Genomic DNA, 69,055 nt, shown 5'->3' with positions numbered 1-69,055 from the left:
ACACACACGCACACACATACACACACTTAGTTCTTCAAGCCCCCATACAAACACCTATACACATCAACACACACACACAGTCACACAAGAACCCACACATACAAGTCTCCACACCTTCAAGCACTCACAGATATATATATGTGTGTATAGGTGTTTGTATGGGGGCTTATATACATATATATAAACACACGCAAATGCATATTCAGAGAGAGCGAGAGACAGCGAGCTCTCAGACAAGTTCTGGGAGTGTTTAAGGTGAAAATAATGGAATGAAAAGACTTAGCCAAATTCTGCTCTCACTGAAACTGGCCCAATAAAGAATCGGTGCCCTGAAGTAAATTCCAGTTTTATCCTGAGTATCTGAGAACAGAATCTGACCTTGCACGGAGTGGGAACCATCCAACCAGTTTACAGAGATGATGTCCTGCCCTCATCTACCCTTTACTGTGCTGTGCTGTGCCCGGAGCCCTGGGGCGAGTCACTCAGATCACTGGCAGCAGGAGCGTGTGTCTCTTATAAAGCGGGGATATGCAAATGAGGGAGACAGTTTCCTGTTTAAATCTGCGCCTCTCTCTGCCCAGGCTGCACCCGGAGACACAATCCGCAGCCCCTGGGTCTGTGCAGTGACCAGCCAGTCCCTGAGAATTTTCCCCTCCAGCACCAGGGAAAATGGGATTTTTTCTCCTTGTAATTTTCGCTGTAGCAGCTTTGGAAGGTATTTTCCTCCTCTGAAAAACTGGCAGAGTGAGAAGAATATTGCGTTACCGCTGTTTTTATATCGATATTAATGGCCTGTCTTTATTCCCAGGTGCCCTGTCCCAGGCGCTGGTGGAGTCTGGAGGGGATGTGAAAAAGCCCGGAGACTCTCTCCGCCTCTCTTGCAAAGCCTCCGGCTTCACCTTCAGCAGTTACGATATGAGCTGGGTCCGGCTGGCTCCCGGGAAGGGGCTGGAGTGGGTTTCACGCATTTACACTGATGGGAGCCAACAGTTTTACGCAGACTCAGTGAAAGGCCGATTCACCATCTCCAGAGACAACCCCAATAACCTGCTGTATCTGCAAATGACCGGCCTGAAGCCCGAGGACACCGCCCGGTATCACTGTGCGGGAGACACAGTGAGGGGAAGCCGGGCTGAGCTCAGACAAAAACCTCCCCCTGCAATGATCAGAGAAGCGGTTTGGTGTTGGGGGCGCCCAAGGCCCGTGAGTGACAATGAGATCAGTTCTGGGAAAGGGCCGAGCAGCAGCAAACCCTTTTATTGTTATTATTGTCCCTCCTCTTTGCTTTTACACAAGGTGAAGGAATTTATACAAGTTCCCGCAAAGCGCAGAACATTCTTAGTTGGGTCCCTGCCTCTTTCTTTCCTCTCCAGGGACAAATTCTGAGCCCACCCCCAACCTGCCGGGGAGTCACTGATGCAGAGACATAAAGGCCAGAACGGAGCAGGATGAGAAACTAGTCTGAGCTCCTGCACAACACAGGCCACAAAGCCTCAACCTGGTTCATTCCGGTTCCCTCTAGGACCCTCTTCACTTCACCGTGCTGGGATACATTCATGGAGGTTAAGTCCATTAATGGCTATTAGCCGGGATGGGTAAGGGATGGTGTCCCTAGCCCAGGGTTTCTCAAACAGGAGTCACCACTTGTGTAGGGAAAGCCCCTGGCCGGCCGGGCTGGTGTGTTTACCTGTCCAGTCCACAGGTCTGGCCCATCACTGCGGATTGCTGCTCCGGGTCAATGGGAGCTGCTGGATGCGGCATGGGCTGTGCAGTGATCCAGGGCCAGTGGGAGCCGCTATCAGCCAGACCTCTGGATAGGGCAGGTAAACACACCAGCCCAGCCGGCCGCCGGGGGCTTTCCCTACACAAGAGGCGACCCGTTTGAGAAACCCTGCACTAGCCTCTGTTTGTCAGAGGTGGAGATGGATGGTAGCAGGGCTGCCCGGGGGGGGCAAGAAGGGCAATTTGACCAGGCCCCGAGCCCCCCGGGGGCCCCCACCAGAGTTTTTCGGGGCCCCTGGAGCGGGGTCCCTCACTCCCTCTGGGGGGCCCGGAAAACTCTTGTGGGGCAGGGGCCCCCGGAGCTTCTTCGCTCCCGGTCTTCGCCGGCGGCGGGTCCTTCCGCTCCGGGGCGGAAGGACCCCCCGCTGGCGAATTATCGCTGAAGACGGAGCGGGACCCGCTGCCGAGTTCAGCCCGGTCTTCGGTGGTAATTCGGTGGTGGGGAGCCCTTCCACTCTGGGACCCGCCGCCAAAATGCCCCGAAGACCCGCGGCGGGAGCCCCCCTCCGCCGAATTACTGCCGAAGACCGGGCTGAACTCGCCGGCGGGTCCCACTTCGGTGGTAATTCGGCGGCGGGGGGGTCCCCGCCGCGGGTCTTCAGGGCACTTCGGCAGCGGGTCCTGGAACGGAAGCCCCACCACCACCGAAGACCCCGGGCCCCCGGAATCCTCTGGGCAGCCCTGGATGGTAGGAGAGAGATCGCTGTTAGGTTACCTGTTGGGTTCACTCCCTCTGGGGCACCTGGCACTGGCCATTGTCAGTAGACAGGATACGGGGCTGGGTGGACCTTTGGTCTGACCCAGTCTGGCCGTTCTTATGCTGTTATGATTCCGCTTAGAGTCACCACTCTCAGTGACACGTTCCCACAGAAGGGCCCTGATCGCTCAGCTTTTGGCACTAGAACCCACCAACTTTCTTTGTGTGTTTGTTTTGTTTTCGGTTATTTGTCTAGTTAGTAGAATAATTTTTCACCTGCGGTGGCTTTTCTTGCCCAAAGAGCATTTTCCTAGGAGAAAAAAAATCCCGGGTTAAACCACCACCAGGGGGCAGCAACGGTGCAAAGAGCAAACAGCCCAGCCTGGGGGACAGGACGGAAAAGGGGCCCTGGAGGTTGGAAAACATGATTTTTACCTCTGTACCTACACAAATCGCTCGTTTGCACATAGGATCTGCAGGTGCCCTTTGACTCCGCCTCGCTCCGGGTTCAACTTCAGTGCTGAGTCCGGTCAGCTCCTGGGCAGCGGCTGGAGCGCAGGGCCGGCTCTAGTTTTTTTGTCTCCTCAAGAAAAAAAATTGCACCCCCTTTTTTCGGTGGCTTTTACACATGTTTGCACAGCCCCTGACTTGCGGTGTTTTCCACTTTGCTCAGCAACGGCTGCTGATGGCTCTGTGACCTCATTCCAAGGGCATCGCTTGGACTCAAAAGGAAGACGGGGCTTGTATTCGTTACATGGCCTATTGGGGGCAACTTGTCTTGTTAAAGGGGAATCTCTTTTGCATTTGCTCTTCTTTCAGCGCAGAACTTCACTTCCCACCCAGACTGGAAGCGAGATCAGAGAGTTTTACTCCTTAGTCTAAAACCCACCTGTGTTTCTTTCTCCGCTTCTCCCTCCGTTCGGTAAAAAGCTCCTGGTGTCTTTCCCTTTCACCTTCATTGGAAAGAATGTCCCCTGAGCCCCCCGCCCAGTCCCCGCTTTCCCATCAGCACCCTCCTTCCAGTGACCTGCTCCTGTAGCGAATGCCTCACATGTCTGAGAGAGGCAGAGAGGTATGTTGATGAGGCTTTCCGGGACACTGTAGAATTGTCCCACCTCCGCTCAGACAGCCCCTGCTCTGTTGAGGAGGAAGAAGGGCCCAGGGAAGTAGAGCAGTCGATGGGAGCAGAGGGAAACCTTCCCGTAGTTGGGACCCTCCTTCCAGCTGGTGCTGGGGTTGCCTCTTGCACTGAGGTTGCCTCTCCGGGGGAGGGAACTCCAGTTTCTAGGAAAAGGCAGATTCGATTATGGGAGATTCAATTATTAGAAATGTAGATAGCTGGGTCTGTGATGACCGGGAGAACCGTATGGTGACTTTCCTGCCTGGTGCGAAGGCTGCGGATCTCTCGAGGCATCTAGATAGACTTATGTGTAGTGCTGGGGAGGAGCCGGTGGTCGTGGTACATGTAGGTACCAATGACATAGGGAAGGGTAGGAGAGATGTCCTGGAAGCCAAATTTAGGCTGCTAGGGAAGAGACTGAAATCCAGGACTTCTATGGCGGCATTTTCAGAAATGCTCCCAGTTCCATGTGCAGGGCCGGGTAGGCAGGCAGAGCTTCAGAGTCTCAATGCATGGATGAGACGATGGTGTAGAGAGGAGGGGTTCACGTTCATTAGGAACTGGGGAAACTTCTGGGATGGGAGGAGCCTATACAGGAGAGATGGGCTCCACCTAAACCAAAGTGGAACCAGACTGCTGGCACTAAACATTAAAAAGGTTGTAGAGCAGTTTTTAAACTAGGAGATGGGGGAAAGCCGACTGCTGCAGAGGAGCGTGTGGATCGGACACAGACTTCTCTTAGGGGAGAGTCTGATGATAGAGAATCTCCAGGTTATAGTCAGGAGCAGAGGACTGAGAAGTATAATGTAAGGGCCGGATCAGATGATAAACAGTCACATAAAAAAATAATCTGGCACATCAGAAAAAGGCAGGCTAATAAACAGGGACAAGTTTTTAAAGTGCTTGTACACAAATGCCAGAAGTCTAAATAATAAGATGGGTGATCTAGAGTGCCTTGTGATAAAGGAGGATATAGATATAATAGGCATCACAGAAACCTGGTGGACTGAGAGCAACCAATGGGACACAATCATTCCGGGGTACAAAATATATCGGAAGGACAGAACAGGCCGTGCAGGGGGAGGAGTGGCACTATATGTTAAAGAAAGTGTAGATTCAAATGAAGTAAAAATCTTAAGCGAATCCACAGGTTCCATAGAGTCTCTATGGATAGAAATTTCATGCTCTAGTAAAAATATAACAGTAGGGATCTATTATCGACCACCTGACCAGGACAGTAATAGTGATGATGAAATGCTAAGGGAAATTAGAGAGTCTATCAAAATTAAGAACCCAATAATAGTGGGGGATTTCAATTATCCCCATATTGACTGGGAACATTTCACTTCAGGACGAAATGCAGAGATAAAATTTCTCGATACTTTAAATGACTGCTTCATGGAGCAGCTGGTACGGGAACCCACAAGCCAAAAACTCCAAAGGTAATAACAAAATGTTTTTTAAGTATATCAGAAGCAGGAAGCCTGCTAAACAACCAGTGGGGCCCCTTGACGATGAAAATACAAAAGGAGCGCTTAAAGATGATAAAGTCATTGCGGAGAAACTAAATGGATTCTTTGCTTCAGTCTTCACGGCTGAGGATGTTAGGGAGATTCCCAAACCTGAGCTGGCTTTCGTAGGTGACAAATCTGAGGAACTGTCACAGATTGAAGTATCACTAGAGGAGGTTTTGGAATTAATTGATAAACTCAACATTAACAAGTCACCGGGACCAGATGGCATTCACCCAAGAGTGCTGAAAGAACTCAAATGTGAAGTTGCGGAACTATTAACTAAGGTTTGTAACCTGTCCTTTAAATCGGCTTCGGTACCCAATGACTGGAAGTTAGCTAATGTAACGCCAATATTTAAAAAGGGCTCTAGGGGTGATCCTGGCAATTACAGACCGGTAAGTCTAACGTCGGTACTGGGCAAATTAGTTGAAACAATAGTAAAGAATAAAATTGTCAGACACATAGAAAAACATAAACTCTTGAGCAATAGTCAACATGGTTTCTGTAAAGGGAAATCGTGTCTTACTAATCTATTAGAGTTCTTTGAAGGGGTCAACAAACATGTGGACAAGGGGGATCCGGTGGACATAGTGTACTTAGATTTCCAGAAAGCCTTTGACAAGGTCCCTCACCAAAGGCTCTTACATAAATTAAGCTGTCATGGGATAAAAGGGAAGGTCCTTTCATGGATTGAGAACTGGTTAAAGGACAGGGAACAAAGGGTAGGAATTAAAGGTAAATTCTCAGAAGGGAGAGGGGTAACTAGTGGTGTTCCCCAAGGGTCAGTCCTAGGACCAATCCTATTCAATTTATTCATAAATGATCTGGAGAAAGGGGTAAACAGTGAGGTGGCAAAGTTTGCAGATGATACTAAACTACTCAAGATAGTTAAGACCAAAGCAGATTGTGAAGAACTTCAAAAAGATCTCACAAAACTAAGTGATTGGGCAACAAAATGGCAAATGAAATTTAATGTGGATAAATGTAAAGTAATGCACATTGGAAAAAATAACCCCAACTATACATACAACATGATGGGGGCTAATTTAGCTACAACGAGTCAGGAAAAAGATCTTGGAGTTATCGTGGATAGTTCTCTGAAGATGTCCACGCAGTGTGCAGAGGCAGTCAAAAAAGCAAACAGGATGTTAGGAATCATTAAAAAGGGGATAGAAAATAAGACTGAGAATATATTATTGCCCTTATATAAATCCATGGTACGCCCACATCTCGAATACTGTGTACAGATGTGGTCTCCTCACCTCAAAAAAGATATTCTAGCACTAGAAAAGGTTCAGAAAAGAGCAACTAAAATGATTAGGGGTTTAGAGAGGGTCCCATATGAGGAAAGATTAAAGAGGCTAGGACTCTTCAGTTTGGAAAAGAGAAGACTAAGCAAGGATATGATAGAGGTATATAAAATCATGAGTGATGTTGAGAAAGTGGATAAGGAAAAGTTATTTACTTATTCCCATAATACAAGAACTAGGGGTCACCAAATGAAATTAATAGGCAGCAGGTTTAAAACAAATAAAAGGAAGTTCTCTTCACGCAGCGCACAGTCAACTTGTGGAACTCCTTACCTGAGGAGGTTGTGAAGGCTAGGACTATAACAATGTTTAAAAGGGGACTGGATAAATTCATGGTGGCTAAGTCCATAAATGGCTATTAGCCAGAATGGGTAAGAATGGTGTCCCTAGCCTCTGTTCGTCAGAGGATGGAGATGGATGGCAGGAGAGAGATCACTTGATCATTGCCTGTTAGGTTCACTCTCTCAGGGGCACCTGGCATTGGCCACTGTCGGTAGACAGATACTGGGCTGGATGGACCTTTGGTCTGACCCAGTACGGCCTTTCTTATGTTCTTATGTTCTTATGTCTAGGGTCGGGAAATATCCCACAGATCAAAAGGGAAGTGTGTGTGTGTGTGTGTTGGGGGGGAGGGGGATTAGCACAACGGGGTCTGGGGGCATCACTCAGTCTGTCCTGAGCCATGAAAAAACCTCACCCGGACAGTTCAGCTCCCAAATCTCTCTCTTCTTCCTCAACACTAGCGGGGTTTGCATACAAGCAGCTGTGAATTACACTCACTGCTGGGGATGTTTTTCTGTTTGTTGTTTTACCGCAGCCAGACAATAATCCGCACGAGTTACTGGAGGCTCCTTTGCTAGCAGGGCTGCAGTTAAAGGCGCTTGGGTTTGGGAACCCCCCCCCCCCCTTTGCGGCTCGGATCGCTCTGCAAAAATACCAGAGGAGGCCGATCCTCAGCTGGTGTGAATTGACATTGACTTCAGCTCCGACCATTCCCAACATCTGAGAAGCTGCCCCCAAAGGTGTTTCTCAGCTACACCAGCACGTGTGACACGGGTCCGGGACTATCTCCACCACCCGAGGACCCGATCCTGATCTCATGAGAGAGAAGTCAGCACAGATCCCTGTCGATCCCTGCAGGACACTGTCGGATTGTGACAAGGGCAGCACCTGCCCGTCTCTCCGGGCTGCTTGGCAGAGGGGCTGTGTTCAGGGGGGAGCACGCGTGGGTCCCTGGGTGAAAGCCAGCGCCAGGCAGCAGCGCGGGAAAGCGCTTGGGTCTCAGACAAGCAAAGAACACGGGAGAGGGGGGCGGGGGGGAGTTAGCCTGGGCCTGACTCGCCTCGTTGTTCCCAGAGTAGCGCGGAATGAGCCCGGGATGGCGTCTGGTGTCGCCTTTGTTAGGAGTGTGTTTGAGTCTGACAGGTACGTTCATATGAGTCTTTGCTTCTCCCAAAGCCGCCTGGGTGGAAGCAGCGGGGTGCTGCAGAAATACGGAGAGAGGAGTTCGCCTCTCCCAGAAAAGTGTCCGTACGCCCTGTCCCTCTGACCAGTCCTTGTTTCTTTAGTGTCAGGTCTTCTTTTGACACTGCTCTGTCAGACCAGGCGCCTTTGGCTGGGGCAGCCTGCTGCAGCCGTACAGAGCGACTGGGGCAACTGGGCTCCAGCGGTGATGGTGGGGCGGAAATGGGGCGGGCTGCATCAGCCTGACCCCCTGTGTCTGCTGCCTATTTGTACATACAGTCCCCCTAGGTTTCCCTAGGAGCGCCCGGTCTGGAATCTCTCTCCATCCAGACAGACACACGAGTGTGAAATAGCCTGAACTCTGTGTCAGCCTCGCCAAGGGCCAGTCCACGTTCGCTTAGAGGACAGGGTCGATGCACGTGGGATCCAGCTGTCAGGCTGAACTTCACTCTGGAGATCCACAAACCAGCTGTTTGATCTCTCCCCTCAGGTGCCTGACTGCGTTCTGACATTGTAACCCATCGCGGTTACAAGACAGCCCAGTGAAGGGACCCTGCATTGGCTGACACGTCTGTGCTAGCCCCTCTGGGCTCTCCTCTTCCCAGATGTGCTGCCCCCTCGCACACCCCTGAAATTCAGGACTGAGGGCTTCTGAGTTTGATGCAAACTGGTTAGCTTGGAAACGGTCCCGATTTCCGTTTAAACCCTACATGGATTGGCGCCCAGAGAGGCAAACCTGATTGGAAACAGTGAGGTCTGTGCCCGGAGAGGTTATTGATTTCAGCTCCATTGGGATTTTGGGAGTGGCCCTGCAAACCCTTCCTAGCCTAGTAATCCTTGCCCCACAAATTGTTCCACCGGAGCCAGTGGGGTCAGTCCCATTAGTAGGGATGGCAAAATCTTAAAGAGAACTAGACCCTGCAGACGTTTGTCTGGTCCAGCCCCAGGCTCTGTTCCCAGCTCCTTCTAGCTTTCCATGTTCCCAGCTTATCTTTTCTAGCAGGCAATTGTACAGTAAACCCTGTGAATCTCAAGTAAGCCCACAGGCCGAACTCTTTTCCTTGCAACACCCGAAAGCCTCAACTCCTGGAAGAGGATGGCCGGAGTGCCACCCCTGGAAATGTGCCCCCCCACAAGCACATGCTTGCTTTGCTGGTGCCTAGAGCCGGTCCTGCACTTATCCTCATAACACAAGAATTAGGAGTCACTCAGTGAAATTAATAGACAGCAGTCTTAAAGCAAACAAAATGAAGTGTTTCTTCACACAAAGCACAGTCAACCTGTGAAATTCTTTGTCTGCCAGAGGATGTTGTGAAGGCCAAGACTATAACAGGGTTCAAAAAAGAATTAGATACATTTATAGAGGATAGGCCCATCAAAAGCTATTAGCCAAGATGGGCAGAGATGGTGTCTCAAGCCTTAGTTAAGCAGAAGCTGGGAATGGAAGACAAGGGATGGATCACTCTATGATTACTTGTCCTGTTCATTGCCTCTGGAGCACCTGGCATTGGCCACTGTCTGAGGACAGGACACTGGGCTAGATGGTCCCTTGGTATGACCCAGTATAGTGGTTCCTATGTTCTCCATTCATTTATCTAATTATTTTAAAATCGAATTTTAGTTCTGGTCTTCACATCATCCCATGGCAATGAGTTCCTGTGAAGAAACACTTCCTTAGGTTTGTTTTAAAACTGATGACTGTTAATTTCATTGGGAGACTCTAGTGAAAAAGAAAGAAAGAAAAAGAAAGAAAGAAAGAAAGAAAGAAAGAAGGGGACAGATCACACAGCATTCGCTAATAGCTGGTTCATTTCCCTGCCCGATTACACCGCTCTGAGAGAGTCACAGAGCTAAAGAGCTCAGGTGGTTTCTGCTCCTTTTCAAGGGTGATGTCAGAGTGTCTGATCTTTATGAAAATCTCCCAGTCACGGTTCCCATTGAAGAGCAGCTACTGGGTTCTCCCAGGACCCGCCTGCCCGGGGGCTGAAGTGAATTTAATTTTTGTCACATTTTCTGCCCTTTTCAAAAGATGGAAAATGTGCTGTCGCTCCTGGTGTTACTCGCCATCTCGCCCTGTAAGTCAGGAGGAGAATTTTGGGGGAAATGATCGAACCCCGAGGAAGAGAGGTCAGAATTTAACTGTAACGTGTCCTGGTTTTGCAGGTGCCTGGTCCCAAATCCAGCTGGTCCAGTCCAGGCCCAGCGTGGTGAAGCCCGGAGAGCCCCTCTTACTGACCTGCACCGTGTCTGGTTACTCCATTTCTTCAGGCTCCGACTGGGCTTGGATCCGGCAGGCTCCTGGGAAAGGCTTGGAATATATGGGGTATATATATGAGCCTAGCCAGGCAGGGCCGGCTTTAGGCCAATTCCACCAATTCCCCTGAATCGGGCCCCACACCCAGTGAGAATCCCTTCCCTGGCTAAAGGCGCCTTTTTAATTTTTACTCACCTGGTGGCGCTCCGGGTCTTCGGTGGCACTTCGGCGGCGGGTCCTTCACTCGCTCCGGGTCTTCGGTGGCACTTCAGCGGTGGGTCCTTCAGTGCCGCCGAAGACCCAGAGTGAGTGAAGGACCCACCGCCGAAGTGGAAACGAAGACTCGGAGCACCGCCTGGTGAGTACAAGCCCCATGTGTTTTTTGACTTGTTTTTTTTTAAGTCATCCTTGCTGGGACCCGTTTAAACTGTTCGAATTGGGACTCGCACTTCCTAAAGCCGGCCCTGTAGCCAGGGCACCAACTACACCCCGGCTTTCCAGGGCCGAATCACCATCACCGCAGACACCTCCAAGAACCAGTTCTCCCTGCAGCTCCACTCGCTGACAGCTGCAGACACCACCAGCTATTACTGCACCCGAGACACAGAGCTGGACCCCAACAAAAAGGGGAAGTGGTTTCTATACACACATTCAGGGCATTTCCCGCTCAGAGAGACACAGACAGGAATAGAGAAGCAGAGAGAATCCAAGATTTCATAAAGTTCACAAAAGGAAATGATACCCTGATATTGCAGAACAGCAGTGAAACCAGGGGTGCTGGAACAACGTTTATAGTGAGGGGTGCGGACAGCCATTGAACCAGACTGTTAACCCTGTATATCAGGAATCCACTTCAAGCCAGGGGGTGCGACAGCACCCCCAGCACCATTAGGTCCAGCTCCTATGAGTGGAACAATGTCCCTTTTCACGTCAGGCAGGGCCGGCTCTAGGCACCAGCAAAACAAGTGGGTGCTTGGGGCAGCACATTTGCAGGGGCTGCATTTGGGCTTTTTTTTTTAACTCACTTCCTCCCCTCTCACAACCCTGCAGAAGCAGAGCCATGGAGCAGCTGGGGATCCAGCATGGGAGCTGAGAACCCATGGGACCCTGTAGTTCCTTGGTTAGCTCCCTCCCTATGGAGCCAGCCCTGGAGCAGGGAAAGAACTACACTTCCCAGCAATCCCTTGGCAGCTATCAACAGGAAAGGGAGGAGTAGGGATGAGGTACTTGAGCCATGCTGCAGCTTGCTGTTAATGGAAAGGGGTGGCACTGTGAACGGGGAACAAGTGTGCCCAGGGAGTAGAAGGCTCTGCCCCAGATATCCTCTTCAGAAGACATCTCCAGAGTGGATTAGGGATACTGGTGTGATCTCACCTAGCACCCACCCCCCAAACAGGGGCCGCTCTAGGCATTCTGCCGCCCCAAGCACGGCAGGCAGGCTGGCTTTGGTGGCTTGCTTGCGGAGGGTCCGCTGGTCCCACAGCTTCAGGAGGTCGACCAAAGCCGCGGGACCAGCAGACCCTCCACAGGCAAGCCACCGAAGGCACGTGCCTGCAGCCCTCGCGGCGACCGGCAGAGAGCCCCCCAAGGCTTGCCACCTCAAGCACGCGCTTGGCTTGCTGGGGCCTGGAGCCGCCCCTGACCCCAAAGAAGGAATTGGTGGACTAAATTGACAGTGCCCCTCTCTATCTGAAGCCTAGCAAGGGCGGTACCTGGATCCCACTAGAATTTAAAATGAAAAGTAAAGGAGGGGAGGATCTGGATCTGGGCAGCTTTAGATACAGTACCAGGCATGTAGGAGGATTTCCACTTCTGAGCCATGGAAGCAGAAACTGACTTTTCCGTTCCAGATTTAGCTAATATTCAGAAAGGGAATCTAGCACCTGCCTTCCAGATTTGAACACCTCAAAAGTCAGGAGTGCTCAAGCTCAATTTGGGCAGCTGTTACTTCATTTCTCCCAAATCAAATATGCTGATCCACTGTAACTTGTTGTAGAAAAAGTAGGATAAAATTGAGCAAGAAATGCTTCCCAGTAGTTTTTAGGACTGGAATTGCTATTTTCAACAACCAGTGCCTTTTGCTTGATTGTTTGTTTGTTTGTTTGTTTGTTTAAAAGGAAGACAGTGATATTGCACTGGCAAATTCCCCATAGAAAGAAAGAGTGGAGCAAAAGAATAATAAAGGAACCTCAACTTTTCCTCATTTATGGAGGACAGTCATAATATGCATCCAGATCTCCTCCAATCACACAAGCTGAAAATTGTTCCACTTTACTGCAGTTCTGTAACCGTATGGGAACCAATCCTGTCTGTGTTCCCTGCACATCCAAAATTCCTGCTGAATGACCCAGCCTGGGAGTGAGTTACCAGTGTCCCAGGGCTGGGGCAGCAGGAGGGTGCAGGTTAGGGGAAGAGCCCAGGGCTGGGGCAGCAGGAGGGTGCAGGTTGGGGGGAGAGCCCAGGGCTGGGGCAGCAGGGGTGTGCGGGGGGGGGGAGCCTAAGGCTGGGATGGGGGCAGCCAAAAATTGTCTTTCTTTGGGCAGCAAAAAACCTAGAGCCGGCCCTGCTTAGGAAAAGGGGAAGGTGCAAATGCGGCTACTCATCTCCCCTGCTTAAAACCCCTCAATCCCCAGATCCTGAAGCTCTGGCACTGAGAAGCCGCAGCCTTGTGGGTTCAAGCAGTGAAGTAGTTATTTACCCTTTCCCCGAATACACAAACTAGGGGTCACCAGATGAAATTAATAGGGGTCCAAAAGTCTAATGAGGATCCCAGCGCCCTGCGCTGCACAGACACAGGAGGGGACACTCTAACTCCCGCACCCGGAGCCCTAGGGCGAGTCACTCAGATCACTGGCAGCAGGAGTGTGTGTCTCTTATAAAGCGGGGACATGCAAATGAGGGAGACAGTTTCCTGTTTAAATCTGAGCCTCTCTCTGCCCAGGCTGCACCCGGAGACACAATCCGCAGCCCCTGGGTCTGTGCAGTGACCAGCCAGTCCCTGAGAACTTTCCCCTCCAGCACCCGGGAAAATGGGATTTTTGCTCCTTTTAGTTTTCTCTTTAGCAGCTTTGGAAGGTATTTTGCTCCTCTGAATAACGTGCAGAGCTAGAACAATAGATGACATTATCGCTGTTTATATACCAATATTTACAACCTGTCTTTATTCTCAGGTGCCCGGTCCCAGGTGCAGCTGGTGGAGTCCGGAGGGGATGTGAAAAAGCCCGGAGACTCTCTCCGCCTCTCCTGCAAAGCCTCCGGCTTCACCTTCAGCAGCGCCTACATGCACTGGGTCCGACAGGCTCCCGGGAAGGGACTGGAATGGGTCGCTTATATAAGCACGGGAGGAAGTACTACACTCTACCTTGATTCCGTCAAAGGCCGGTTCACCATCTCCAGGGATGATCCCAAGAGTGAGCTGTATCTGCAAATGACCGGCCTGAAGCCCGAGGACACCGCCCGCTATTACTGTGCGAGAGACACAGTGACACGAAACCGGTTTGTGATCATACAATAACCCAGGCTGCGGAATCGCGCTTCTCCCGGCAGCCGTGCGGGGGCAGCAGTGACACACACACCGCTCCGGGCTGGGACAGGAGACCCGGCACCCGGGCAGAGCCGCCCAGAGGATTCCGGGGGCCTGGGGTCTTCGGCGGTGGGGGGCCCTTCCATTCCGGGACCCGCTGGCGAAGTACCCCGAAGACCCGCGGTGGGGGCCCCCCGCTGCCGAAGTGCAGCCCGGTCTTCGGCAGTAATTCGGCGCCGGGGGGCCCCCGCCGCGGGTCTTTGGGGCACTTTGGCAGCGGGTCCCAGAAGAGCCCCCCACCGCCGAATTACCGCCGAAGACCGAGCTGAAGTTCGGCGGGGGGTCCCGCTTCGGCGGTAATTTGGCTTCCGGGGGGTCCTTCCGCCCCGGAGCGCAAGGACCCCCCGCTGGCGAAGACCGTGAGCGAAGAAGCTCCTGGGCCCGGGCCCCGCGAGAGTTTTCCGGGCCCCCCCGGAGCGAATAAAGGACCCTGCTCCAGGGGCCCCGAAAAACTCTCGTGGGGGCCCCTGTGGTGCCCAGGGCCTGGGGCAAATTGCCCCTCTTGCCCCCCCCCCCGGGCGGCCCTGCACCCGGGTGAATGTAACACAAACCTCCCGGCAGTTTTAACCCTTCCGTTCCCGGGCAACGTGTCTCCCCTTCCTGCCCAGAGCCCCGCTGGGTGCAGAGATCCCTCGCTTCATCTGTGAACCCCAATCCGGAGTGAGTCCTGTTCTGAGTCGCTCTCCCCTCGCTGACCTGGCACGTTGGCTCCCCCGGGGCCTGTCTCGGTGTCAGACTCACAGGGCAGCGTCTGTCAGTGTAAACGGGACAAGTGCATTGGGGTTCGCATCAGACCCAACGGATGGAGCGAATTGCCCCTAAGGGGCCAAATCCTCCGCTGGTGTAAAGTCACCGCAGCTGCTTCCGCTAGACTCGAGTTACTCCGGATTTACACGAACTGGGGATCTGGATGTAACCTGCCTTGATGAGTCACAACTGAGAACACCAAATTCAGGACAAACTGCTGAGAAACAGGGCAAATGCACCCTAAGACTGGCAGTTATTACCCCATAAGAGATACCAACCGAGCGACAAAAGTAAACTGGTGTTTCACCACACGGGCTAACAAAGTGAGAAAAGCAGTTTCCTTGGGTTTTCCAGTCCCTGTATCACCACAAGACCCACTAGACTTAAAGATGAGTGGCTCTTTAAAAACACTGTCATCAAATAAAATCCACATAACATCACACCCCAACTCCAGACTGCTGCAGGAAGGGGTGTCCCAGAGCTTGCCGGATGCATCATTGGCTATTCCCATTCTTGGTTCTGTTACTACCCAATAGCAGAAGTGTTAGTGTGTAACGGAAATGGCTTATCAAAATCATGTTTGACTGAAACAGGATGTTTCTTTGTGAGGTTCGTTATGGAAGTAACAAGGTTATTGGATTTCTCTAAAAACCAAGGTAATACTTGGTTAGACCAATAGTGGGTTGGATCTGCTCTTGCAGCATAATTCCTGTATGTCTCACGTGATCTTGCCATAAGCTAATTTATTTATACAAGTTCTGGCAAATGTTTGGAACCCAATTAATATCAAGTCAATGTAGCTATTGTTATATCAAATCAGTTGCAGATCTAGTTGTGTAGATACACAACTAGTATCATACACAAGGGAGACAGTGGAAGCATTTATCACAAGACTGAGCCTGACTCGTGTAAGAAGTTGGGAATCACGGGTAGATTATTGTATTCAGAAGCGGGATCAAACTGGAGATGTGGGTACGGAGGATGGAATATTGGGGATGCCTTATCTTAATGGTGTGGGGCTCATTGTGGATTTAGCCAACGGGTTCCTATGGGCAAATAGTGAAGAGCCAGCAGAAACTTCCACCCCCTCCATTAATGCTGTACGTAGGTGTGCGGCTGTAAAGGCCCTGGAAGGAGGGCAAGAAGAAGGGGACCCATGGGTGGAAAAGTTTCCCAGGGATGGGTTGAAAATAAATTAGAATGTGGAAAAATTGACACTGAAGTTTTAATCGAGGACCTGTCCCCCCTCCACAGCGCCAGTACAAGTATCCTTTAGAAGCAGAGGAAGGAATAAATTCTACCATTAAAAGCTTGTTAGAACAGGGTGTTATTGTGGACATGACGAGTACTAATAATGCCCCGATGTGGCCTGTACCAAAAGGGTCTGGGAAGACCTGGCGAATGATGGTGGATTTTAGAGCATTAAATGCAGTAAGCCCCTGCCTCTGCCCCGGGAGTGGCCAAGTACCAAGAGGTAGTTGCTGCAGGAGCAGCAGGAGCACAGTGGTTCTCAGTAACAGACTTAGGGTACGTCTACACTACGAAATTAGTTCTTAATAGAAGTTGAGTTTTAGAAATTGATTTGATACAGTTGATTGTGTGTGTCCCCACTAAGCGCATTAATTCGGCGGTGTGCATCCACAGTACCGAGGCTAGCGTCGACTTCCAAAGCATTGCATTGTGGGTAGTTATCCCACAGTCCCCGCAGTCTCTGTCCCCCATTGGAATTCTGGGTCATGCTCTCAATGCCTGATGGGGCAAAAACATTGTTGGGGGTGGTTCTGGGTACATGTCATCAGTCCCCCCCCCTTTCTGTGAAAGCTACGGGAAAAAATTGTTTCTCTCCTTTTTTCCTGGGTTACCCATGCAGACGACATACCATGGTAAGCATGGAACCTGCTCAGCTCACTGTCACCATCTGTCTCCTGGGTGCTGCTGGCAGACACGCTACTGCACTGCTACACAGCAGCAGCTCCTTGCCCTGGCAATTTAGCAAAGACGGTTATCAGTCCTATTGTACCATCTGCTGCTGTCATAGGGGCTCCTGGCCAGCCTTGGTGTGGTCGGTCGAGGGCACCTGGGCAGAAGTGGGTGCTCCTGGCCGGCCTTCGTGAGCTTGGTTGGGGGCACCTGGGCAGACATGGGTGCTCCAGGCGGGCCTCGGTGAGGTCGGTTGGGGGCACTTGGACAAAAATGGGAGTGACTTCAGGTCATTCTCTCTTTAAGTTTTGTCTAATGGAGATTCAGTCCTGCCTGGAATATCATGCGAGCTGGAGGCTTCTGCCTCAGGCTGCTCTCCCAGTCGGCAGCACCACGTGGTCGCACCTACCCCAGCCTGCCCCTTGCTCCCATGGCTCATGAAGCCTGGACAGTAGTTAGGAGCAGTCCAACTATAGGCTGAGCAAGTGCAGAATAGTGGTTCACTCTACTTCCCTGTAAGCCAGGGGTCGGCAACCTTTCGGAAGTGCTGTGCCGAGTTTTCATTCATTCACTCTGATTTAAGGTTTCGCGTGCCAGTAATACATTTTAATGTTCTTAGAAGGTCTCTTTCTACAAGTCTATAATATATAACTAAACTATTGTTGTATGTAAAGTAACTAAGGTTTTTAAAATGTTTAAGAAGCTTCATTTAAAATTAAATAAAATGCAAAGCCCCCCAGACCAGTGGCCACTGAAAATCAGCTCGCGTGCCGCCTTTGGCACCTGTGCCATAGGTTGCCTATCCCTGCTGTAAGCCAACCGCCCTCTCCTCCCCACTTTGATCTCCGCTTGCAGAGGCAATAAAGTCAGTGTTGTTTCTTATTCCTGAATTCTTTATTACTTCATCACACAAATGGAGGGATAACTGCCATGGTAGCCCAGGAGGGGTGGGGGAGGAGAGAAGCAATGGGTGGGGTTGTTCCAGGGGCACCCCCTAGAATGGCAGCAGCTCATCATTTCTGAGGGATGTCTGGGACTCTAACCCAGAGCGGTTGTTTGCCACTCTGTTTCTTTAGTAGGCTTGCCTGATATTCCAGGCAGGACTGAATCTCCATTAGACGAAACTTAAAGAGAGAATGAGCTGAAGTCATTCCCATTTTTGTCAAGGCGCCCCCACCGACCTCACTGAGGCCGGCCAGGAGCACCCACGGGATGATGATGATGGCTGTCATTCCTATTGTACCGTCTGCCGTCGGCAAGGCAAGGGGATGCTGCTGTGTAGCACTGCAGCACCGTGTCTGTCAGCAGCAGCCAGTGGACATAAGTGAAAGTGAAAAAAGGTGAGAAACTATTTTTTCCTGTTGCTTTCCCGTGAGTGGGTGGGGTGGGGTGGTAGTACCTGACGACAGGTACCAAGAACCACCCGTGACAATCAGGGATTGGGAGCTCAACCCAGAATTCAAATGCTTGGCGGAGACTGCAGGATCTGTGGGATAGCTACAGTCGTCAGTTGTCCTCCCTCCGTGAGAGCAACTGCAGACAATTGTTTCTTGCCTTTTTTCTGTGCAGACACCATAGTGCAGCAAACATGGAGCCTGTTCAGCTCACTGCAGCAGTTTGGCCATTGTAAATACCTCACACATAATCCAGCAGTATGTGCAGTAACTGCAAAAGCGGGCGAGGAAGTGATGACAGCATGATTACTATACTGATGAGGACAGGGACACAGACGTTCCTAGAAGCACGGCATGTGGTGACTGGGAGATCATGGTGGCATTGGGCCAGGTTCATGCCGTCGAACACCGATTCTGGGCCCGGGAAACAAGCGCAGACTAGTGGGACCACATAGTGTTGCAGGTCTGGGATGATTCCCAGTGGCTGCGAAGCTTTCGTATGCATAAGGGCACTTTCATGGAACTTTGTGACTTGCTTTCCCCTGCCCTGAAGTGCAAAGACACCAAGATGAGAGCAGCCCTCACAGTTGAGAAGTGAGTGGCCATAGCACGGTGGAAGTTTGCAACACCCGACAGTTACCAGTCAGTCGGGAATCAGTTTGGAGTGGGCAAATCTCCTGTGGAGGCTGCAGTGCTGCAAGTAGCCAACACAATCATTGACCAGCTGCTATCAAGGGTAGTGACTTTTGGAAATGTGCAGACCATTGTGGATGGCTTTAATGCACTGGAGTTCCCTAACTGCGGCGGGGCGATAGACAGAACGCATATCCCTATCTTGGCACCAGCACACTGGGGCAGCCAGTATATAAACTGCAAGGGGTACTTTTCCACGGTGCTGCAAGCACTGGTGGATCACAAGGAACGTTTCACCGACATCAATGTGGGATGCCCAGGAAAGGTGCATGACACTCGCATCTTCAGGAACTGTGGTCTGTTTGAACAGCTGCAGGAAGGGACTTACTTCCCAGAGCAGAAAATAACAGTTGGGGATGTTGAAATGCCTATAATTATCCTCGGGGACCCAGCCTACCCCTTAATGCCATGGCCCATGAAGCCGTACACAGGCACCCTGGACAGTAATAAGGAGCAGTTCAACTATAGCGGTTTTTAAGGTCAGACTTGACAAAGCCCTGGCTGGGATGATTTAGTTGGGTTTGGTCCTGCTTTGAGCAGGGGGTTGGACTAGATGACCTCCAGAGATCCCTTCCAACCCTGAGATTCTATGATTCTATAGGCTGAGCAAGTGCAGAATGGTGGTAGAATGTGCTTTGGGATGTTTAAAAGCTCGCTGGTGCAGTTTACTGACTCGGTTAGACCTCAGCACAACCAACATTCCAGTTGTAATTGCTGCTTGTTGTCTGCTCCACAATATCTGTGAGAGTAAGGGGGGAGGTGTTTATGGTGGGGTGGGAGGTTGAGGCAACTCGCCTGGTGGCCAATTTTTCACAGCCAGACAGCAGGGAGATTAGAAGAGGGCGAGCAGGGCATCAGAGAAGCTTTGAAAGCCAGTTTCATGACTGGCCAGGGTACAGTGTGAAAGTTCTGTTTGTTTCTCTTGAAGTCACCCATCCCCTATATATCTGAAAGGAAATAAAGTCACAGTTGTTTAAAAAACATTCTTTATTATTTGTTGCATGACACATTATTGAGAGAAATCAGAAGGTAGACCGGGGGAGGGGGCGTGGAGGAGGAGGGAAGGAAATTTCCAGAAACCAAATCAGAAGTTTTCATATCCCAGCTTTCTGCTGCTTGGGCGATCCTCTGGGGTTGAGTGTGTGGCTCCCCGTAGCCTCCCCCCTCGTGTTCTTGGGCATCTGGGTGAGGAGGCTCTGGATCTTGGGGAGGAGGGAGTTTGATTATACAGGGGCTGCAGTGGCAGTCTGGGGTCTTGCTGCCTTTCCCGCATTAGATCCACCAGACAGCGGAGCATGTCAGTTTGCTCCCCCATGAGCTTGACCGTAGTGTCCTGCCTGCTCTCATTGCGTGCCTCCCTCCTCTCTTCGTGTTCCTGTAATGCTTTACGGGACTCCACAATTGTTTGCCTCCACGCATTCAGCTGGGCCCTCTCAGTGGGGGAGGATGGCATGAGCTCAGCAAACATGTCGTCCCGAGTTCATTTTTTCCACCTTCTAATCTGGACCAGACTCTGCCATGGAGTGGATAGGGGCCATGTTGAAACATTTGCACCTGCGGGAGGAGAAAAAGGGAGAGTAGTATTTTAAAAGATACACTTCAGAGAACAAAGGGGACACTCCTTCTCAGTGGAACAGGCAATTCATAGTACACAGCACATGTTCTTTCTGTACAAGGTCGCATTTTGCCTCTTGTAGTGAAGTGCCTGCCACTTTGGTGTGAGTGAGCCATCACACGCAGCCGGGCAACAGAATTCAGCTTGCAGGCATGGTACGCCCTAGCGGCATAAGGGGTTCTGCTTCTTCCACATTCATTTCAATGCTTTCAAACTGCCCGGCCCCATAGCAAGCGACTCCTGGGGGGTTGCCATATCAAAGGAGAGCCTGCGAGCTCTCAGGATGATTGCTTCACACACACCCGCACCCACCGCGTGGCTCCGATGAGGCTCTGAGCAGGGATGAGCCCTTTAAACTAAACGTGAACAGCCCAGCATGGCCGGGTTTCCCCTTGCCCCCCCCATTGTGTGGCTCCAATCAGGCTCTCACTCACCAGAAGTACCTTCTCCAGAGTCATGGAACGGGAGCCTGCCTTGGGAGTCGGGGGAGGCTATTGAATCCTGCATTAAGAATAGTTCCTGCCTTGGGGGGGGGGGATTCTGTCCTCCTCCTCCTCTTCATCCTCCATAAAGTAATCCTCCTTGCTCCGTGCAACCAGGGCCGACTCAAGTTTTCTGCCTTGGCAAGCGTCAAAAAAAAAAAGAAGCCTTGGCAGCACGATCGCACCACTCTGTTCTTCGGCGGCAATTCAGCGGCAGGCCCTTTGCTTGGAGAGGGACTGAGGGACCCGCCACCAAATTTCCATTGAAGACCCGGACGCGCTGCCCCGATAGCAGCCGGAGGGCCACCCCTTGATATTGGCTACCCACGCACCTGCTTCGTTAGCTGGTGCCTGGAGCTGGTCCTGGCCTCTGGGGAGATGGCGGGAGGTACAGGTGGCAGCGAATGCTGGCCGAAAGGTGGCCGCGCAGCCAGCTGGAGAAAAGTGATGCTTTGAAGAGGAAACCACCACTTCTCTCTGGCCAACGGCTGTGTGTGCCCCCTGCTCCTTGAGTCCTCTGGCCTGCGTTCGTACAACTCGCTGCTGCTTGGGGCGGAGTGGGGCAGGCGGCCGGAGGATGAGGCTGGCCACTAGAACCGGCACAGAGTCCCTGGGCCAGGGGGGCCGGCTGGGGGGATGGGCTGACTACAGGAGGTGGCACAGAGCCCGCAGGTTGGGGGCCAGCCAGGGGAGACAGGGGTGAAAGTAAGCCGGTACGGGCTGGTGCGGAGTGCCGGTAAAAAAAGATGCAGCAGCGTACCACAAATACGTAGAGCATTCAGGCAGGGGCGGCTCCAGGCACCAGCGCACCAAGCACGTGCCTGGGGTGGCAAGCCACGGGGGGCACCCTGCCGGTCCCTGCGAGGGCAGCAGTCAGGCGGCCTTAGGCGGTGTTTCTGCGGGAGGACTGCTGGTGTCATGGCTTCGGTGCTAATTCGGTGGCGGGGACGCCAAAGCCTCGGGACCGGGGACCTCCTGGAGGTGCTCCACCGAAGGCAGCCTGCCTGCCGTGCTTGGGGCGGCAAAATACATAGAGCCGCCCCTGCATACTGTACTGGCTTGTTTCACCTCTTTGGGCTGCACAAAAACCAGTTTAAACTCAAAGCTAATGAAAGCTTGGAAAGGGAAAACTCACTGTCACATTAGTTTCTCTCCTCCCTCCTCCTCCAGCCAGGCTGCCGACACGGCTCCCCGACACCCCCCGCACTCAGCAGGGGCTCCCCTCTAGCTTGCAGCAGTGAGCAGGGGGACTGGCTGAGGGAGAAGCCTCCCCAGGCCGCCTGCTGCCTGCATAGGAACAGTTTGAATGTAGCTGTTCACTCAGCTGTTCAGACCGGATTAGGGGCTATTTCTGGCATCCTTGTTAATTTCACTCACAGTTGTTGGGGTGGCGGGCAGGGGTGAGACCAAGGCAGGGGCAGAATACAATGGGCATTTGGCTGCACAGCTTAAATCCAGAGCTAATAAAAGCCAGTGGAAGGGGAAAAGTCACTGTCACATCGGTTTCTCTCCTCCCTCCTCCTCCAGCCCCAACAACTGTGAGGGAAATTAACGAGGATGCCAGAAATGGCCCCTAATCCCTTGGAGTGAACAGCTGACTTCAAACTGTTCCTATGAGGCTTCTCCCTCAGCCAGTGCCCCTGCTCCCTGCTGCACGATAGAGGGGAGTCGCTGCAGCCCTCTGCACATGCACCCTTACCTCTCCGGCAGCCCCCCCGGCCCAGATGGGGAGTGACAGGGGACGGCTCCTCACACCCCTCTGCTGGCCCCTTCTCAGCTGCAAGGGCCAGTCCCAGCCAGTGTCTCCCACTGGGCCCCCGGTCTCAGCCCATCACACAACATTCAGCCCCGTCCCAGGGGCAGCTCTGAACCAAGGTCCTTCCCTGCCTCCGGGGCTTCACTTCAGTTCCCCCCCTTGTGAGGGCACTGGGCCCCTGGGCTTCTCCCGCTGGGAGTCCATGTGCTACTAAAACCAGCCTTCCACATCCCCCGCCCCCCCGGCTCTTGGGCTTCCAAACCCTTTTAAATTGCCCCGGCATGGGAGGCTAGCCCCCAGCTCCACTCCTCCTGCCTGAACCCTCCCCTCTTGGCCGGAGCCTGGAGACACCCCACAGCCACAGGAGCCAGCCCCAGGCCCAGCCCCGCCCGGAGGAGCACCGGTCTGACATGGCCACTGTTCTTCTAATGCAGGCTGTTCTACCTAACTAAGGGAGCCCCATAGGCTGGCTCCAGTAATTAGGTGCCTCCTGGACCCTGGAGAGGAGGTGGAGGAAGGTGAGGTGATGGGAGAAATAGGAGATATGTGGGGCTCAGTGGGGTGACGTGGGGGTGGAGGGTTTGGAGTGTCCATGCCCCAGCCGGGGTGGGGGGAGCTGGCTGCACGAGATGGAGGGGCTAGGGAGAGCAGGCTGCGGGGGTGGGGGGCTTGGGGAATTAGGCTTCATGGGGGGATGGTGCCAAGATTTCTGGTGAGTTGTTGGCATCTGGGGGCTTGTGGCTACCTGGGAGTGACCGTATGGGTAAAGCAGAGCACTCCAAGGTTTGAAGACATAGAGCTGTGGTTGTATTTTCACCGGTGTCACTTTAAGAAGCTGCTTTATGCTATTTACTCTCTCTTAGATACTGATCCCGCAAACAGTTGTGCCTGTGGAGGGCTCCTGTGCAGAGGTGTTTGCAGGACTGGGGCTTTAGTGAATGAAAACTGGAGCAAAACCACGTGGATAGGCCTAGCTCAGGGGTGGGCAAACTACCGCCCACGGGCTGGATCCGGCCCATCAGGGCTTTGGATCTGGCCCGCGGGATTGGCACCCCCATGGTGCCGCGGGGCTAAGCAGGGGAAGCTCCCATTGGCCGGGACTGGGGAACCATGGCCAATGGGAGCTTCCGGGGAGGTACCCGCAGACAAGGGCAGCACGCAGAGCCCTCTGCCCGCCCTCCCCCAGGGGCTGCAGGGACGTGGTGCTGGCTGCTTCCAGGAGTGCAGCAGGGCAGGGCTGGGGTGGGCAGGCAGGGAGCTTGCCCTGGCCCCTGTGCCAGCAGCAGCCACCCCAGAGCCAGGCCCAGAGCAACTCCAAGTAAGTGGCACCAGACCAGAGCCCACCCCTGCACCCCAACCCCCTGCCCTGAGCCCCCTCCTGCACCCCAAACCCCTGCCCTGAGCCCCTCCCGCACCCCAACCCCCTGCCCTGAGCCCCTCCCGCACCCCAACCCCCCATCCTGAGCCCCCTGCTGCACCCTGCACCCCAACCCCCTGCCCTGAGCCCCTCCCGCACCCCAACCCCCTGCCCTGAGCCCCTCCCGCACCCCAACCCCCGGCCCTGAGCCCCGCCGGCACCCCACCCCCCCGCCCGGAGCCCCCTGCGGCACCCTGCACTGCAACCCCCTGCCCTGAGCCCCTCCCGCACCCCAACCCCCTGCCCTGAGCCCCCTCCCGCACCCCAACCCCCTGCCCTGAGCCCCTGCTGCTCCCTGCACTGCAACCCCCTGCCCTGAGCCCCCTGCTGCACCCCAACCCCCTGCCCCGAGCCCCTCCTGCACCCCAACCCCTGCCCGGAGCCCCTCCTGCACCCCAACCCCCTGCCCTGAGCCCCCTGCTGCACCCTGCACTGCAACCCCCTGCCCTGAGCCCCCTCCCGCACCCCAACCCCCTGCCCTGAGCCCCTCCTGCACCCCAACCCCCTGCCCTGAGCCCCTCCCGCACCCCATCCCCCATCCTGAGCCCCCTGCTGCACCCCAACCCCCTGCCCTGAGCCCCACCCCCACCCCAACCCCCTTCCCCGAGCCCCCTCCCGCACCCCAACCCCCTGCCCTGTGCCCCCTGCTGCACCCTGCACTGCAAACCCCTGCCCTGAGCCCCCTGCTGCACCCCAACCCCCTGCCCTGAGCCCCTCCTGCACCCCAACCCCCTGCCCTGAGCCCCTCCCGCACCCCAACCCCCCATCCTGAGCCCCCTGCTGCACCCTGCACTGCAACCCCCTGCCCTGAGCCCCCTCCCGCACCCCAACCCCCTGCCCTGAGCCCCTCCTGCACCCCAACCCCCTGCCCTGAGCCCCTCCCGCACCCCATCCCCCATCCTGCGCCCCCTGCTGCACCCCAACCCCCGGCCCTGAGCCCCTCCCGCACCCCAACCCCCTGCCCTGAGCCCCTCCCGCACTCCAACCCCCCCTCCTGAGCCCCCTGCTGCTCCCAGCAGCCCAACCCCCTGCCCTGAGCCCCTCCTGCACCCCAACCCCCCCCCCTGAGCCCCTCCCGCACCCCAACCCCCTGCCCTGAGCCCCTCCCGCACCCCAACCCCCTGCCCTGAGCCCCTCCTGCACCCCAACCCCCTGCCCTGAGCCCCTCCCGCACCCCAACCCCCTGCCCTGAGCCCCTCCTGCACTCCAACCCCCCATCCTGAGCCCCTCCCGCACCCCAACCCCCTGCCCTGAGCCCCTCCCGCACCCCAACCCCCTGCCCTGAGCCCCTCCTGCTCCCCAACCCCCGGTCCTGAGCCCCTCCCGGAGGCCAACCCCCGCTCCTGAGCCCCTCCCGCACCCCAACCCCCTGCCCTGAGCCCCTCCCGGACCCCAAACCCCCTGCCCTGAGCCCCTCCTGCACCCCAACCCCCTGCCCTGAGCCCCTCCCGCACCCCAACCCCCCATCCTGAGCCCCCTGCTGCTCCCTGCATCCCAACCCCCCACCCTGAGCCCCTCCTGCACCCCAACCCCCTGCCCTGAGCCCCTCCCGCACCCCAACCCCCCATCCTGAGCCCCTGCTGCTCCCTGCACCCCAACCCCCTGCCCTGAGCCCCTCCCGCACCCCAACCCCCTGCCCTGAGCCCCTCCCGCACCCCAACCCCCTGCCCTGAGCCCCCTTCTGCACCCTGCACTGCAACCCCCTGCCCTGAGCCCCCTCCCGCACCCCAACCCCCTGGCCTGAGCCCCCATCTCACCTGTTCTGCACCCCAACCCCCTGCCCTGAGCCCCCGCCCGCACCCCAACCCCCTGCCCTGAGCCCCTCCCGCACCCCAACCCCCCACCCTGAGCCCCTCCCGCACCCCAACCCCCTGCCCTGAGCCCCTCCCGCACCCCAACCCCCTGCCCTGAGCCCCTCCTGCACCCCAACCCCCTGCCCTGAGCCCCCTGCTGCACCCCAACCCCCTGCCCTGAGCCCCTCCCGCACCCCAACCCCCTGCCCTGAGCCCCTCCCGCACCCCAACCCCCCATCCTGAGCCCCCTGCTGCTCCCTGCACCCCAACCCCCTGCCCTGAGCCCCTCCCGCACCCCAACCCCCTGCCCTGAGCCCCCTGCTGCACCCTGCACTGCAACCCCCTGCCCTGAGCCCCCTCCCGCACCCCAACCCCCTGGCCTGAGCCCCCATCTCACCTGTTCTGCACCCCAACCCCCTGCCCTGAGCCCCCGCCCGCACCCCAACCCCCTACCCTGAGCCCCTCCCGCACCCCCACCCCCCCCCCAGAGCCCCACCCGCCCCCCAACCCCTGCCCTGAGCCCCTCCCGCACCCCAACCCCCTGCCCTGAGCCCCTCCTGCACCCCAACCCCCTGCCCTGAGCCCCTCCCGCACCCCAACCCCCGCACCTGAGCCGCTCCTGCACCCCAACCCCCTGCCCTGAGCCCCTCCCGCACCCCAAGCCCCTGCCCTGAGCCCCTCCCGCACCCCAACCCCCCATCCTGAGCCCCTCCCGCACCCCAACCCCCTGCCCTGAGCCTCTCCCACACCCCAACCCCCTGCCCTGAGCCCCTCCCGGACCCCAACCCCCGTCCCTGAGCCCCTCCCGCACCCCAACCCCCCATCCTGAGCCCCCTGCTCCACCCCAACCCCCTGCCCTGAGCCCCTCGCTCACCCCAACCCCCCATCCTGAGCCCCTCCCGCACCCCAACCCCCTGCCCTGAGCCCCCTGCTGCACCCCAACCCCCTGCCCTGAGCCCCTCCCGCACCCCAACCCCCCATCCTGAGCCCCCTGCTGCACCCTGCACTGCAACCCCCTGCCCTGAGCCCCTCCCGCACCCCAACCCCCTGCCCTGAGCCTCTGCTGCTCCCTGCATCCCAACCCCCCACCCTGAGCCCCTCCTGCACCCCAACCCCCTGCCCTGAGCCCCCATCTCACCTGTTCTGCACCTCAACCCCCTGCCCTGAGACCCCTCGTACACCTGGCATCCTTCCTGCTCCCCAACTCCTAGCCCTGAGCCCCCTGCTGCACCCTGCACTGCAACCCCCTGCCCTGAGCCTCTGCTGCTCCCTGCATCCCAACCCCCTGCCCTGAGCCCCTCCTGCACCCCAAGCCCCTGCCCTGAGCCCCTCCCGCACCCCAACCCCCCATCCTGAGCCCCCTGCTGCACCCTGCACCCCAACCCCCCCTCCTGAGCCCCTCCCGCACCCCACCCCCCCTGCCTGAGCCCCCTGCTGCACCCTGCACTGCAACCCCCTGCCCTGAGCGCCTCCCGCACTCCAACCCCCTGCCCTGAGCCCCTCCCGCACCCCAACCCCCCATCCTGAGCCCCCTGCTGCACCCTGCACCCCAACCCCCTGCCCTGAGCCCCTCCCGCACCCCAACCCCCTGCCCTGAGCCCCCTGCTGCACCCTGCACTGCAACCCCCTGCCCTGAGCCCGCTCCCGCACCCCAACCCCCTGCCCTGAGCCCCTCCTGGACCCCAACCCCCTGCCCTGAGCCCCTCCCGCACCCCAACCCCCCATCCTGAGCCCCCTGCTGCACCCTGCACTGCAACCCCCTGCCCTGAGCCTCTGCTGCTCCCTGCATCCCAACCCCCTGCCCTGAGCCCCTCCTGCACCCCAAGCCCCTGCCCTGAGCCCCTCCGCACCCCAACCCCCCATCCTGAGCCCCCTGCTGCACCCTGCACCCCAACCCCCCCTCCTGAGCCCCTCCCGCACCCCAACCCCCTCTCCTGTGGCGCTCCCTCACCACAACCCCCCATCCTGAGCCCCCTGCTGCACCCTGCACTGCAACCCCCTGCCCTGAGCCCCTCCCGCACTCCAACCCCCTGCCCTGTGCCCCTCCCGCACCCCAACCCCCCATCCTGAGCCCCCTGCTGCACCCTGCACCCCAACCCCCTGCCCTGAGCCCCTCCCGCACCCCAACACCCTGCCCAGAGCCCCTGCTGCACCCTGCACTGCAACCCCCTGCCCTGAGCCCGCTCCCGCACCCAACCCCCTGGCCTGAGCCCCTCCCACACCCCAACCCCCTGGCCTGAGCCCCTCCCGCACCCCAACCCCCTGCCCTGAGCCCCTCCCGCACCCCAACCCCCCATCCTGAGCCCCCTGCTGCACCCTGCACTGCAACCCCCTGCCCCTAGTCTCCTCCCGCACCCCAACCCCCTGCCCTGAGCCCCTCCTGCACCCCAACCCCCTGCCCTGAGCCCCTCCTGCACCCCAACCCCCACCCTGAGCCCCTCCCACACTCCACACCCTCTCCTGCACCCCAACCCCCTCCTTCACCCCAACCCCCTGCCCTGAGCCCCCATCTCACCTGTTCTGCACCTCAACCCCCTGCCCTGAGACCCCTCATACACCTGGCATCCTTCCTGCTCCCCAACTCCTAGCCCTGAGCCGCTTCCTGCACACTGCACCCCCTCCCCCACTCCCTCCCACCAGGGCCGCCCAGAGAATTCAGGGGGCCTGGGGCAAAGAAATTTTGGGGGCCCCTTCTATAAAAAAATTGCAATGCTATATTCTCCTGGGGGCCCTTGCGGGGTCCATGGCAAATTGCCCCACTTGCTCCCCCCCACAGACGCCCCTGGGAAAAATAAACCTTCCGCATCTCAGCACAAACCCAGTTTTCAGAAAACTTCTTTACAAGGTATCACTGGTTCTCAGCATCAGCTAGTGCTAAAAGGCACTAAAGCTCATTAAAAGGGTTGGACAAATATTTTCCATCAAAACTTTTTCTGGATCGAAAACTAGTGGTTTTTAAAAAGCAGAAAAAAATCATGGACAATGTCTGCTTTCCTTCAAAATTTGTTGTGTTTTTTTTTTATTGAAAAGCTGAAATTAGTCTGCCAAAACCTGAACATGGTTTGAGGTTTCAGAAGTGTGTGGCCAAATATTTGCTGCTTGCTGTGTTTGATTGTTTAAAGAAACAATAAAAAAAATTCTGCTTAAAAAAAAATCCAAAACTTTTGAACCACCTCAGCTTGTAACCAAACACTTGAGCCCATCCAGGCAGAGATTTTTCCAGGTTTCTGATACTCTGCTGGCTTCCTTGACTCATATCTGTCTCCATAACTTTGGGTTCATTTAGGTTAGAACATAAGAACAGCCATACTGGGTCAAACCAAAGGCCATCCTGCCCAGTATCCTGTCTGCTGACAATGGCCAATGCCAAGTGCCCCAGAGGGAGTGAACCTATCAGGTAATGGTCAAGTGATCTCACTCCTGCCATCCATCTCCACTCTCTGAGAAACAGAGGCTAGGGACACCATTCCTTACCCATCCTGGCTAATAGCCATTAATGGACTTAATCTCCATGTATTTATCTGTTTCCTAGAGAATGGCTCGATGGGGTCCCTCACAAACTGGAGACGGTTACTGTGGGTTTGTCTTTAGCATAGACTATGTACATACTCCACGAACTGAGCATTTGAGCTTGTTCCAGAATCTGGGATGAGCCTATGTTGTCCAAACTGAAATGCTCAAAATAGCACATGCATGTGAATGGACACAGGGTGCTAAATTAAATTAACCCAGGGGTTCTCAAACTGGAGGTCAGGACCCCTCAGGGGGTCACGAGGTTATTACTGGGGGTCGTGAGCTGTCAGCCTCCACCTCAAACCCCGCTTTGCCTCCAGCATTTATAAATATATAAAAAAGTGTTTTCAATTTATAAGGGGGGGGGGTCGCACTCAGAGGTTTGCTATGTGAAAGGGTCACCAGGACAAAAGTTTGAAAACCACTGAATTAACCCCTCTGGAGTCTCAGGGAATGCAGGGGAGAGGGGTCTCCCTTGGTAGGGTTGGGAAGGATATTGCTCTTCTCATGTGATCCCTCCCCCCAGTGGCTAATTTTAAATGAAGCTCCCCTCCCCTGACATGAATCTCCCTATGGCACTGAAATTACATACAGACTATAATTTGACATTTGAGAAGTGAAAGGGATGGGAGCCCTAATGGAAAAGCTAACAGCTTGGCTCTTCTGCAAGCCTCAAACTGCTGAATGAGCTTTAGGGTAGGGAAGGTTGTGCCTCCCAAACAGCCTGGCCCTGCCCCCTATCCGACCCCCATCCACTTCCTGCTCCCAACTGCCCCCCTCAGAATCCCCGACCCATCCTGCTCCTTGTCCCCTCACCGTCCCCCAGAGACACTGTAACTGGGTCAGCCTCACCCCTGCGGCGCCTCCTGCTGGTTGGCCTTGGGAATTAGCTCAGTCCAGCATCCAGAGCGCCCTCTGCAGGCTGGTGATCCGCCTTCCAGCTACTGGCCCCCGTGTCCCTCCCAGGACCCCAGTGCCCGTTCAACTGGGTCTCCCCCTCCCAGGGGAACCCTCCACCCCACTATCCCCACTTTGCCTCAGTATTGGCTACTGCCAGTCATTGTCTAGCCCCACACCCTGGGGCAGACTGCAGTATCAGCCTACTCATCACAGGCAAAGGGGTTTGGACCTGCTGCCCTTGCAAACCCCAGTACCTCTTGGCCTATAGCTAGGCTGCAGCCTGGGGCTTTCCAGGCTGGAGCTCCCCAGCTCCTCAGCCTTTCCCCAGCCCTGCTCCACTCAGGTACTCTCTCTCAGCTCCCTGCAGCCAGGCCCATCTCCTCCTGAATACAGAGAGAGACTGTCTTTCTTCTGGCTCCCCTGGCCTTCTGTTTGGGGCATGGCCCCAGCTGCAGCCACTTCCCCCAATCAGCCCAGCCTAAAGCCCTTCCCAGGGCTGTTTTAAAGCCCCAAAGGGCAGGAGCAAGTAGCCATCCCACTACAGACCCCAACCCCCCCAACCACCACCCTGGGACCCCACTCCTGCTCCCTGTCTGCTCCAACCCCTATCCACCCCCCCGGAACACCCACAATCCAACTCCCCCCATTCCCTGTCCCTTGACCGGCCCCCCAACCTCTGCCCCTTCCCCGTGCCCTGACTGTCCCCGGGACTCCCTGCCCCTTAGCCACCCCCCGGCCCCAGCTTCTTACCCCCGGCTCCCTCCTCACCCGGAGCCTCAGCGCCTCGCCCGACAGCTGCAGCGTGTCTCTGGCGGGGCCTGAGCTCCGTCCCGCTCAGAGCCACGTGGTGAGGGGGCGGGGCTGGGAGCTCCACGCCGAGCGGAGGCAGCTGAACTCAGCCCGGAGCTCCCAGCCCCGCCCCCTCCCCACGCGGCTCTGAGCGGAGCGGGGCTCAGGGGCCCCAGCGGAGACACGGCACTTGATGCGCTCAGGCTCCAGGAGAGGGGTGGAGGCGGGAGCCTCCACTGTTCTCTTGGGGGCCCCTGCGGAGCCTGGGGCCTGGGGCAAATTGCCCCCTTTGCCCCCCCCCTCTGGGAGGCCCTGCCTCCCGCACCCCATCCCCATGCCCCAGTCCTACATTCATGGCCCTGCATGCAATTTCCGCACCCAGATGTGGCCGTCAGGCCAAAACGTTTGCCCACCCCTGGACTATTTAGTGGCTGGCAATGCAGAAATGGACTCCGCCTCAGTTACTATGAATAATGAGCTTTCTTCTCTTCAACCCGCTTTGTAAACATGAACTAAGAGCAAGAAATGCCAGAGACACTGTACAAAGACTGGGGGTGGAACATCATCCCCCCACCTCCCCCGCCGACGCTTTTGCCCACCGAAATGTTGCCACTGTTCGCACAGACCAGCAAAGGCCGCATGGTGCTTGTGCAGCGCATTGTGGCTACTGACCAGTTCAAGACTGGGCTGTGATACACAAGGACAAGTCGGGAGGTAGGTAATGGTTCGGTTTTCCTTCCTGAGTAACTTCAGGGTCATTCTACCCACCTGGCTGTCACCCGAACCCAGCTGTTTAGGACACTGTCCAAGAAACCCACCAAGCCCTTTTAGTTTGGGATTTTTGAAGGCACCCAAATGATTTAGGCACCCGCATCCCATTGCTTAGCAATGGGACTCCTTGCTCCTTCGGCCTCCTTTGAAAATCTCAGCCTAAGTGACTGGCCCGAGATCACAAAGTGAGTCTGTAGCAGAGACAAAACTGACCCTGGGGAAAGCCCAGCACTTCCATTTAGGAGACCTAAGCGGTCACCTAGGGCGCCAGGATTTGCGGGGGTGGCACTGGAGCACAGAAGGACCCCTGCCTAGGGTGCCCAAAACCCTGGCGCCGCTCCTGCCCACCCACCCCCTGCTTGAGGTGCCTCCCCGCCAGCAGCAGCTCCCCCCCGCCCTGAGGCGTCCCCTCCCCACCCCAGCTCACCTCTGCACCGCGTCCTCCCGAACACGCTGCCCCCGCTCTAATTCTCCTCCCAGGCTTGCGGCGTCAAACAGCTGATTGGCGCCGCAAGCCTGGGAGGTGGGAACAGCAAAGCAGCAACTGCACGGTGAAACCCCCGGGCTGCCAGCGGTGCCGGGGGGCTCAGCGCAGCGGCCGCTGAAACGGCTTTAAACATTTTGGGGGGCGGGGGCGCCGCTTTTTGGTGCCCCCAAATCTTGGTGCCCTAAACAACCGCCTAGTTCGCCTAAATGGTAGCCCCGGCCCTGGGGGTGGGGAGCTGCTCCAGGGCTGGGGGGCACAAGGTGGAAGTTTCGCCTAGGGCACAAAACTTCCTTGCACGGGCCCTGCCCCGGAGTCCCTGATTCACAGCCCATAAAACACCCCGCCCTGCACCTTGCAGAGAACTATGAAGCCCTGGAGCGTCAGGAGAGGGACTGATGGGGCCTATGCCTGTCCCAGCTTTCATGGTCTGCTTTCCTGGGGGGGGGAGGGGGGCGCTCATGCTTTGGCAGGGCCTGTGGCTTTGGCAGGGCCTGTGGCGAGGGGTTGGGTCCAGGGACCAAACTGCCAAGAACAGGCAGTGAGGCAGCGTCGCTCTCAGATTGTCTGTAGCTCATGTCCCAAGTCTGGGGCAGGGAATCCTTCTTCCCCGTCTGTTTTCACCTAGCTCCGTTCTCCGGCTCAGGGTTCCGGTCTCTTCTCTACTATATCACGTCACCCCCCGACCCTCACTGCGCCACGCCCCCGCTCCCCATCAGCCTCTCGCCCGGCCTGCCCGCTTGCTGGGTTCAGCCCCTTTTATTTCCAACCCCCCGGCTCTCCCCCGAATATGCAAAGCTGCCACAGCCGACTCCCTACTTAACCACCGACTCCGGCATCTCAGCCAACGGCCCCGCATCCGGCTCAGGGATTTACCGGGCTGCGCTCCCATCCCATCACCATGCTGGGTCCGCTGGGAATCTGCGTTTTCCTGCTTGGCCTCTCCGGTGGGTTTGTTTCTCTGTTCACCGTCGGTTTGAGATCGCGCTGCAGTTCCTGGGCTGAGGGTTTTTCCTAAAGTTATCTGGGAACGTCTCTCTAGGCAAGTCAGTAGAGCTCGTGGTGCTGAATACTGGGAGTGCTGTAGAAAATCCCCTCACAACTCGTCCTGCGTGGGAAGACACTGAGATCCGGCCGGGGAGTCACACTAGGGAGTGTTTAGATTAATCTCCACATGCGGGTCTGTCTCCTCTCTAGTGTGTCTGTCTGTGTCGCTAATCTGCTGTTTTTAAACCTTACTTCTAACAACCCGCTTTGTTTGTCTCCAGGGGCCCGGGCACAGGTGGTTCTCACCCAGTCCGGCCCGGAGATTAAGAAACCCGGAGAATCCACCAAACTGACCTGTGCGGTGAGCGGCTTTGATCTCAGCAGCTATAGCATGTTCTGGATCCGACAGGCTCCGGGAAAGGGGCTGGAGTGGCTGATTTATTATTATTCATCGTCCAGCAACAGCTACTCCCCGGCAATCCAGGGCCGATTCACGGCCTCCAAGGACAGCTCCAATTTCTACCTGCACATGACCGGCCTGAAAGCGGAGGACACCGCCCGGTATTACTGTGCGAGAGACACAGAGAGGAGAAGCCGGTCTGAGCTCAGACACAAACCTCGCCGGGTGTGAATGGAAAAGAAGCGCCCAGCAGGTGGCGCTCGGGCGCTACACAGCAGGGAGCCCCTGGCAGCAAACACGCTCAGCCGGGACAGGCTGGTCTGTCTGCTTGTGCCCCGCTCCCGGCACCACCAAGACTGACACAGTCGCTGAAACACACGCGTGCAGAGGGGGACAGGATGTCTCTCCCGCGGCTTGTCTTCCCTGGCCTCGGCCAGACACAGGCTGGGAAAGGAAAACAGTTACACACTAATTAATACGAGTCCTTTGTTTGCGTCTCTCCGGCACGAGGGAGTAGCTGCTCCTGCTGCTCCACGTGAAGTCAATTGTTATTTTATTATTTTGCATGATGGCCCCTGGAGTCAGTCATGGACCGGGGCTCTAGTGCGCGAGGCGCTGCACAAACAGATCTTACAGCCGGTCAGAGCCCCAGATGGCAGGGCCGGCTTTAGGCCAATTCAACCAATTCCCCTGAATCGGGCCCCGCGCCTAAGAGGGCCCCGCACCCAAGCCCTGCCAGTGCGCTGTACCGGGGTGGCCCAGCTTCCCCAGGGGGCAATTTAAAGGGCCTGGGGCTTCCAGCAGGGACTGGAGTCTCAGGCCCTTTAAATTGCCACCAGAGCCCCACTGCTGGAGCCCTGGGGGCTATTTAAAAAGTCTGGGGCTCCCCTTGCTTCTACTGCCCCGGCCCTTTAAATAGCCCCTGGAACCCTGCCGCTTCCCCAGGGCTCCTGTGGCTATTTAAAGGGCCGGGGTGGTAGAAGCAGGGGAGCCCCAGGCCCTTTAAATAACCCCCAGAGTCCTGGGGTAGCAGGGGGCTCCAGCTGCCTCTGCTGCCCCGGCCCTTTAAATAGCCCCCGGAGCCCCGCCGCTTCCCCAGGGCTCCCATGGCTATTTACAGGGCTGGGGCGGTGGAAGCAGGGGAGCCACAGGCCCTTTAAATAGCCCCCGAGCCCCAGGCTGCTGCTGCTACCCTGGTGGGGGAGGGAGGAGGAGGAGGCTCTCACCGTACAGGGTGGGCTGTACCCCCTGTACCCACACCCCCTGCCTGCAGCCAGCCCCTGACCGCACCAGCCCCGCACCTCCTGCCCTGTCTCCAGACAACCCCTGCTGCACCCCCCTGCCTGAAGCCAGCCAGTCCAGCACTCCTCTGTCTCCAGGCCTGCCAAGCCTTGCCGCATCCCCCTGCGGCCCTGCCAGAAGCCAGCCAGCCCACCCCACATCCCCCTGTCTCCAGCCAGCCCCACACCCCTTGCCCTGCTTGCAGCCAGACCCTACCTCCAATCAGCCCCTGCTCTGCCTCCAGCCAGCCCCATCTCCACTGGTGCCCTGCAGTTCCCAGGGCAGTAACCCTGCACACCTGCTTCAATGAGAGGGGCAGGGAACAGCTGGGACCCACACCTGTGCACACCCTAGGGTGACCAGACAGCAAGTGTGAAAAATTGGAACAGGGGTGGGGGGTAGTAGGATCCTATATAAGAAAAAGACCCCCAAATCGGGACTGTCCCTATAAAATCTGGACATCTGGTCACCCTAGCACACCCCCAGGGAGTGGTGGGGACCCACACATGTGAAACAGAGCTAATTTCTAGTTCAGGCTCATCTTTTTAAAAAAGAACTTTAGGTAGGGTTAACGTACATCCGTATTTTCCCAGACATGTCCAGCTTTTTGGTTCTTAAATTGCCATCCGGGAGGAATTTTTAAAAAGACGGACATATGGTAACCCTATTGGTGCAAAAAATACATACTGTGGCACATCCCTTAAAGCAGAACTTTTTACAGGGAACCGGTTGCTAAGTAATGAAAGGCTTTTTTTTACGTTTTTTTTTTTAAGTCATCCCTGCCGGGGCCCCGCCGAAAATGTTCGAATTGGGCCCCGCACTTCCTAAAGCCGGCCCTGCCCAGGAGCTTAGGAACTGTAGGACAAGAGACAGATGAGCAGGGAGAGATACATGGGGGAGGGGAGACAAGGAACCAGTGAGACAATATTGATCCGCAGGGACCCCTCAGCGAGACAGCAGCCTGTTGTCAATACTTCCTCATGCTCCAGGGCAGAGGAGGGTTTTAGGAGCGCTTTGAAGGGAAGTAATGAGGCAGCATTGACCAAATTCCCCCCACCCCACCCCACCCCACCCCACCCCACCCCGTATCCCGCTGCCAAGGCCAGGGCAGCCGCGGGGAAAAGCAGACGGCTAGTTATTTAAATATTTAACAAATGCACAAAGAAGGCTTCTGTCGGAAGATGGGGATTGTCACAGTGGATGAGAACAGGGAGCAAACTAGTCCATTCTCCTACTCCTCCAGCGGTAAACACCAGCTGCACAAACATTGCAAGGGGCAGTTACAGAGAATTGGACCACAGGGGAATGTTCCTCTGCACCTCTCCACACTTGTATATTGGTTTTTCCCCTAAATCAGTTTAATCTAAACACCACAAAGCAAATGTTATTAGTGACGTCTTAGACCAAGGCAGAAAAGAGACAAAACTATTACAGTGACACCTGAAGCCACATCTAAAATGATCAAATCTTAAAAACCGTGTAAAGCTTGCAAAGGGATATTCGCCTTTACTCTGTATGTGAACCCCGTGCCGCTGGTCTTCTCCGTCCTCCCTTCATGCACCCAGAGCACCCGCTGGAGACGCAGAGACAGGGTCTGTCCTGTGCTCTGAGAGGCCAAGAAAGAGGCATCGGGGCAAACCCTGGAGAGCCCTGCTGGCAGCACAGATTACAGGGAAATCATTGATGGGGAAGGGTTCTCACCTGCCCTAACCATCTGTAGCCATTGGCCTTATCTTGGCCTTCCAAGGCCACCCTGTGCATGACTGAAAAGGGAGAGTCCCGAAGGCCCTCAGCGAGGTGTGGTTACAAACAGTATCTAACTCACTGGCTGTCAAGGCTGATTTCCCGCTCTGCCACCCCGAGTGCAGAAGGTGGGGCCTGTAAAGACCTTAAAAATACCTACCACTCCAGGCTTGTATTAAACTCCCAAGGTTCCAGATCCCCTGGCCTTGGGTCCCATCGCTGCCACCATGCAAATGCAGGACCCTCTTGAGAGCCCAGAAAGGTGCACTTGGGAATTCCTTCCTGTGGGTACCCTCAAGCCCTTTCACCTCCCCCTCCCCCTAGGGGATGAACCAGCAAAGAAAAGAGAAAAGGAAATTAGCTGTTGCCACCAGCTGAACCTGGAACCTTGGTGTTCCTCTTAGTAGCTAACTGAATAACATGCACACGGACTTCTTTACCTCCTAAGAGGCACAAATCCAATCATATTCTTTAAAAAAGTATTTTTTATATATAAAATAAGAGTAAAACACATCTGGAAAATCAGGTTGCTGCTAGATGTTAAAGAGCATGTAGAAAAAAGATTAAACACCAGGAATGGCTTCCCTAGGGTCCAGCTTAAAGGGTATAAAAGAACAGGGTTGCCCAGAGGGGGGGGCAAGAGGGGCAATTTCCCCCAGGCCCCGGGGCCCGCCGGGGCCCCCACAAGAGTTTTTTGCGGCCCCTGGAGCGGGGTCCTTCACTTGCTCTGGGGGGCCCGGAAAACTCTTGCGGGGCCCGGGCTCCTGGAGCTTCTTCTGCTCCCGGTCTTCGCCGGTGGGGGGTCCTTCCGCTCCGGGGCAGCAGGACCCCCCACCGACGAATTACCGCCATAGTGGGAACCACCGCCGAAATGCAGCCGGGTCTTCGGCGGTAATTCGGCAGCGGGGGCCCTTCCGTTCCGGGACCTGCTGCCGAAGTGCCCCGAAGACCCGCGGCGGGGGCCCCCTGCCGCTGAATTACCGCCGAAGACCCGGCTGCACTTTGGCCGCGGGTCCCGCTTCGGCGGCGGGGGGTCCCTGCCCCGGGTCTTCGGGGGACTTCGGTGGCGGGTCCCGGAATGGAAGGGGCCCCCTGCCGCCGAATTACCGCCAAAGCGGGGGGTCCCCCGCCGCCGAAGACCCCAGGCCCCCGGAATCCTCTGGGCGGCCCTGTAAAAGAAAACACAAGCACCTGTGTTTAGCACAGAGAAGTCCACAAGCCCAAAATAAAGAGAGAAACTTGACTGCATCTAGCTAACATTTCTCATTCTGTTTACATATCTGTAGTTCCAAATGAGTAATTCCAGGTATGAATGCTAAGGAATGGTCATCCCTGGACCAAGCTCCTTACAGCTGCCGCTCTGCCTCCCCAGCTGAGAGAACAACGGCCCACACAAGGGAAGGGTGGGTGGTTGGTTGGTTTGTTTGCTTGCTTTTCCCAATTTTAAAAGTGTCTAGTCTTCCCATTGGCTCTTTTGGCCAGATGCCAACCTAAGCATTTCAATGAGATTTCTTAACCCTTTACAGGTAAGGCAAGTAGAATACCACTACTAAGAAGAATTTTATAGCTGACTGAGTGGCTGAGTGTCCATAAAAGGGTGCTCCCACCCCATTTACCACACTAGCATAGCCACAAGTCCGTGCGCCTCCCTCCACGTTGATGGTGGTGCCAGGGCTCTGGTCCAGGCAACACGGTTCCTGATCCAGGGTGAGCCCATGGCCTCCCTATAGGAGGAAGAGCTATACCAACATCTGGGCACACCCACAGAAGTCCGCGTCCAACAGACACCCAAAGACATCATGGCAGAGATCCTGGAGGACATGGCCCAAATTACCTCCTTCCTGCTCACGCCCTGGCAGAAGATCAATGCCCACAATACCTTTCTGATCCCCTGCATCTCCTTGTCCTCAGGGGATCGGCTGTGGCCCAGGTGCCCCTGAACAAGGCAAAACAGCACCATCAGGCAGCTGGTGAAGAAGTGGCTCTACCTTCCCCAGAAGGCGTGCACCAACATCATCTACATTTCCCACAGGCAGGGCAGCACCAACGTACCTCGGATGGGCGATCTGTGCAATGTGGCAGTGATCACCCATGCCTTCCGCCTCCTGACGTGCCCGAACCCGATGGTGAGGAGCATCACGCAGGAAACCATAAGGGACGTGGTCAGGAAATGCATCGCCAGGGCTCCCTCTGAGCAGGACATTGCCACTGACCTCAGCGGCTCCCTGGAGGCTGAATTGGGGAGAGCAGGGGGAGACCTGTCCTCTCTCTAGTCCTTTACCCACAGCACCTCAAGACACCTAGGAAAGATGTTCGTCTGCCACTGGAAGTGGCACGAGGAGTGCCGGGAGCTGGGAATACTGGTGCTGCACCTAAAGACCTCGGACCAGACCATCGTCACCCCGACCACCAGAACAATGCTGGAAAGGACCCTCAAAGATGCCATCCACTGCCACTGTGCCGAGAAACTCAAGCAGAAGCCAGACCAGGGCAAGGTGTTTGAGGTGTCCAGCAAGAGGGATGCGAGCAACCGCTTCCTCCCTGGGAGCAACTTCCTGCAGCCCCCATTGGCCTGGAGCAGTGAACCACAGCCTGTGGGAGCCGTGATTGGCTGAACCTGCCAGTAAACAAACCGGCCTGGCCCACCAGGGTGCTTATCCTGGAGATCTGCTTACCAAAGGTTGCCAATCCCTGGTGTAGCGAATAAGTACATGAGTGGAATGCGTCCCTTGGTTCATCAGGGAAGGAAGTGGGTTATTTCCCTGGTTGGCAGTCTCAATTACTCAACCTGGTATTGATGGTGTCCCATGATGTGTTCCGTGTAGACGTCTCTGGACCACCTGATGGTGTTGGACACCATGAGCTGTCTCATGAGTCGGGCGTAGCATCACCTGACTCCGCACGCTCTCAGTGCCAGCTCGTTGTGGGGGTCCCACGAGCCCAGGGCTCCCAAGATCAGGGTGTATATCTGGAACTCGCAGCCCTGGGCTCTCAAGGTGTCTGCCGGCAGGGTGTACTTCAACACCTTCCATGCTCAGGCCTTGTGGAAAGCCAGTGACCTGTTTTCAAATGGCACCATGACATCTACCATGAGGACCTTCTTTTCTGCATCCGTCATGATGATATCAGGTCGCAGTCAGCTGTCTGTCCCGGGGATGGTGGAGTCGATGGTGATCTTCCCCAGAGACGTCGGGATGGCTTTCACCAGCCGGTTCTCAATGGCATTGTGGTGGTGCCGCCAGGCTCCAGAGTGTTATTTGCTTCCACACAGGATGTGGGGCAGGATCTCATTGGTATAGCTACACTTCCTGCAGAGCTTGTTCTGGTTGCCATGGCGGATGGCTCCATTGAGGGGAATACAGTTGAGTCAGGCCCGGTGGACGAATCGCCAGTCGGTGAACCGTGGCCCTACTACCCCGGCGGGAGTGCGGCAAATCCCGCGGCCCCGCTCCCCCAGTCGGAGCGTGGCGAGTCCTGCTGCCCAGCAATCCCGGCTTGAGAGCGGCGAGTCCCCTGGCTCCGCAACCGCGTCCGAGCGCGGCTAGTCCCGTGGCCCCACTACCCCGGCCGGAGCACGACAAGTATGCGGCTGTGCAATCCCGGCAGATGCGCGGCGAGTCCCATGTCCCAGCTAACCAGGCCGGAGCCCGGCACGTCCCGTGGGCCCGCTACCTGGGTCAGCGTGCGGCAATCCCCACGGCCCCACTACCGGCCTGTGCGTGGCGAGTCCCACCCTGCCCGGAGCACGGCAAGTCCCGAGCCCCGCTACCCCGGCTGGAGCACGGTGAGTCCCGCCAGCCCGCAATCCCGGCCTGAGCGTGGCAAATCCCCTGGCCCAGCAACCCCGTCCGAGCACGGCAAATCCCCTGGCCCCGCAACCCCGTCCGAGCGCGGCGAGTCCCACGGCCACAGACCCAGGTGGAGTGCAGCGAGTCCTGCTTCTCCAGCCAGAGCGCGGCGAGTCCCCTGGCCCCACAACCCCATCCAAGTGCGGCGAGTCCCGCAGCCACACTACCCCGGCCGGAGCGCAGCACATCCCGGTCCCCGTTACCAGCCAGTGCGTGGCAAATCCCACAGCCCCGCTACACTGGCTGGAGCGCAGCGAGTCCCGCTGCCCCGGAATCCCGGCCTGAGCGCAGCAAGTCCTGTGGCTCCGCTACCCCGGCCCGAGTGCTGGGAGTCCCACGGCCCTGCTATCCCGGCCGGAGTGCGACAAGTACGTGGATTCGCAATCCCGGCCGGTACACTGCAAGTCCCGTGGCCCCTCTACTCCGGCCGGAGCGCGGCAAGTCCCGGTCCCCACTATCGTCCCGTGAGTGGCGAATCCCGCAGCCCCGCTCCCTCAGCCAGGGTGCGGGGAGTCCCGCGGCCCCGCAATCCCAGTGTGGCAAGTCCCCTGGCCCCGCAACGCCGTCCGAGTGCGGCGAGTCCCGCGGCCCAGCTACCTGGGTCGGAGCGCGGCGAGTCCCGCGGCCCCGCTACTCCGACCTGAGCGTGGCGAATCTGTGGCCCCGCAACCCCGTCCGAGTGTGGCGAGTCCCGCGGCCCCGCTCCCTCGGCCAGAGCGCGGGGAGTCCCGCGTCCCCGCTACCCCGGCAGGAGTGCGGCACGTCCCACGGCCCCACTACCTGGGTTGGAGTGTGGCAATCCCCATGGCACTACTATCCCGGCTGCAGCACGACAAGTCCCGGGCCTCCGCCGTGAGTTCCGCGGCCCCACTACCGGCCTGTGCGCGGCAAGTCCCATGGCCCTGTGTCACGGAGTGTGGGGGAGTCCGGCCCTGCACCCCTCTTCCTGGGACTCACAGTGACTCTCAGCCAGCCAGTAAAACAGAAGGTTTATTGAACAACAGAAGCACAGGCTACAGCAGAGCTCGTGTTCAGAGCCAGGACCTCTCAATCTGGCCCTTCTGGGGTTCAGGGTGCTTGGATCCCAGCATAGGATCCCCTGAACTCCCACCACCCAGCCCCAAACCGAAACTGACTCCTCCCTCTCCACTCGTCTCTCTTCTTTGTCTGGTTGACCTCCCCTCCCCTCTGCCTGGCTCAGGTTACAGGCTGAATACCTGTCCCTCACCTAAAGTCCTCCCCGGCTCCCCCAACCCCCACACAGACAGCCCCTACTCCATCACACCCTGCTACCCCAGCCGGAGCGCGGCAAGTCCCACGGGCTCGCTCCCCCGGCCGGAGCACGGCCCCGCAATCCCGGCCATAGCGCGGCAAGTCCCGTGGCCCCACTTAGTGGGTCAAATTGTGGCAATCCCCCCGGCCCCCTATCCTTCCCGGCCAGAGGGCTGCAATTCCCGCAGCCCTGCTCCCCCAGCAGGAACTTGGGGAGTCCCGGCCCACTACCCAGGCCAGAGCACAAGTGCCACGGAACAAGCCCCACGAAACGGGCCCTGTAATTCAGCAGCTAATTGTCTCCTTGTGTTCCGTAACTTAGTCCGCCTCCGAGCTCCTCAAAGCCGGCCCCCTGTAGGCACCAAAATCCCCTAGGCGCCTGGTGGGGAGATCTGCTAGGCAGAGAGCAGGAAAGTGAGTCACTGCACAGCCCGGGGGTCACGACACTGTCTGGGATTCAGGAGACTCAAGTCCCTGCTCTCACGACTCTTTAATTACTTACAGCAAGTGCAATGGCCTTGCACCAGCCTTGTGCCCTGGTGAGCTTAGCCCTTGATATTTCAGTTCCCACCTGAAAATGCCCCGTTAAAGAACTACACTCACATCCCACAAAACACACCGCAAGGGTAACAAACGGGATTGCCTCGTGCAAGAAGAGAATCAAGCTGAGGTTCTTATTGGCGCTGGCTGGGATCGTTCCACACGGAAGTAGGGACCAGAAAGCCACCCCTTATGCTGACTAGTACATTGCGCTGTGAAGAGCAAATATTAGCCGGTGTTTGGGAACGTCTCTCTGACTCAGTAACATGGGGCAGATCTCCCCCAGCCTTACATCGCCCGTGGCGGTTCTCAGAGTCGAATGTGCTTCTCCTGTTCTTCTGGAAAAAGAACGTTTCAGACAGTATTAGTGACACCACCAGCTACCAATTCTACAGTGGGTTCATTCCTAGATCGTAAAGCACTGACAACGGAGGGTCAAAATCCGTTGTCCCCATTTTATACCCCTACAAACTGAGGCACAGGGAGTGTAAGTCTCTTCCCAAGGTCACCCATCAACCTAGTAATAGAGACAGGAATAGCCCCATCTCCAAGTAGTAGGCTCATGTCCCCAGACAGATCACACTGCTCCAAGGGTCTCACAAGAGCAGAGGGACCAGCAGACAGGAGTTAGTGGAAGGTGAACAATCAATGAAGAGTTTTGTCTCTAAAAAGCATCTGGGATCATTGTAGAGCCCACTGCAGCAATGTCCCTGTGAGTGGAGTTCTTACCCTTCTCCGGTAACCCAGATAACCCTTTCCCACTGCACCCACATCCGGGAGGCTGAGTTTGCTGAGGGCTCAGGTCCAAGATGTGTCTTATAAAGAGGACGAGATGCAAATTCAGTGCCTGGGCGCGCTATAGAAACCCCGTGATCTCCGGGACCCCGCAGTGTGAGAAGGGAGCAGGGACAAGTCTGGGTGTCCGTGCAGATCCAACCAGAAACCCCCCAGCGTCAGCAACATGATGTCACGGAGTCCCCGGGCGATGCTCTGGAACTGCTCCTCACAAAGCCAGTCAGGACTTTTGGGAGCCTCCTCTCCCTTGGAGCAGACTGTCTTCAGGGCAAGAAGCTCACACAGCTTCACCTCCTGGGTCTCTCCTTGGAGCATTCAGCATCCTCTGCCCCTCCGTGCGCTTCCCACAGCGAGTCCACCCAGGCGGGGTCCTGGGGGGACACCAGGGTCCTGCACCCCCACTTTGCAGTCAGACGTGACTCTCAGCCAGCCAGTAACACAGAGGTTTATTCGATGACAGGAACAGGGTCTAACACAGAGCTTGTAGGTACCGCGAACCGGACCCCTCGGCCAGGTCCATTCTGGGGGCAGTGAGCCAGACCCCCACGTCTGCACTTCACTCCTCATCCCCAGCCAGCTCCAGACTAACAACCCCCCAACCCCTCCTCCTCTGCTCAGCTCCTTCCTCGGGCCAGAAGGTCACCTTATCTCTGAGTCTCCAACACCTTCAGCTGGCGCCTTTGCAGAGGAGGGGCCCAGGCCATCAGTTGCTAGGAGACAGAGTGTCAGGCATTTAGGTGCACTGCCCCCTTCCTCTGCAGCAATCACACACCCTTATTCCACCATCTAGATATTAAGAACTGCATAGGGGTCACAGACACCAACACAGTATTCACAGAAAACATTAAGAACATTCCCAGTTCATCACATCTCTCCCCCCTTCGAGACCGAACTGAGCGAGGTCACTTCAGCCAGTGACCTGGGGAAGTTCGAACCCACCAACGTTCCCAGGGATGCCCCAGCATCTCTCCCATTCCTTGATGTGAGTTACACCAGGACAGTCCAGTCTCACGCCCTCTCTTAGGTCGAGTTTGCTTGATGGCACTCGCAGGCCGCATGTGGGAAGGTTTATGTGGCCCAAAACCTTTTGCTACCCCAATACCCCTGGGGTTCAACCTGGGACGGAGTCTTCTTCCAGCACCCTGGTCTGTGATTCAGGGTCTCTTGGTTAAGAGCCCCCATCTTGGCCTTGGCCAGCTCTGGGCTTGGGCAGCCGCTTCCCACTTAACACTCTCCAGTCCCGCCTCCTTGAGGCAGCCCAGCCCCCTCTTCACCTGGGACACCTGTTCCTCCCAGGTCTGGCTAAAACCACACGTTATCAGTGTACGCCAGGGCCAAGTTCTCCATCCCCCTCAGCTTGTCTAGAATCTCTCCAGGCCTAGGCATGGGGTCGGCATCGGACACGGCGATGGCTTTAAGCATCCGATGGTCCCCACAAAACCAGATCATCCTGTCTCCCTTGAGGACCATCCGCATGGGTGAGGCCCATGGGCTGTAAAACGGCTGGATCACATCTAAAGCCATCATGTCCTTGACCTCTCTCTCCAGGTTCTGGGCTGCTTTCCCAGTGACTCTGAACGGGGAATACCTGATGGGGAGATTGGCTCCCACCTCAGGGAAGAGATCCCCCAGAGGGTCTTCCCCCTTCTCCTTCCAGTCCTGCCCTTTCAGGTCCAGGGGTCCCCTCACTTTCCTCCCATCCAGCAGCTCGAGAGGGAAGAACCCTGTGGATTCCTGGGGCACCACCAGCTGCCTCCCGATTCCCCTCAGTTCTACTTCCCTTTGGGGGTTTGCAGCACTGTGGCCAGCAAGTTCCCTCAGCTTCTCCAAGGAGGGATCCCTCTGCAGCTCGGTCTGGGATTCAGCTGCTGGGGCAGGGAGTGGGACCTGCTCCCTCTCGCTGGCTGGGCCTGGGGTCACAGCCCCCCTGAGCCCTGTCCCTGGTAGCTCCTTCCCTGCTGTGTAATCACTTCCCAGCATAGGTGGCAGGTTATATATGTGTGTGGTGCCCAGGCTCCAGCAATATTCAGGGCCGGGTGCCCTGCTCCAGCAATATTTGGAGCTGGGTCTCTCCCCCGGCCCTGCCTGGATCGTGCCCCGGCCCCCGCAGGCCTCCCTCCACCCCGCCCCACCGTGTCCCTGCCTGGAGCAGGTCCCGGCCCCCCTGCCACCCCCCCGTGTGTCCCCTCCTGCGCCGTGCCCCGTCCCTGCCTGACAGAAAGCAGCCGCGCTCTCCCCTGCCTGCTCTGTGCTGCCAGAGATCGGCTGGGGCAGAACTGCTGTCTGCTGCCACAGGGTCCTAGTGCCTGCCCTTCTATAACGGCAAGGCAGGCTGCCCTTACCCTGAGCCTCTCCAACGCCCCAAACCCTCATCCCCAGCCAGAGCCCTCATCCCCCGCACCCTAATCCTCAGCCCCAGCCCTGAGCCCCCCCGCATCATGAATCTCTCATCCTCAGCCCCACAGCCCTCACCCCTGTATTTCCTCCTATCCTCAAACCCCCTCCCCCTTCCCACACACCCCTTCCCAACCCCAAACTCCATCCCAAAGCCTGCACCCTGCACCTCTCCTGCATCCTAATCCCCAGCCCAGGATCTGCACCCCAGACCTCCCCCGCCAAGCCCCCTCCCAGAGCCTTAGGCAGGTGGGGGCGGAGTTGGGGGGGCGGAGTTGGGAGGTGGGTTCTGGGCACCACCAAAATTTCTACAAACTTGCCACCCATGCTTCCCAGCAGCACGTCTGGACCAGGCAAACCTGATTGGCAGCTGACCTGCCCTGCCTGGGTGTCCCCCCACTCAGTTGGGTCTCAGCTCTCCCCGTGCTCAGCGCTGCCCTGGCTGTCCCTGTGGGGGCAGGCAGTGAGCTCTCTGCTCTGGTCACAGCATCAGAGCCAGCGTGAGACCCCTCTCCGGTGTGCAGGGGGGCGGGGAGCATCTCTCCCTCCCGCTCAGCCCCAGGGGGCTGGTTACAGGCAGGCAGGTATCCTGAGCCCAGCAGCCCCTCCCCCTGCCAGCCAGGTCATTTGCATTTTCACTGACCATTTCCATCTTAGCCAATTGATTCAAATTCAAATCCTTGGCCGTTACAGGAGCAGGGCCTGGATCCTGTCCCAAAGAGACACAGTCACCCCCCAACAGGGCCTCCCAGCCAATATCCCGGAGAACCCCAACGACCAGCCAGCCCGACCCCTCCTGGGTCTGCACAGGGCTCCGGGCCATAGGCAGGGCGAGGGGCTTCACCCCGGGGACCTTCACCCAGGTCCCACAGCCCCTCAGCATCTGCAGCTGCACCACCACAGTTCTCTCTGTCCCAGGGTCTCGCCACTCCAGGCGTGTTTCCCCACTGACCCCTGGGCAGCCCCCTATGTCTCTCCGCTCCACTATCGCCAGTCCAGGCTGCTGCTGCTTCTCCTGCAGCTTTTCCTCGGGCTCTTGCTCTCTCTCACAGTCCTCTCGCTCTCTCGGGCTCTGCTCCAATCCCATCCATCTCCGATCCCCTGATGGGGAACCCGATCGTGAAGACCCTTGTCCGGTTGGGGACCAGACTCTCGGGGATGCCTGGCTGCTGCTCCAGCTGCTCCCAGATCCTCTTGTAGCCCCATCTGGGTCAGGAATCTGCTCCTCAGAGCGGTCCTCCTCCTCCAACTGCACAATTAACTGGGCCTTGGTGAACTTCCCAATGCGTAACCCTCTCTGTGTGCACAGGATCACAATGTCCTTCTTAAGGAGATGGTGATGGGCCATCACTGCACCGCTCCCAAGCGGCTCTGGACTCACAGGCCTGTGTGCTCTTGGCTCCCCCATGGTTTCCAGGAAGAACCGCTGGCGTGCCAGCCCTTCTCGTGGTCACCACCTCTTTGCCAGGGTCGAGCTGCAGACTCCTCTGCCCCTGGGCCTGCTCCTGCAATCCCCAGGGGAACCCTGCTACTGCAAAAATCCTTCTCTCCCCCAGGGTCGAGCGGCAGCTCCTCCACCCCTGAGACTGCTCCCTGCAGCCCTCAGGGGGACCCCGTTACTCCAACAGTCCTTCTCGCTGGTCACACACTCCCAGAGGTTAACCGCCCCCTGAAACCATCCCTGTCTGAGCCTTCAGCACGCCTGGTCCTCATCATCCCTCCTTTGTTTTACTGCTCCCCAGCCACTTACTGCAAGCAGCGCCATTCACGGGGTGCAGTACATCCCACCGCTAACACCAGTTGTCATGGAGTCCCTGGGCGATGCTCTGGAACTGCTCCCCACCAAGCCAGTCAGGACTTTGGGGAGCCTCCTCTCCCTTGGAGCAGACTTGTTCAGGGCAAGAAGCTCACATGGCTTCACCTCCTGGGTCTCTCCTTGGAGCATTCAGCATCCTCTGCCTCTCCATGCGCTTCCCACAGCGAGCCCACCCCAGCAGGGTCCTGGGGAAGCCACCGGGTCCTGCCCCCCCACTTTGCAGTCAGACGTGACTCTCAGCCAGCCAGTAACACAGAGGTTTATTCAATGACAGGAATATGGTCCAAAACAGAGCTTGTAAGTACCGTGACCTGGGGAAGTTCGAACCCACCAAAGTTTCCATGGATGCCCCAGCATCTCTCCCATTCCTTGGTGTGAGTTACACCAGGACAGTCCAGTCTCACAGCCTCTCTTAGGTCGAGTTTGCTTGATGGCACTCGCAGGCCGCATGTGGAAAGGTTTATGTGGCCCAAACCCTTTTGCCACCCCAATACCCCTGGGGTTCAACCTGGGACGGAGTCTTCTCCCAGCACCCTGGTCTGTGATTCAGGCTCTCTTGGTTAAGAGCCCCCATCTCACATTTGAGAAGTGAAAGGGATGGGAGCCCTAATGGAGAAGCTAACAGCTTGGCTCTTCTGCAAGCCTCAAACTGCTGAATGAGCTTTAGGGTAGGGAAGGCTGTGCCTCCCAAACAGCCTGGCCCTGCCCCCATCCGACCCCCACCCACTTCCTGCCCCCCGACTGCCCTCCTCCTTCAGAATCCCCGACTCATCCTGCTCCTTGTCCCCTCACCATTCCCCAAAGACCCCCCACCACCACGGGACCCACCCCTGCTCCGTGTCTGCCCCAACCCCTATCCACCACCCCCACTGAGTCCCGATAGACCCCCCCAGAATGCCCCCAATCCAACTCCCTCCATTCCCTGCCCCCTGACCGCTCCCCCAACCTCCGCCCCCTCCCTGTGCCCTGACTGTACCCAGGACTCCCTGCCCCTTAGCCAACGCCCCCGGCCCCAGCCTCTTACCCCCGGCTCCCTCCTCACCCGGAGCCTCAGCGTGTCGCTGAACAGCTGCAGCGTGTCTCTGGCAGGGCCTGAGCTGCATGGGGAGGGGGCAGGGCTGTGAACTCCACGCCGAGCGGAGGGAGCTGAGCTCAGTCCAGAGCTCCCAGCCCCGCCCCCTGACCACGTGGCTCTGAGACACGCTGTGGTGCTGTCTGAGGATGCCGCTTGATGTGCTAAGGCTCCAGGAGGGGGGCAGAGGCGGGAGCCTCAGCTGTTCTCTTGGGGGCCCCTGCAGAGCCCGGGGCCAATTGCCCCCTTTGCCCCCCACCCCCGCTGGGTGGCCCTGATGCCACATTCTGCGGGAAGCTTGAAATGCGGCCACGAGGCTTAAATTCACCGGCAGAGCGTGGGAATTCCCTGCACAGAAGCTATTGGATTCAGCTGTAGCGAAACTCCAAGTTTCTTGCACGTGCCCATCCATAATAAAATATCCCATGTGCAGAGAGCATCTCAGTGTAAGAATTGCCTGTTTTAAAATAATTCTGGTTTTCTGAGCCGGCAGCAATTTAACACCAGTGTTGTCTGATTTATTCTTGCCTGAGACAGTCATTCTGCACCTCTGTGTTTCAATAAATCCGTTTAGACTGAAATCACATTCAAGATTACAACGGGGCAGAACAGAACCAGTCTCACAAGCGGCGTCCACATGTAGCATCGCATCATTTTCCTTCCTTCGGCCCGGCCTGCAAAAGTTTGGCCACTAACTAAGAGAGGCAAAGTGTAGCAGGGGAATCATTTAACGTGAGAGGAGCCAGGCCTGGGGTATCCCCAAATGTGGAGAGAGCTAGAACAGGCTGACTGCTCCCGTCCGGCAGAGCTGCCTTTACCCATATTGACAGTGACTCAGCTGTGAAATGATGAATCCTGGTCCCATTCAAGTCAAACATAAAACTCCTATTGGCTCAGCGGGACTGGGAGTTACTCCCCAGTGAAGGAAATATGTGTCAGACTCATAACAGAGGCACAAGAGGAGAGCTGGGTTTGCCTGTGCAATGGGAAGGGTTTCAGGCTTCCTTCTCCTTCTCTATCTGAGAGCGAGCGAGTTCATGTGAAGTGGAGCAGAGGTACAGTAAGGGAAGCAGAGCGGGAGATGCACTGGGGTACCACACGAATATCACACAGTTTCCTACTCACCTAGGCCTGTGCATCCTTGTTCCCTCTGGGTTCAGTTCAACCCTAGGCTGGTATGTCAATACGTAGCTTATAAACCACTTGATTCCTCAGTACTGGGCTGGCCCCCCGAACACCCAGAAATTTAACCCAGAAACTCAACCTGGACAGTAAGTTTTTAACTATGAGAGTAATTAACCATTGGGACAATGTACCAGGGTGGTGCTGGATTCTCCATCACTGACAATGTTTGTATCAAGAGTTGATGGGTTTGTCTCGAAGATGTGTTCTGGGAATTTTGGAGGGAAATCGTTACAATGTTGATAAGTACAGGTTGTAAAGGGATATGCACCGTTAATCCGTATGTGATCACCGAGTCACGTGCCTTCTCCTTGCTCTGTTTGCATGAGCTAAAGTAACCTCTGGAGTCGCAGCTATTGACTGATAACTGACCCTGTGTCCCGAGAGGCCAAGAAACAGGCATCTGGGACAAACACTGGGTAACCTATTTGGCAAAATGGATCACAATGTGATCACTAATGGCGAAGGGCTTTCACGTCCCCAGAGCATCATGGGCAGAGGCAGACAGTGGTGTCGGTCCTCCTCTACTGGCCTTCTCAATCAGCTGTCTGCGAGGACTGAAAAGGGAGAGTTGGGAAGTCCCTCAGCCTGTGATTACAAACATTATCTAAATATCTGGTGCACCCACAAGTCTTTGCAGTGAGGGGGAACCAGGGTGAAATAGCTGAAATAGAGACAGCTGCCAAATCCAGCTGCCTATTAATAGTCGCTAGTCTCCACTTGGCTAATTCAATCTAGGTATGTGAAGGCCCTCATCGATGCTGCATCGGATTCATTAGTGAATCTTAAAGTAGAACATTTTAATTCCCATTGTATAGATCGGGAACAGTTTAAGTGAGCTGGGAGCCCAAGTCCATGATAGTGACTTACTTTTAGGAGCCTAAATCCCAGAGACAGTGATTAGGATTTAGGTTCCCAAATCATTTAGTTACCGCAAACCCGACACCCTGGGGCTCCGTTGCCAATTCTGCCCCATAAACAGTGTTGCTGAAAGACACCACAGCCCCGCTGCCTCAGTGCCCCACTAACACAGCAGGGGTCAGTCTGCACTGAAGATGATGATGATGATTCAAAGGTGTCCCAAAGGTATTTGTTTGTCACTAGCAGGACTGCAGCTTCCTTTCTCGCTTTCTCTCTCTTTTCTGCTCACTCCCGTCTTCCTCTGATTCTGCTCTGACAGCCCCTTTCCGGAGCCAGTCAGGCCCAGGTTCCCATTGCGCTGGACTCCACACAAACACGTGGGACCGGATCCGATGTAGCTCCAAACCACTCAGAAATCCCCCTGGGTTTCAGTGGGATTTGGGTCAGAGAGCTACACACATTCCCCCCTTCTCTCGGATGCCGAGGGCGAGAAATGAGATCAGGGAGGGAGTTTGTGTGTTTTATAAGAGGCGGGTTATGCAAATCAGGGAGACAGATTCCTGTTTAAATCTGTCTTTATCTCTGCCCAGGCTGCACCCGGAAACACAATCCACAGCCCCTGGGTCTGTGCAGTGACCAGCCAGTCCCTGAGAACTTTTCCCTCAGCACCAGGGAAAATGGGATTTTTTCTCCTTGTAATTTTCGCTGTAGCAGCTTTGGAAGGTATTTTCCTCCTCTGAATAACTGGCAGAGTGAGAAGAATATTGTGTTACCGCTGTTTTTATACCGATATTAATGGCCTGTCTTTCTTTATTCCCAGGTGTCCGGTCCCAGGTGCAGCTGGTGGAGTCCGGAGGGGATGTGAAAAAGCCCGGAGACTCTCTCCGCCTCTCCTGCAAAGCCTCCGGGTTCGACTTCAGCAGCTCCAGGATGGACTGGGTCCGGCACAGTGATTTCCCTACACCCCCCCCCAGGGGGGGTGTACACCCCCCCTGAATTTTCCCAACACCCCCCCAAGTTTTGTGAGCTAGTTACATACCAATTTAGTGACTGGTTGGAAATCTGAATTTAAACTGAAACATTAATACACACTTTAAAAGCTTATACAGTATATGATAAAATATGTCAAGTATCAGAGGGGTAGCCGTGTTATGCCCCTCTGCTATGTACATCGGCCAAACTGGACAGTCTCTACGGAAAAGGATAAATGGACACAAATCAGACATTAGGAATGGCAATATACAAAAACCTGTAGGAGAACACTTCAACCTCCCTGGCCACACAATAGCAGATCTTAAGGTGGCCATCCTGCAGCAAAAACTTCAGGACCAGACTTCAAAGAGAAACTGCTGAGCTTCAGTTCATCTGCAAATTTGACACCATCAGCTCAGGATTAAACAAAGACTGTGAATGGCTTGCCAACTACAGAACCAGTTTCTCCTCCCTTGGTTTTCACACCTCTACTGCTAGAACAGGGCTTCATCCTCCCTGATTGAACTAACCTCATTATCTCTAGCTTGCTTCTTGCTTGCATATATATACCTGCCCCTGGAAATTTCCACTACTTGCATCCAAAGAAGTGGGTATTCACCCACGAAAGCTCATGCTGCAAAACGTCTGTTAGTCTGTAAGGTGCCACAGGATTCTTTGCTGATAAAATATGTGTATCTGAAAAAGTATAATATATTTGGAAAGTATGAACATAGACTAGCTTCCTTGCTTCCTTATACAGCTGTTTTTTATGATGTCAGTGCATTCATTTAGTTGATGTTGGCCAACCTAATAATTTCAAATGATGATTTGTAAGCAAAGTCTAAATGAGTTCTCCCTGACAGCTAGTGATGAGCTGGGGGCTAAGGCTTCAGGGCCAGATTATATTTTCATTCACACCTAATCTACCTAGGTATCCAGCAAACAGAGCTGTGTTGTCCAAGTGATAGATTTTTGGCTGGGGTTGGGTTACAAACCACTTGACTGTGGGGGAAATGTTGTTCTTATTGTATGAGTAAAGGGCAGTAGAACTGTACTTAGTCTGTGATGATTTGAAGGCATCAAGAGAGAGGGTGGGGACCTGTCCCTCTCCACTGTTTAAAGACAGAGCTGATTAGGCTCCATAGATAGTCTTTTGTTCTGTTAAGTGACCACTGCAGCTGAAATCACTGACAATCAGGTCTAAGTGCTTAGTCCTGTTGTGGGGACAGTGTTCCTGTGGGTACAGTGTTTTTGTGTAAGAGACAGCCCAGACTGCACTAGCAGCAAGGTTCCCGCACTGAGAGCTCAGCTGAAATCACTGAGAGCTGGTGGAACCTCAAGAGACCAACTCGCAGAGGTCACAGTGGTAGGTGACAGCAGAAGGTGACTGTGCAGGGCCATTGGCAACAGAATGGTGGAGTGAACAGTGGCACAACGAACAGCCGTGGCCAGAGCAAACTGTGCCTTTTTGTCCCTACCTGGAAGGTGTTCTCACGTGAAAGCACCTCTGAACTCTGAGTCTCCATTGACCAAGGACAACACTGGTGAGTGGAGTGCGGTGGAGGGAAAAGTGAGGGGCATGTTAAATAAACATTTGTTTGTTGGACTATATTTTAGTCACTTTGCTCCAGAATGCTGGATTTGTGACTGGGAATGGAAACTTATATAAATATGTTTCCCAGTAGGCCAAGATTTTTAAAATGCAGTATTTGCCAAGGTTGTTATCTCACATTGTTGCTATCTTGAGAGGTCATTATGTTGGGGAGTTTCTGTACTAAACATTTTTATTATAATTAATTTTTACATAAGAATGGTCATACTGGGTCAGACCTATGGTCCATATAGCCCAGTACCCTGTCTTACAACAGTGGTCAAGGCCAGGTGCTTCAGAGGGAATGAATAGAACAGGGAATCATCAAGTGATCCATCCCCTGTTGCCCATTCCCAGCTTCTGGCAAACAGGCTAGGGACACTCAGAGCATGGCGTTGCATCCCTCTCATCCTGGCTAATAGCCACAGATGGACCTGTTCTCCAGGAACCCAGTTTTGTGAGATCCCTTTGTAGATCTTTGCAGTCTGCCTGGGACTTAACTATCTTGAATAGTTTTGTATCATCTGCAAATTTTGCCACCTCACTGTTTACCCATTTTTCCAGATCATTTATGAATATGTTGAACAGCACTGGTCCCAGTACCGACCCCTCAGGGATACCACTATTTATCTCTCTCCATTCTGAAAACTGATAATTTATTCCTACCCTTTGTTTCCCATCTTTTAACCAGTTACTGATCCATGAGAGGATCTTCCCTCTTGCCCCATGATGGCTTACTTTTCAAAAGTCAATTTAAATTAAATACTTTTTTTTAAATGTATATATTTTTTAGAAATCTAGACCTGTTAAGTGTTTTGGTGTAACTTGCATTATTCTTATGTTAAATTTGCATAATCCTAACAAAACATTTACTTTATTCATATCTCTTTTACATATCTCATTGGTCCTGACACCCCCCCTGTAAATTCGAACACCCCCCCTAATTTCAATTCCTGGGGAAACCACTTTTCCGGCAGGCTCCCGGGAAGGGGGTGGAGTGGGTCGCCTGGATTTATTCTGATGGGAGCTCACAATATTACGCAGACTCAGGGAAAGGCCGATTCACCATCTCCAGAGACAACCCCAACGACCTGCTGTATCTGCAAATGACGGGCCTGAAGCCTGAGGACACCGCCCGGTATCACTGTGCGAGAGAGACACACAGTGCGGGGAAGCCGGGCTGAGCTCAGACAGAAACCTGCCCTCGCTGGCTAAGCACAAACGCTCCGCTGGGGGGCGCTGCAGTTCTACAGCTCGCCGCGGAGAAAGCGTGAAATTAATCACTCCCCCCTTAGCTGCCTGTCTGTGACTCTCACACACAGATACAGACACAGACCAACCGCCCTGTTAGCAGAGACCAGCCCGCAACTTCCCCGTGTGCCCAGTTCACTCTGTGCCCCTCACTCCCCCCCTCCCCGCCTTTCCTCTCCCTCCCCCCTCCGCCTCCCAATATCCCCGGCCGAGAGAACCGATATTAAAGTGAATGAATGAAACACGGTTTGTAACCCCCCTCTAACAGCCAGGCGGAGGGTTTCCGAGCTGCCCCGCAGCTATTGGCACCTCATGCCTATTCTAACCCCTCGGGAGCGCTAGAAAACCGCAGCCCAGGCAGACAGGTTTGAATTCTGGAAGGAGCCTACGGGCGCTGGACAGCGACCTGCCAGGGGCTTTCGATGTGTGTTCAGGGCTCGGTCCACAAGGTGAATTCAGCACCTACCCGCTGCCTTAGTGCCCAAATCGGACATGCCTCCGAGATCCTCAAAGCCGACACCCTGTAGGCACCGGAATCCCCTAGGCGCCTGGCGGGGAGATGTGCTGGGCAGAGAGAGCAGGAAAGCGAGTCACTGCACAGCCCGGGGGTCAGGACACTCTCTGGGACTCAGGAGGAGACTCAGGTCCCTGCTCTCACGACTCTTTAATTACTTATAACAAGTGCAGCAGCCTTGCACCAGCCATGTGCCCTGGTGAGCTTGGCCCTAAGGTATCGATTCCTAGCACTCCCGTGTGACGTGATCTGATTAAAATGTGGCCATATAGATGATTGTTGCAAGCTCTGTTCTATATCTGCAGCAAAGGTTGTACAAAGGTTGTGGAGTGAGGTGTCTATGAAAAGCAGGGGCGGCTCTAGGTATTCCGCCCCCCAAGCAGGGCGGCAAGCCGCGGGGGGGGGGGGCGCTCTGGCGGGTCCCGCGGCTCCGGTGGATCTCCCGCAGGTCCACCAGAGCCTCCTGCAGCCCTCCCGCGGGACGCGGCCCCAAGCGCGCGCTTGGCGCCCTGGGGTCTGGAGCCGGCCCTGTGTTTAAAGAGAAGTAGCAGACCCTTGCTGTTAAAGCAAAGATATCAGAGCCAATAAGTCTGAAATCTCTTCCTTGATTTTCCCCTGCACATTTCTTGATGTATCGATGATCGTACCTTCTGATCTCTTCTGCCACTACCTTCGGCTGCGCCCATATAAATCTAAGGGGACTGTTGCCCCCCTACTAACACTCAGTGGGGGTGTTCAGGGCTGCCCAGAGGATTCAGGGGGCCTGGGGCAAAGCAATTTTGGGGGCCCCTTCCATAAAAAAAGTTGCAAAACTATAGTAACGTATTTGGAAATGTAAAAAATAAGCAGTGAAATACATTCAACAATTATTTTTTAATAATTTGAAAATACATGAATTACATTATTTAAAAATATTAAATGCTTTACTGGTCTGTCTACATTTGCAGTTACATAATGGGCTGTCGCTGTTTGATGGTTGGTGCCAATGGGCTGTCGCTGCCTGGGGGTGGCAGTGCTGTTGCCCAGGGCTGGGTGGGGAGCTGGGCTCTGGGTCAGGGGGTGCCCAGCTCAGAGGGGCTGGGCTTGGAGCTGGGGGTCAGGGCTGTGGGGGATGGGGTAGGTGGATGCCCGGCTCAGAGGGGCTGGGCTTGGAGCTGGGGGTCAGGGCTGTGGGGGATGCAGTAGGGGGTCGCTGGCTCAGAGAGGCTGACCATGCCACTTACCCCGCCCTCCCCATCTCCCAGAGCCTCAGCCGCGGCGTCCAGGAGCTCCTGCCACTCCGCTCGCAGCCCCGCCCCCTTACCACGCGACTCCGAGCGGGAGGACCTCAGGCCCTGCCCGAGCTGCAACGCTGTCCAGGGCCGCTCCTGGGCGGGGCGCGCTGAGGCACGGGGGGGGGGGGGATGGGGGAAGGCGAAGGCAGAGGCGGCAGGGAGCCTCTGACATTCATGTGGCGGCCCCTATGGGACCCGGGGCAAATTGCCCCACTTGCCCCCCACTCCCAGTCGCCCTGCATGGGATGAGGCCCTGTTGTGATGCTCAGCGTCTCCTACACTTTCAGAACAGGGGCAAGTTTCACCTCCCATTTCTAGAGTCGATGTCAGCTGATGTATAGGACAGGGGCAGAAACCCAGTTTGTCAGGTGACCAGAGTCACAACATAAATAACCTGCTGGTGAAGACTCCACAGGAACGGGTCACAGACATTTCACAGGCTGAACTTTATTCATCTCCACCAAGTCCAGGTGCATAGAATGTCAAGGTTCCTTTACAAGCAGTTCCCTGGCTCAGAACAAGGGGATAAGTTAAACAAAAACATTGCTCGCCATCTATGTCTGCTATAGAGGACAGGGAAATCTTCAAAGTTACTCACACAGGATGGGGGCCCTTCTCTTTCATAGGGAACCTGGATACCAAACTGCCCTTAGTAAAGTTTCCCCATAAAATGTTCCAATTCAATAATTTAAAATAAAATATTTTCCTTTTTTGTTTGTGTTTCCTCATATTGAAGGAGACACTATTTTCCTAAGTGGTGTTAAACCTCTCAAATTCCGGGTGCCCAGCTTGGAACCACTACAGGGGGATTTCTAATCAGGAAATGCTGCACATCCAAACTCCGAGACCCAAGCCCCTTCTGTAACGTCTCAGACTGGCCGAATTCAAAATTGAGGCAGTTAAACGGGCTGGTTATGTTTTTAAAACCATGGCCAAGGAGCACAGCAGGACAATGTGTGTTATGATGCTAGTGGCTCCCAAGGTCTCCGTTAAGAGCAATGTTCTCTGTCTCTGATCAAGTATCAGGCAGTGCCTTAAGGACCCATGAGCGTTTGCCAGACTCTCTGGATGTGTCACTCTCCTCTCTGAGCTCCAATCTTGCGATTTCAAGTCAATTAGGGGTTGGGTTTATCATCCCCTTATTAAAAACAGGATATGCAAATAGAGTAACTTAGCTCCCTGCTTAAACCCCGCCATTTCCCACACCCAGGAGCTCCGCTAGTGAGAACCCAGAGCCTTGTGGGGCCTGGCAGTGAAAGGGTTAAGCCCCGAGAACCCCAGGCCCCGGCAGAGAAATGAGACTTTGGCTCCATCTTCTCCTCTTTCTCTCAGCGCTCAGAGGTGATTTTCTTCCCCCAGAATAGCGGGGGTTCCTGATATTTCTTCTCGGTCAGAATCTCCTGATTCTTAACGTACCTTGATTTGCAGGTGTCCGGTCCCAGGTGCAGCTGGTGGAGTCCGGAGGGGATGTGAAAAAGCCCGGAGACTCTCTCCGCCTCTCCTGCAAAGCCTCCGGGTTCACCTTCAGCAGCCACTGGATGGACTGGGTCCGCCAGGCTCCCGGGAAGGGGCTTGAGTGGGTCTCGGGAATTAGCGGAGGGGGCAGCACGTATTACCCCGCTTCAGTCCGGGGTCGCTTCACCATCTCCAGAGACACCTCCAGCAACCGGCTGTACTTGCTAATGACCGGCCTGACACCCGAGGACACCGCCGTGTACTACTGCGCCAGAGAGCCACACAGCAGCTGAAGCTCCGACAAAAACCTTCCCCTGCAGTATCCGGAGAAGGACTTCGCTGCTGGGAGGCGCTCAAGCTCTGAACTATTATACGAAGCTCGAATATAGGGACAGAATAAAGGGAGGTTGTTCACTGACCCAGGAAGGGAACAAGCAGGTATAACCCAGAAATATTTCAACTGCGCTGCACGTAGGCTGGTGTTTACACCCTCCTCCTACACACACACACTCACACAAGCTTTCTTGCCTTTGATCATCCAGAGAGATTTTTATAAGAGAGATTGCAAATATTCATCTCCTTGCCTGTTCACAGTTCCTTTCCATTTAGCTAGTCAGGGAATGTTAATGGGGAATCTTATATCTGGTTTCACTGGCCTTTAATAAGCCCCTAAATAAACCATACGCCACAGAGACTAGTTGGCAGCTGTTTCACATTGTGGACAGGGCCAACTCCAGGGGTTTTGCCGCGGGAAGCAGCAGAATAAAAAATAAATAAATAAAGCTGTGATCGCGATCTGCAGCAATTCAGCCAGAGGCTCCGACCGGGAGTGAGGGACCTTCCACTGAATTGCTGCACTTGAAGCCTCTCCCTGGAGTGGCTGCCCCAAGCTCCTGCTTGCTAAGCTGGTGCCTGTAGCCGGCCCTGCGGAGGGGATGTGAAAAAGCCCAGAGACTCTCTCTGCCTCTCCTGTGAAGCCTCTGGGTTCACCTTCAGCAGCTGCTGGATGCATTGTGGGTCTCAGGGCCGTGCAGAGGTAGGCATGAAGGTAGGCATAGCGGTGGCTAGGTTTTCAGTATAGGGTGGTTTAATGTGACCATCACTTATTTGCACTGGGATGTCTAGGAAGTGGACCTCCTGTGCAGATTGGTCCAGGCTGAGGATGATGGTGGGGTGGAAGCTGTTGAAATCATGGTGGAATTTTTCCAGAGTTTCCTTCCCATGGGTCCAGATGATGAAGATGTCATCAATGTAGCATAGGTAGAGAAGGGACATGAGTGGACAAGAGCTGAGGAAGCATTGTTCCAGGTCAGCCATAAAAATGTTGGCATATTGTGGGGCCATGCTGGTGCCCATAGTGGTGCCACTGATCTGGAGGTATATATTGACATCAAATTTGAAATAGTTGTGTCTGAGGATAAAGGCACAAAGCTCAGCCACCAGCTGTGCTGTGGCATCATCAGGGATACTGTTCCTGACAGCTTGTATTCCATCTGTGTGTGGGATGTTTGTGTAAAGAGCCTCTACATCCTGCAGCAAAAAAATGTGAGGACCAGACTTCAAAGAGAAACTGCTGAGCTTCAGTTCATCTGCAAATTTGACACCATCAGCTCAGGATTAAACAAAGACAAAAGCAGTTTCTCCTCCCTTGGTTTTCACACCTCAACTGCTAGAACAGGGCCTCATCCTCCCTGATTGAACTAACCTCGTTATCTCTAGCCTGCTTCTTGCTTGCTTATATATACCTGCCCCTGGAAATTTCCACTTCATGCATCCGACAAAGTGGGTATTCACCCACAAAAGGTCATGCTGCAAAATGTCTGTTAGTCTATAAGGTGCCACAGGATTCTTTGCTCCTTTTACCGATCCAGACTAACATGGCTCCCCTCTGATACTTGACATCTCTCCATAGACTCACAAACACACGTAGACACGTGTCCTAGCGGCGCAGCGTACAGGGAAGGGTGAGCTGGGAGTGTTTCTACAGCTGCGGGGGGGAGGGGGGGGATGAATTGCCCCTTCACTGAATTTCCCTAGTAGGTGGTTGTTCCACTAATTGCTGATACCCACTGCAGCCCCTGACTGGGACCCACCCTGACAGATCCAATTAATTCAGTAGCTGTCTATGTTGAGCCCTGAGGTGGTACAGGTCAGTCTCTCTTATCCGTACAAGGGGAGAAAATACCTTCCAAAGCGGCTGCAACGAAAGCTAAATGGAGCCAAAGATTTATTTTCCCTGGTGTGGGAGGGGAAAGGTCTCTGGTGGATTGGCTGGGAACTGCACATAAACAGGGGGATGTGGATTCTCTCTGGGTGCAGCCCTGCAGAGAGAGATTTAAACAGGAAACGCTCACGGTTATTTGCGTATCCCCCTCCTAATAACAGATAAAACTCCTTCCCAGTGGATGATTTGATGATTGCCCTTGTCACGGGGCTAGACGGACCATTGTTCTGACCCAGTCTGGCTGTTCTTCAGTTCTTATGATCTCACATGTTGATCTGAGGATCCAAGAGTAGAAGCTAGACCAGGGATCGGCAACCTTTGGCACACGGCTCCTCAGGGTAAGCACCCTGGCTGGTCAGGCCAGTTTGTTTACCTGTCGCGTCCGCAGGTTGGGCAGATCGCGGCGCCCACTGGCAGCAGTTCGCCGCTCCAGGCCAATGGGGGAAGTGGGAAGCCGTGGCCAGCACAGCCCTCATCCTGCATCACTTCCCGCAGCCCTCATTGGCCTGAAGCAGTGAACCACGGCCACTGGGAGCTGCAATTGGCTGAACCTGTGGAAGCAGCAGATAAACAAAGCAGCCAAGAAGCACCCTGGCAAGCTGCATGCCAAAGGTTGCCAATTCCTGAGCTAGACTCATTACTGGAGAAAAAAGGATGGGAAAAGATTTGAACTCTCAAGGGTTTAACAGTCTTGGCTGTTGCATCGACAACTTGCTAAATGGCATGTGCTCTGTCTACAGGCCCAGTTCTGACACCCCTGAAGTGGGCATGACTTTCATTTTCGCAGTCAGGGAAATGTCTTTAATTGCTATCAGGGTTTGACAGCACGGAAAGGAACTTTCCCCACTCTGCCATGTTTTCTGCATTCTCACCTTCCCACATTTTCAATGACAGGCAATAACAGATATTCCTGCTCCCCCCACGCCTCTCCAGAGATCCCCTTCTGTGATTCTGATATTGTTTTGAAAGCGTGGATTTCATATTTTCATTCCATGTACAGTGTTCTGTTATTGCATGTCATGGTTGGGGCGAATCAGCCCAAAAGCAGATCTATCAAAAGGGGAATGAGGGTCCCCAGGCCAGCAGCCAGCAGACAAGGCCTCCAGCCCTGCGCTTTCTGACCCAAAGACCCCTGACACCTCCCCTGTGGGGCTGCTGCCTGTCTCTGCCAGGGCCACCCAGAGGATTCCGGGGGCCCATGGTCTTTGGCGGCGGGAGGCCCCGCTTCGGGGGTAAGTCGTTGGCGGGGGGTCCTTCCGTTCCGGGACCCGCCGCCAAAGTGCCCCAAAGACCCATGGCGGGGACCCCCCGCCGCCGAATTACCGCTGAAGCGGGATCCGCCACTGAAGTGCAGCCCCCACCGCAGGACTTTGGGGCACTTCGGCGACGGGTCCCGGAACGGAAGGGCCCCCCGCCGCCCAATTACCGCTGAAGACCTGGCTGCACTCTGGCGGCGGGTCCCGCTTCGGTGGTAATTCAGCAGCACGGGGTCCTTCTATCCCGGAGAGGAAGGACCCCAGGCCAGCGAAGACCGGGAGCAAAGAAGCTCCAGGGGCCCGAGCTGGGCCCCACGAGAGTTTTCCAGGGCCCCCGGAGCGAGTGAAGGACCCCGCTCCAGGGGCCCTGAAAAACTCTCGTGGGGGGCCCTGCTGGGCCCGGGGCCTGGGGCAAATTACCCCTCTTGCCCCCCCCCCTCTGGGCGGCCCTGGTCTCTGCATGATCCCAATAAGCCCTACCAGACTTCCTCCTGGTATCTTCACCAGCCACTTGGGGAGCTTCCTGTAATTAAGAGCAGCTGGTCCCCGGTTACTATGTTAAATAACTGGGTCTTTATCTCCCCCTGGGACAGCAGCAGAAATTCTGGACTGTGATTGCAGAATGTGAGGTGGGTTCCTTTAGCCATGAGGTCCCTTTGAAACTCCCAGCCCTGTGCTAGCAGCTGAGTGGTCTCTGCCAGGCCCGCTGACAGGCAGTGGCAAAGGGGGCAATTGTCCAGGGGCCTCTCAACCCAGCGCGGCCCTCAGGTCAGGGGGGATAGTCACGTGACTAAGGGTTCTGGGGGTCACTGGAACAGCTCAGAGAGAGACTGATGCACAGGGAGAAGCAGACGTGGATAGGAAAGAGGTGTCAGAACGCAGCTCCTACTGAATAAGACAGGTTTCAGAGTAGCAGCCGTGTTAGTCTGTATCCACAAAAAGAACAGGAGTACTTGTGGCACCTTAAAGACTAAAATAAATTTGTTAAAATAAATAAATGCTAAAATAAATTTGTTAGTCTTTAAGGTGCCACAAGTACTCCTGTTCTTTTTACTGAATAAGATAGACCCTAATCCTTCAAAGTAAAACTATTTCCTCATGCTTATACCCACCCACCAGAAGTTCCTTACAGGGGTGGCTCTAGGGTTTCCACCGCCCCAAGGATGGCGGCATGCCGTGAAGGGCGCTCTGGTGGTTGCCAGTCCCGTGGCTCCAGTGGACCTCCTGCAGACGTCCCTGCGGAGGGTCCGCTGGTCCCGCAGCTCTGGTGGATCTCCCGCAGGCATGCCTGCAGATGCTCCACCGGAGCTGCGGGACCAGCGGACCCTCTGCAGGCATGCCTGCGGGAGGTCCACCGGAGCCGCCTGCCACCCTCCCGCGGGACACCACCCCAAGCGTGCGCTTGGTGCGCTGGAGTCTGGAGCCAGCCCTGGTTCCTTACATCTCCTTGTCAAATGTTGGAAATGGGCCATTTTCATTACCACTACAAACAGTTCTTTTTCTTGCCTGCTGGTAATAGCTCAGCTTAACTGATCACTCTCCTTATAGTATCAGAGGGGGAGCCATGTTAGTCTGGATCTGTAAAAGCAGCCAAGAGTCCTGTGGCACCTTATAGACTAACAAACGTTTTGGAGCATGAGCTTTCATGGGTGATGCAGCTGACGAAGTGGGGATTCACCCACGAAAGCTCATGCTCCAAAACGTTTGTTAGTCTATAAGGTGCCACAGGACTCTTGGCTGCTTTCTCCTTATAGTGTGTATAGTAACACCCATTGTTTCATGTTCTCTGTGTATATATATCTTCCTACTGTATTTTCCACTACATGCATCCAAAGAAGTGGGCTGTAGCCCACAAAAACTTATGCTCAAATAAATTTGTTAGTCTCTAAGGTGCTACGAGTGTCCTGTTCTTTTTCCTAATCCTTCTGTATCAGGGGGTAGCTGTGTTAGTCTGGATCCACAAAAATAACCAGGAGCCTGGTGGCACCTTAAAGACTAACAGAGTTATTTGGGCCTTAGCTTTTGAGGGTAAAAACCCCACTTCTTCAGATACAGACACACCGACTGGGAGAGGGGGGTACCCCAAAAGTAAATTGCGGGCCCATCTCTCAGCCACACACAAAGAAACTGAGTTCACTCTCGGAGTCTCTTATAAGGAGGGAGATATGCAAATAGTGGGGGAGAGTTTCCTGTTTAAAGCTGTCTCTCTCACTTCCACGGCTGCACCCGGACAGACAATCCGCAGCCCCTGTCTCTGGGCACTCACCAGACAACCCCCCTGAGAACGCTCCTCTCCAAACACGGGACAATGAGGCTTTGGTTGTATCTCGTTCTCATTGCAGCAGCGTTTGAAGGTATTTTCTCCCTTCCCGTGTGTTGTAGCGTCAGTCGGGAGATTGTTATTCTGCTGCCCTAGATACTAACGTTCCCCGTAATTCATCTTCATTCCCAGGTGTCCGGTCCCAGGCGCTGGTGGAGTCCGGAGGGGATGTGAAAAAGCCCGGAGACTCTCTCCGCCTCTCCTGCAAAGCCTCCGGCTTCACCTTCAGCAGCTACGGCATGAGCTGGGTCCGGCAGGCTCCCGGGAAGGGGCTGGAGTGGGTTTCACACATTTACAGTGATGGGAGCCAACAGTTTTACGCAGACTCAGTGAAAGGCCGATTCACCATCTCCAGAGACAACCCCAACAACCTGCTGTATCTGCAAATGACCGGCCTGAAGCCCGAGGACACCGCCCGGTATTACTGTGCGAGACACACACACAGTGAGGGAATACCGATACTGCTAATACAAAAACTCAAGATGCAGAATCTTCTTTCTCCCATTCGCCACGCGGGGGCAGCACTTCCCCGAACAATCCTGCCCTGGGCACAGGAACGGGAGCTACAACCAGAGCGAAAAATCACCTCTCGTCAGGTTTGAGATCTCTGTATTCATATATGATCACGTGTCCATAACAACTGCAACAACTTGACTATCAGACTCTTCAGACACGGAAGTAACAATGCAGACTGCACAAGAGAAATATTCCGGGACCCGATTGTTCCGTGTGATAATCAGAATTTAGGCGTCCAAAGCTGCCTAAAAGTGATGACTGTCCAAATGCTTTTGTTGTCTGTTGCCGGAGGGGTAGAAATGCTCTCAAATTTCTTAGGCTTTTGCTAGATTTTAAAAGAGCAATTCTAAAAGCTAAGTACCAAGAATAGCTCTCTTGGGGTCCAGCTTAAAAGTTACAGTCAAACAGAAGCACCTGGGGATTAGCACAGAGGAGATCTCACATCTATGGGCCTCATCAAATAATGCTCATCCAGCCCATGTGAGAACCCCGGGTCATGGCACATACTGGATCTCATCCATCCAGCTCCCTGTCTTGGTAGAATTCAGTTAATCTACCCGGACAGGGAGTTGCACGCATGGTTCACTCAGGGAGGTTGGCAGTTGAAAGGGGCTGTCAGCAGGTGCCATAGGTAAATGGGCTCACTCTATCCAAGGGCAGCTCTAGGTTTGCCGCCCCAAGCACGGCAGGCAGGCTGCCTTCGGTGGCTTGCCTGCAGGAGGTCCCCGGTCCCACGGATTCAGCGGCAGGCCTGTGGGAGATCCCCCAAAGCCAGGGAACCAGCAGACCCCCTGCAGGCATGCTGCCCAAAGCAACCTGCCTGCCGCCCTGGCGGTGACTGGCAGAGCGCCCCCCCCCGGCTTGCCACCCCAGGCACGCGCTTGGCGTGCTGGTGCCTAGAGCCGCCCCTGCCCACCCCATTGTTCTCGCCACCTACATTACCATTGCCTGGCACCTATTAATGCAGCATTTAACTAATTATTAGAAGACCGGGACTTGAAGATGGACCTCCCTTGATCTCAGAAGAATACTCTGAACACCGGGGCTATTGCTCTCTCGTCACAAAGACTCTGTAAGGATTCTGTACCAAGTGGAACAACTTCAAATGCAGCTCTGTGGAGATGAGTCCCCCCGAAAACCTTCTAGCCCGGTCCCTGGGAGGTACAAGAGCTACCTTGAAGTCCAGTCTCTGGCTCAGGCAGAGTGGGGCGGAGTCAGAGTGCTTAATTCGAGGCTGTAATTTCCACTGAGAGCCAGGCACCTATAGGCAGGTGTTATACCAATGACCCTTAGACCCTTATATGACGCGTTCCCCCAGGACTCCCAAGCTTATTGATCCAGACAGTGCCCCCAGTGGGGCGGGTCTGGTGTTTAAACGTTGTCTGAGTCTCTTCCCATATTTCCACAGACGTTCAAACCTCAAGCGTCCCAACCAGCCAACTCCAGAGCCTGGCTATAAGGCAGAGCTTGGTTTACATCCTAGGTCCCTGGCTGTGTGTGTCCTCCGCTCTCAGGCCGCTGATTTGCAAATGCTCCAGGCTGTTGGCCTTGTCTCTGGAGATGGAGAATCGCCCTTGATTGGAATCAGCCTAGTACTACTAGTAGGTGCTCCCCTGATAGCAGACTCCAGTCTCTTCCCAGGAGCCTGTCGGACCCAGCTCATAGCGTAGCTGCTGAAGGTGAACCCGGAGGCTTTGCAGGAGAGGCGGAGAGAGTCTCCGGGCTTTTTCACATCCCCCCCGGACTCCACCAGCTGGACTTGTGGCCTGGCCCCTGCAAATACAGATTTGTTTAAAAGCTTGATTCTGTCAGAGTCCAGAACCCAGGATAAACTTAATTGCCTTAATTGTTACCTAGAAGATGTGATAGAATGAGAATCAAGTTTAACCAAAATCTCATTCTCCTGGGCTCTGTGAGAGTTAGGGTACGTCTACACTACGGGATTATTCCAAATTTACATAAACCGGTTTAGCAAAACAGATTGTATAAAATCGAGTGTGCGCGGCCACACTAAACACATTAAATCGGTGGTGTGCGTCCACGGTCCGAGGCTAGCGTCGATTTCTGGAGCATTGCATTGTGGGTAGCTATTCCATAGCTATCCCATAGTTCCCGCAGCCTCCCCTGCCCCTTGGAATTTCTGGGTTGAGATCCCAGTGCCTGATGGGGCAAAAATCATTATTGCGGGTGGTTCTGGGTAAATGTCGTCAGTCACTCCTTCCTCTGGGAAAGCAACGGCAGACAAGCATTTTGTGCCTTTTTTCCCTGGATTGCCCTGGCAGATGCCATAGCATGGCAATCATGGAGCCTGTTTTGCCTTTTGTGACTGTCACCGTATGTGTACTAGATGCCGCTCACAGAGGCGATTCAGCAGCGCTACACAGAAGCATGCTTTTGCATGATAGCAGAGATGGTTACCAGCCATACTGTGCCATCTATCATACCATAAATTGGTAATAAGATGATCATGGTTACCAGTCCTTTTGCACTGCACCATTTGCTGTTGTCAGCCAGGGGCACAAAAGCCAAAATTGGGAATGACTCCCTGAGTCAATTTCTCCTTTTTGGTATCTGAAAATAGAATCAGTCCTGCTTAGAATATGGGCAAGTGTACTAGAGAACCACTGTATCATAGAACCAGAGAGCACAGCTGCTCTGTGTCAGATTCTGCAGAAATTATGAGCTGTATGCTATTCAGAGAGCGTGCTCCTGCAACAACCCCACCTGTTGATTCCATTCTTCCCCCAGCCTTCCTGGGCTACCATAGCATTGTCCCCACACTTGTGTGATGAAGTAATAAAGAATGCAGGAATAAGACACAGTGACTTGTTAGTGAGAAATGAGTGGAAGGCAGCCTCCAGCTGCTATGATAGTCCAGACAGGACAGTAAGGAGTGTGGAGGAGAGGAGCCCAGCATCCCTTTGCTTGTCCAGGGGCAATTGAATCTTTTCTTTACACATGAAGGGTGGGGGCTGATGGAGCTCAGCCCCCTGTTGCTATGATGATGATGGTTACCAGCCATACTGCACTTTCTACCAGGAAAAATTAGGGCCAGGCACCCTTGATTGACCTAACAGATGCTAGTCAGCATGATTACCAGTCCTTTTGCACTGCCCCATGTGCCAATAGGCTGATGACGAGGACAGGTACCAATCATATTGCACCATCAGCCACCCACAGCGGTGGAGAGCAAGGATGTTGGTGTTGAGTGCTGCAGCATCGCGTCTATCTGCAGCATTCAGTAAAGATAGGGTGACATGTAAAAGAGCCAAGAGAGGATTGTTTTCCCTTTCACTTCTGGGGGTGGGTGGGGGGGTGCATAAATTGCCGAGCTATGTCCTGACCCACCGCGGACACTGTCTTTGACCCTAGAAGCATTTGGAGATCAGCCAAGAATGCAAATGCTTTTTGGAGACTGCAGGAACTGTGGGATAGCTTGAGTCCTCCAGTCCATGAGCGTCCATTTGATTCTTTGGCTTTCCGTTATGCTTGTCACACAGCAGTGCGCTGAGTCTCTGCTATGGCGTCTGTCTGGAGATTTTTTAAAAATGATTTTGAATTTCGTCTTCTGTAACAGAGCGCTGATAGAACAGATTTGCCTGCCCTTACAGCAATCACATCCGCATGGTCCATGCGGAAGCTCTTTCTTTATTTTGATTTTTAACTGCATCACCACACGTGCTGATCGGAGCTCCACGCTGGGCAAACAGGAAATATTCAAAAGTTCGCGGGGCTTTTCCTGTCTACCTGGCCACTGCATCTGAGTTCAGATTGCTGTCCAGAGCGGTCAGTGGTGCACTGTGGGATACCGCCCAGAGGCCAATACCATCGATCTGCGGCCACACTAACCCTAATCCGATATGGTAATACTGATATTAGCGCTACTCCTCTCGTTAGGGAGTAGAGAAATTGATTTAAAGAGCCCTTTATATCAATATAAAGGGCCTCTCCGTGTGGACGGGTGTGGCGTTAAATCGGTTTTACGCTCCTAAAACCAGAGCTGTGGAACTTCCCGCGGCTGCCTCATGGGGGCAGCAACGACACAAGCAAAACTCTCCTGCCTTGGGCGCAAGAGGGGGCGGGGCCTCAGGACTGAAAACTCTGACATCGCGGATTAACTCTTTCATGTCCTGAATACGTCCCCCACCCCAGTGCAGAGCAGAGCGCTGCTCGCCTCACGCAAACGGCTCTTCCCATTGGAGTTAATGGGGGATCTCCAGGGAGCGGAGCAATTGGCTCTTCTCCGTATGGCTAAACGTGCCCAGGGCCGCCCAGAGGATTCCGGGGGCCCGGGGTCTTCGGCAGCGGGGGGCCCTTCCGTTCCGGGACCCGCCGCCGAAGTGCCCCGAAGACCAGCGGTGGGGCCCCTTCCCCGCCGCCCAATTACCGCAGAAGTGGGACCCGCCGCTGAAGTGCAACCCGGTCTTCGGCGGAGGGGGCCCCCGCCGCGGGTCTTCGGGGCACTTCGGCGGCGGGTCCCGGAACGGAAGGGCCCCCCGCCACCGAATTACCGCCGAAGACCGAGCTGAACTCGGTTGCAGGTCTAGCTCTGTCTTCGGTGGTAATTTGCCAGTGGGGGCGGGTCCTTCCGCCCCGGAGAGGAAGGACCCGCCGCTGCCGAAGACCGGGAGCGAAGAAGCTCCTGCTCCCGGCCCCACAAGAGTTTTCCGGGGGCCCCAGATCGAGTGAAGAACCCCGTTCCAGGGGCCCCGAAAAACTCTGGTGGGGGCCCCTGTGGGGTTCGGGGCCTGGGGCAAATTGCCCCTCTTGCCCCCCCCCCTCTGGGCGGCCCTGGGGGTGTTTGGTTGCTGGGTCGATGGGAAATCAGGAGCCTGAGACTGACAGTCCCCAGGAACAATGTGGAGAGGCCAGTACTCCAGGTCAGCCTGATTGACAGGGCGGGCAGGCTAATCGGGGAGTCAGAAGGCCAGGGGGGTCCCCTTCTCTGTGTGAGCTGGAGGTGCCTGGGTCAGACAGAGCGGGGCTGAGCTAAGGAGAAAGCAGGGGCCCAAGCTGAGTTGGGGAGCAGAGCTGGGCCAGAGCCAGAGGGGCCAGAGAAGCAGCCCAGGGGGCTGGAGGCAGAGCAGCAGCAGCAGCCGTGCTGAGGCAGAGTGGAGCGGGGGCTGGAGCCGTCCGGAGCTGGATGCAGTGAGCAGCTGGGGAGAGCGAGGGGGACCCTGGGCAGTGGGCCCAGCACAGGGAGACACCTCAGCCAAGAGGCTCTGCAGGCCAGACTTGGGGGGGATCGTAACCCCGACGGGGTGGGGGTGATGCTGGGGAGAAGGGTCCTGCCACCCAGAGCCTGAGGGCATGTGAGAACCGCCAGAGCAAGTGTCCGACCCACAGCGTCCCTGCAGCACAGCCAGGGCCTGAGCAGGGCCCTGGGACCTACAAGGAACAGACTGTGAACTGCCCTGATGTCCAGAGACACTGTTTGTGATGTTCCCTGCCACAGAGCAGGGTGATGTGTTTTCCTTTAACCTTCCCCATTTT

General features: G+C 55.4%; 4 gene segments (V, D, J or C); all 4 read left to right on the top strand.

The window, feature by feature from the left end:
• Positions 1–9,916: 9,916 nt before the first annotated feature.
• LOC123347657 lies at positions 9,917–10,861 on the top strand. The segment is given in 3 exon segments: positions 9,917–9,962; positions 10,051–10,221; positions 10,608–10,861. Coding segments are annotated over 3 exon segments (471 nt in total).
• A 2,309-nt stretch (positions 10,862–13,170) lies between these two features.
• Positions 13,171–13,613, top strand: LOC123347239 (the record flags this gene model as incomplete). The annotated part of the segment is given in 2 exon segments: positions 13,171–13,216; positions 13,312–13,613. Coding segments are annotated over 2 exon segments (348 nt in total), but the record flags the coding sequence as incomplete, so codon positions are not given.
• A 19,248-nt stretch (positions 13,614–32,861) lies between these two features.
• LOC123347237 lies at positions 32,862–33,680 on the top strand. The segment is given in 2 exon segments: positions 32,862–32,945; positions 33,267–33,680. Coding segments are annotated over 2 exon segments (396 nt in total).
• A 19,181-nt stretch (positions 33,681–52,861) lies between these two features.
• On the top strand, positions 52,862–57,539 carry LOC123347238. The segment is given in 2 exon segments: positions 52,862–52,910; positions 57,220–57,539. Coding segments are annotated over 2 exon segments (369 nt in total).
• Positions 57,540–69,055: the final 11,516 nt, after the last annotated feature.

Source organism: Mauremys mutica, chromosome 13 (assembly GCF_020497125.1).
Source record: "Mauremys mutica isolate MM-2020 ecotype Southern chromosome 13, ASM2049712v1, whole genome shotgun sequence".
In the NCBI taxonomy this organism is placed as follows: domain Eukaryota; kingdom Metazoa; phylum Chordata; order Testudines; family Geoemydidae; genus Mauremys; species Mauremys mutica.
Note: the sequence above shows the minus strand (reverse complement) of the source record. Positions and strands in the feature narration are given on the sequence as shown.